Source organism: Gastrolobium bilobum, unplaced genomic scaffold (assembly GCF_033153095.1).
Source record: "Gastrolobium bilobum isolate Gb01-03AN ecotype WA unplaced genomic scaffold, APGP_CSIRO_Gbil_v1 utg5060, whole genome shotgun sequence".
NCBI classification, from domain to species: domain Eukaryota; kingdom Viridiplantae; phylum Streptophyta; class Magnoliopsida; order Fabales; family Fabaceae; genus Gastrolobium; species Gastrolobium bilobum.
In genome coordinates this window covers 18,673-88,182 of record NW_026899124.1, presented here as the reverse complement: position 1 = coordinate 88,182, position 69,510 = coordinate 18,673, and the positions used below count along the sequence as shown (strand labels likewise).

Genomic DNA, 69,510 nt, shown 5'->3' with positions numbered 1-69,510 from the left:
ATCAATGTCCATATTGTGCTGTCTATATGACAAAAGCCTAACTCAATATAATTACAATGGACTTACCATAGTAAATTGAAATATTTATTAACCTGATTAATTTAGAAAACATAAAATATATTAATTAATATTACCCACTTTAAAATTTTCAACAACTTTGTCATTGAGTTTGAATTTTAATTTTTTTTAATCAAATGAAATAAAATAAATGGGGATAAGGAGAGGAAAAAATGCGAAAAGCATAATTACTTTTCTAGTTTAAAAGATTAACAAAGGAATGAAACGGAGTTATTATTAAGAAGTAAATATAAAGAAATAAAACTATTATAATTCTTAACTCTTGAAGTACATGAGGGCAGGCCTTAAATAAGATTATAAGAATAATAAAGGGGCAGAGACTCAAATTACGTAATGTTGAAGAATATTTAGACAATGTCTAAGCTTGGTGCCTCAAGAAGAATATGTAACTCCGCAGGCATGAAATGTACATAATTTGCAAGCTAATCCTTAGTTTCCCATTTTATCATAATTTTGGGACCAAAAATTGGGTTTTAAAAAAAGGAATAAGGTCTTTGAGTTCCTTTTCATTTCTATCTATTTTTTAAACTTTCGAATAAGATAATTTATTCATCTTCGCTTAATTTCCTTTGCGTTTGTTAATACATGTCATCCAAACACAGCGTAATTTTTTTCCTAAAAATAAATGAATATAGTTTTTATCTGAATTGAATTTGAAATAAAGATGATAGTTAAATCCACATCTCAAAATTGAAAGGAGTTTAAATCTCGTGCACATGAATGAGTTTAATAAAGGTTATTGAATCGTAATACATAATATGTATCGTTTGGTTGGTTTTTAGTATCATGTATCATGAATCGTATCAAACCGTAAGATACAAAAATATAATAAAAAATAATTTAAAAATATATAATATAATTAATATCATATAAATTCAAATTTCAAAAAGACACTAAATTGTTTTGGTTGGATTCGCTGGAAGCTTAAAAAATAATAATATTTCTTGCTGAAAACTTTTTGACTTCGTAAGATTAAAGCAAAGTCGGTAAATATACTTTGAAAAGGCACTTTTTTTTTACACAATCTTCGGTTACTTTAATTTAAATCAATTTTGTTATTGATTTTTTCTTCTTCAGAAGAATAGATTTAAAATATTTATTTAATTATTTTCTTTATTAATACAGAATTTTTAAATTGATTTTTGAGTTTAAATCACAAATCAAATCTTTAATTTTTTATATTAAAATCAAAAATTTTGATTTACTTTTTATATCGTATGATACACGTTACGTACGTATTTAATGATACAATATCGTATCATTCGATACAACCCTCTTTCCAATACATCCCTATACGTATTGTTAAACTTGTGAATTGTATCATATCGTATGATGTTGATAACTATAAGTTTAACTACGATTTATGCCTCATTTTACAATAAGTGTTTATTTGGGTGAAGTTTGTGGAACCAATGGACTCAATGTAAAGAATATAAAGGTTGAAGAATTTTGATGATAACAAACAAGCATGAAAAGAAAGCTTCAAAGTGCAACAATCAAAAAGAAGCTTAAAGAATCAACCAACATCTATCAAGTCCATCAAGCCAATGAATAAAGTTTAAAGAAGATCAAGACTCAAGCTTCAAGAGAAGACTCTAAGTCCAAACACCTTCAAAGTAATATATTTTTGGACTTAGAATTAATTGTAAGGGAAATTGATTTCTTGCATGAACAAAGCTCAAAGAATTTTTCAAACACATGCATTAAATCATCATTTGACATTTAAATTTATTCCTAGCATGAAAATCTATTTTTAAATATTTATCAAATGATTAAAAATAATTTAAACTGATTTAGAACACGAGAAAATCATTTTGGGGTGAAATTCAACCTCTTGACATGTTGGTAATCGATTACCTCAGCAATGGTAATTGATTACCCTTAGGGTGTGTTTGGTACAAAAGAAATTTTTTGGTGACCGGGAATCGTGATTAATGGGAATTCAGTAGAAATTGAGTTTACTTGGAATCTTACGAAAGAGGTGTTTGGTTCGCCAATATATTACCGGGAATATTGGGTAAAAATTACTGATTCCATATTTGGTTTAGAACGAAATATGACTTGGAATATGAGGTTATTTTACAAAAATAACCCCAAACTATTTTTACTTTTGTAATTGATAGATTCGGTCTAGATTTTTATGTGTATTGGGGTATTTTTGTCTCAAAATTTATTGTTGTGTTTCCCCTTTACTTGGTATTCTAATTGGTATTCCGAATTACCATATTATTTTTGGTAATCTGAACAGTGACTTTTCTTTATAAATCAAATTACCGGTGATCCTTGGATATCCGGGAATCGTAATTTATTCCTTCTACCAAACGTGGTAATTACATTTACCAAATAAGGATTACCGATAATCCTCTTCAAAAACTTGAAACAAACACCCCCTTAATGATATCGATTATCCACCCCATGGTAATCTATTATCCACTGTGCATAAGACAAAAATAACGGTCATAAAACAGTTAGTATGCAAAAATGGTTGAATAAACACTCATGGGGGCCTCTATAAATAGAAATCATTGTTCCATTGATTGGACAACACTTCTTGATCATTATTCTTGATATAAATCATATTATTTGCTTATTCTCATCATCTTGATCATAAACACTCTTTGAGCTTTATTCTTGTGAAAGTGTCAACACTCATAGTTCTTTAATTTGTATAATCTGTACTTTGATAGTACTTAGCCATTGTCAAATACCATTTGATTTCTTGAATAGTTAGGGGAGTAAACCCTTTATACTTGAGAGGTCACCAAATTCCTAAGAAAATTTGGAGTGAAAATTGTAAGGCGTCAAGAGACCGAAATCTTGAAAGATTGTAGTGGTTTGTCAAGCACCTTTATTTAGTGAGAAAGTTTGATCAAGCGACTTCAGTCTGGACGTAGGTCACGGTGGTGGTGACCGAACCAGGATACATCTAGTTTACAATTTTTATAACCTTAAACTATTTACTTTAGTCTTGAAATTGTATTTTTAGTTTGCGCTCATTTATTCGCTCGGTTATTCTGTTGATCACACACTTGCTCCTACACCTAGATTTTTTCTTTTTAAATCATTTAATTAAGGAAATACTTTTCAAAATATCAAAGGAGGCTCCTTGCGAAAAGATTTTATAAAACTCAATTCACCCTCTCTTGAGTAGTGAAGCCACTTGCCCAACAAAGTTAATTTGTAATATAAGAGTTTAAATCTTACAATTAACACTTGAAATGATATTAGTCTAATAGGAAATTATTAAATACTCAAAAAACAAAAAAAAAGTTATTTCTATGTAGTGGCGTAGCCACATTGTAACACGGTAGTGCCTTGGCACTACCTTTTCTTCAATTTTTTTTTTACTTATTACATATAATTATATACTTAATTATAATTTGGTCATGGCTAAAATTATAATTTGGCACTACCTAAATAAATATAGCAAAGTTATAACATTTTTATCTTTTTTCTCATTTTTTTAACCACTGATTTGTCATTATATATATATATATATATATATATATATATATATATATATATATATATATATATATATATGCTCACATCTCCTTAGAACAATGCTTGATTCATTACTTATTATGATGTTGGAGGAAAGTGAAATTCTTATATTTGGAATGCTTACTGGAAATGTTAGTGCCTTTTTATATGTTTGTTTTGATATATAATCATTGACAATTGTTCATTTGAATTTTCAATGTTATGTAATATTATTTAATAAATAATTTAGATAAATATGCTAGAATTTATAATAAATTTTTTTCCTGATAAATTTGTGTAATTAAGATAAATATTTTGATAATTTGATATGCTAAATTTTTTTCCTGGCTCCGCCACTATTTCTATGTACTTTAATGTTCAACACCGAGCTATGTCATTAAAAATATTAAAGTCAAAGATAGTGATCACACATCTTGTTGCCAAATTTGCTAGATATTTGATATATTCTTGAGATGACTAGATTTTTGTCCATTCTTTCTACTGTTATACCCTGTGTTTGATAGAAGAATTTTTTTGAGGTTTTCGGGAAAGTGATAGTGGTAATCTTATTTGCCCACGTTTGGTATAAGGTTTCTAAATTTTTTTCTAGGAATCTGATTTTTCCAGAATTTTGTTTTGTGTACAAATTTTTTTTATAATGCCATACAAGAATACAAAGGGTGGTATTCTTGGAATCCCAAGAGTTGGAAAAATTTTACACTTTTTTGTGGGCAAAATCATGGTAACATTTTAGCCTACTAAACAACTTTTGATAATATTTTTGAAAAAGTGACTTTCCCACCATATTCCTAGAAATCATGATTATCGGGCAAATTTTTTTTATCCTCTATCAAAACCCCCCTTAATGATTTATGACAACTTGGGAATGCATGATGTTTTCTTGAAGTATCAATATGTATGTTTGATGTAGCCAATTTTAGATTGACCTTGTGCTTGCTGTTGAATAATAATGTTAGCTTTCATTTTTTTTTTGCAATGTATCGAGTTGCAAATTTGGGTTTTCCTGGACTCAAAAGATCTTCTCGTGCCAGTCATAATACACATGTTGAAGCCCCAGATTCATCATCTTATATTTCACTTACACCACCACAACCTTGAATATTTTATTTTGTCATTTATTCTGGATTTTGTTTCATGTTGTTACAGTTATGAATTTGTTTTAAGATTTGAGACAGTGTATTGTTTGTTAAACACATTTTGTATATTGATTTTGGATACTGAATGGAAATAAATATTGAAAAAATAATTATTACATAAAAAAGAAAATGTTTAAATGTAATAAGTAGCTTTATATTAGTAAAATGGAAATAAGTATTTAAAAAATTATTTTTTTAATAAACCAAAATAATTTAAAAGTAATCAACCAATGAAAACGCCTACATAATCGCCTCATAATATTATTTGGAGGCGGTTTAATTCAAAAATATTTAAAAAACTTGCGCCTAAGAACGTCATTTAGAGGTCGTTAATAACCGCTTAAAGAACCTTTTAGGAAAGTCAAACGAAGGCGGTTTTTGGATTTTGCAGGTAGTTTACAGAACCACCTAAGAACACAGCTTGGAGGTTGTTCCAATAACCATATAAGAATACCACTTGGAGGCAGTTCCAATAATTGCATGAGAATACCACTTGGAGGCGGTTTAAATAATCGCCTAAGAATACAATTTAGAGGCCGATTTTAAAACCATGTAAGAATAACATTTTCAGGCAGTTTGAATGGCCGCCAATGAATATAATTTGGAGGCCATTAGGTGTAACCGCATCAGAAAGTATCTTCGAGGCAGTTTATATAAACGCCTTAGAATATCTAAGGGGGGCGATTAGCAGAACCGCCTCAGAATATACTCTGGAGGTGTGTATAATAATCGGCTCAGAATGGATTTTGGAGGTGGTTAAAATAACTGCCTCAGAATGACTTTTGGAGACTATTAGGGTATGCATGACAACCTTCGCGGAATCAATTTTTTTTAATTTCTGTTCCCGAAAATAGAAATGGATAGAAAACTCGTTTGGTAAAATCAGTTTATTTTTTTGTTCCCAGGATGAACCAGTTTAGTTTTTGTGCTGGGGAAGAGAAGAAAGAATAAAAAAATTTATGCTTTTTTGTTTCCGAGCACAAAATGAGAAACACTTATTTCTCTCAATCACTCTCCTCCACTATCATCATCACCACCACCACCATAATCCCGACACGACCATCGCCACCATCGTCGTTGCCGCTATTGTACCATCAATGGTAATCTATTACCCAACAATGGTAATCGATTACCCTTCATGTTAATCGATTACCCTTTATGTTAATCGATTACCCACTCAATGGTAATCGATTACCTACTGTGCAGAAGACAAAATAACGGCTATAAAATGGCTAGTTTGCGAAAATGAGTGTGAAAAAGGCCATGGGGCTTTCTATAAATAGAGACTATTGTTCCCATTGATGGGACACACTTCTTGATCATTATTACTCATTAATTCTCATCCTATTTGCATTATTCTTGTCTTCTTGATCATAAATTCTCTTTGAGCTTTATTCTTGTGAGAATGTCATATACCATTGTTCTTCAACTCGTGTTATTTGTACTTTGAGAGTACTTAGCCATTGTTAAACACCTTTCTTTGATTTCTTGAGTAGTTAGAGGAGTGAACCCTATACACTTGAAAGGTCACCAAATTCCTAAGAAAATTTGGAGTGAAAAATTGTAAGGCATCAAGAGCCCGAAGTCTTGAAAGGTTATAGTGGTTTGTCAAGCACCGTCAAGCTTGATAGTTAGTAAAAAGAATTGATCGAGCGACTTCAGTCTGGACGTAGGTCACGGTGGTGGTGACCGAACCAAGATATATCTAATTGATGAATCAAAGTGATGATGTGGATACAACATATACTTGATGATTCCACGACAACATGGTTTTGATGATAACAAAGAGGAATGATTCAAAGACGAAGCAATATCCAAAAAGCAAATGTGAAAGTATGCACCAAGTCTCAAGCATCAATCCAAGTCCAGAATCTCAAATGGTATATTCATTTAGGACTTAGGATAAATATGTAAAGATGTATAGAAACAAAGCATTGCATGAGCTCAAGGTCATTCATCAATCATATATTTCAAAAGCATGCATCCTTAAAAAGAAAAGTCAAGACAAATGGTTTCATATGTACAATTTTGGTTTGGAAGAAGTACCTATGTGATACAAACTTTTCTAGATAATTTCCATAACCAATAACATGCATTACACGTCATAAAAACCATTTGGAAAGAGTAGAAACTCAGAACTCGTACAAAAAGGCTGCTTCTATGAAATATCCGGATATTCCACTTTGAATATCCGGATATCAGATATCCGGATATGTAACAAAGAATATCCGGATATACAATATCCGGATATGAGCCCGACGAATATCCGGATATGTACGGATTACAACGGCTATAAACGACTAGAAACGACTAGTTTTCATAGGAGGTGTCATTATAAATACCCACATCAGTTGGGATGAACAGTACACGACCCTATAGCATTTATTGAAGCTTTATTACTCTTGCTAGCCTTTTATTACTCATTAATTACTCATTTTGATCATTGTATACAATTGAGCTCATCTTTCCTTTGAAGTTATACATCTCTTAGTTCTTCAATTTGTTCAATCTGTACTTTGAGAGTACTTAGCCACTTCTAATCACCTCAATCCTACTTCTTGATTTGAGAGGGGAGTGAACCCTATATTTGAGAGGTTACCAAATTCCTAAGAAAATTTGGAGTGAAAAAGTGTAAGGCATCAAGAGCCCGAAGTCTTGAAAAGTTGTAGTGGTTTGTCAAGCACCCTAAAGCTTGATAGTTAGTGAAAAGAATTGATCGAGCGGCTTCAGTCTGGACGTAGGTCACGGTGGTAGTGACCGAACCAGGATACATCTAGTTTGCAATTTCTCTAACCTTAATCTCTTTATTTAAGTATTAAAATTGCATCTTAGATTGTCTTTATACATTCGCTTGCTTACTTTGTTGATCATTACACTTGCTTTTACAATTAGACATTTCCTTATTAAATCACTTTATTGAAGAAATAGTCTTTAAAACATCAAAGGAGGTACTTTGCGAAAAGATTTTGTAAAACTCAATTCACCCCCCCTCTTGAGTATTGAAGCCACCTGTCCAACACTAATTTGCAATTTCTCTAACCTTAATCTCTTTATTTAAGTATTAAAATTGTATTTTAGATTATCTTTATATATTCGCTTGCTTACTTTGTTGATCACTACACTTGCTCTTACACTTAGATTATTTCTTATTAAATCACTTTATTGAAGAAATAGTCTTTAAAATATCAAATGAGGTACTTTGCGAAAAGATTTTGTAAAACTCAATTCACCCCCCTCTTGAGTATTGAAGCCACTTGTCCAACAATGAGAACCGCTTCATATTATCTCTTGGCGGTGTTAACAGAGTCTGTTCACAAACGGCCAAATATGGTTATTGGAGGTAGTTATATCCGCCTCTGAAAGAAAATAGGGAAAACTTCAAAAAAAAAACCTCTGAAAGTTTAGTCAGAATCACTTACCCCCCTCTCCAAAAATTTTAATCATTTATACCCCTACTTAAAACTTTTTTATCACTTACCCCCTAACTTGATTTTCCATCCAAAGTTAAAGTTAATAGAGTTAGTCTTTCAAAAAAATACCAAAACTACCCTTAAAAAAAGGAATTAACCCCTCGACACTTTTTTGTTTTCTTGTAATTTTTTTTCAGCCCCACTATATGTTTCACCTTTCGTTTGTCAAAGGTAAACCAATTTTCAATGCTTCCATATATTAATTAAAGGAACAAAGGTGTAAATATTTTCATGAAGTAAAAAAAATGGACAACAAAAAAATCAATTAAAGGACCAATTTCATTAACTATTATCCATAAGATAACATGTCTGGACAACAACAAAAATGAGTTTCCAAAAAATCTGGTAAAACAACAACAAGCTTAAAAAAAATCTCCTTTCAAGTATATTAATCTATAAAAAAAAAAACTGGACAGCAACCTACAAAAAAATACATCATAGTCATCCATTGCAACCTGCAAAAAAGGAGTCAATAGTTCAAAAAAACATACAACCAAATATGTTATTCTACATATTTTTGCTGGCATTTGGAACTCGTTAACTATGTATCATTTGAATTGTTGATTGGGGTCGGTTATTGTCTTTATATATATATATATATGATTCAGGAACTCGCAAATTCGCAAATGGCAGAACTCGCTGATTGAAGAATTCGCAAATGGTATAGAATCATAGAATTCGCAAATGGTATAGAATATCCAGTGTTGTTTTTTTTAAGGGTAGTTTTGGTATTTTTTTAAAAGACTAACTCCGTTAACTTTAATTTTGGATGGAAAATCAAGTTAGGGGGTAAGTGATAAAAAAAAATTAAGTAGGGGTGTAAATGATTAAAATTTTTGGAGAGGCGGATAAGTGATTCTGACTAAACTTTCAGGGTTTTTTTTTAAAGTTTTCCCGTGAAAATATGATCCCCAAAATACTACTTTCTTTGTAATGTGACGCTTATCCAAGTGAGATGGTGGACATTAAATGAAGTAACAACATTTTCTTATTTTAAGAGCACCTATGAATTTATCATGATCATACACTCAAAAGGAGTAAGAAATTCATTTTATTATTAAAATGAATTTAACTATTAAAGTAAAGTGTTTATATTATCATCATATCAAATAGTGTATGGCTGTATTCTCATAAGAAAAAACAACAATACATCTTTTTCAAGAGTGTTTTAATCTTTATGTTGGCTATAACATTTGATACTCTTGAGAAATTACACTTTTTTTTGGGTACACAGAGAAATTAGACTTTGACATCCCTTATCCCCTGCTTTATCTGTGGCTATTCTAGTTTTTCCTCATAAATGACAATCCTTAAAAAAAATAAAAAAAATAAATAAAGGGAATTCACCAAGTACTGTACACGTGACTCTTAATGGTCTAGATGTCTTTGTTGTTGCAACAACTTTATTGCAAATGCCAATATTGTCCCTTTAGTTAATGAAATAGTAATAATACATTTGTCTTTGGAGTTGGGTTCTGCTTTGACACGTGATTTTCTTTTGAATAAATTGTTAAACACCTGGAGAGATATTAGCTATTCGGGAAATTTTATTTTGGAAGAATTTGTATAGTTACAATTTACCCAAATAAAAGAGTATATAATTTATTAGTTATGGGCAAATGATGTTGATAACCCACAATAATTGATAAGCCAATTATGCTCTCAGTTAATAGAATGATTTTGATAATGTTTCGTTTAATTTTTTATTCTCAAATTATTTGCTGTTGTAGTTGTAACCATTCCTTTGTTTGAAGGGCCCCTTGAAGATTCTTTAGACTCAAATATCATAATCGTTTTGCCAGTAACTTAATCTATATATTTTCTACTTTCCTTCAACGATTTTATTGATGTATCAATCCCCCCTTCTTCTTTTTTCCTCGAATAAATCTAGTAATTATTTTCACAACAACGTTGACATGCCGGCCAATTTAACAATATTAAAAAGGGGAGGAAAATGATAAAGATGGTATCTGGTGCCAAAACGCAAAATAACTTCCAAAACGTGTCGATTAGGAAATAGATATGTTGCCTTTCAGAACAAGAGAAAAGCAGCGTAAGAACGTTGTCATGTTTATCACAAATGACAATTAGCACATTGCAGCTGAAATACTGGAAATAGACGACAATTTTCTAACGTAAATTTTGTCGTTTATCGATCTTACCTAATGGCCAGTTTTCACCCCCCTCCAAGAGCCCACGCTGGATAGCAAGCTACTTGGGACCAATGCTGGCTTCTAATTTTGTCCTATTTTTTCCTCTTTCTTTACTTTGCTTTCTTCATTGAATGTCTATCTTGAAGGGTCGAAACCAATGAGCCCATAACTCCATTTCATGTTCGGGTTCACGTTACTTTTACTGGCTTGTGACAAACTTACAAGATGCTCTAATGAATCACTATCGCTGTTCAAGCAAATTTCTTATGAAGCAAGACATCACATGCACGAAAAGTCGAAAACAAAAGGCCCTGCTTTATTTTACTTCTTTTTCTCTTTTTCGAGTTATTACTATTTACTATTATTAAAAACAAAAAAACAAAAGTCCTCGTTGTTAGGCACATTCGTTATTTTCAAGGAAGATAAAGTCTACTATAATAAAACAAAATATATTTATCCCTTACCCAACAAAAGAAGAAGCAAGTTCAGAAATTGATGGGGTTTTTATAATTTTCCAAGTGATATATCCCTGATACTCATAAGAGCATCCGAACACGGAAAAGAAACGAATTGTATAATTCTATTGGATTCTTTCATCGTTTCACAGTTTCTGACTCCGTCCAAGGAATCATTCCTTTCATGCTTCACGCTAAAAACAACATGAACTCAACTAGAAAACAATACAAGCAGAAAAGAAGGCAATAATGAAGGGAGGGAAAAACAAAAAAGGAACTGATTTATTTATTTATTTTAATCAAAAGTGTAACCTGGAAGTAAAGGTTAGAGACAACATAACCAAAGCATGAAAACAGAGTTGCAGCACTTTAGTACTTTTAAAGGCCAAAGTTGTTGGACCACAACCAAATCCCAAATTTGCATTGCAAGTATGTAAACTTCTAGTATGATGAACCAAGTTGAGTACAATGAAGAAAATTTCAATTGCTAAATAGCAATTTACCATGTAGTAACTCTAGACATAGCAGATAGTTGTTAAAAACATTACTTGTACTCAAGATACCATTGTTGAATCAAAAGCATTTGATCTATCAATAAACGTAATGAAATATTCTTACCTACTTCAAAGAAAAAGTAAGAAAAAATAAAATAAAATTCACTTTACCCAATAGCAGCAGAAAACTAAACATAGCCAGATCAAAGAGGAGGTGAATTAGGCATCAGAAACAACACTAAGGTTGTCTTCTTCTTCAGGTGCTGGCAAGTTGAGATCTATGAAACTCTCTTTCAATCTAACACAATCATTAGCAGTTGATGAAGAAGATGGCATGAGGTGAGATCTCTTATGGCCACCAAGTGCTTGACCTGACCCAAAAACCTTATGACAAAAGGGGCATTCAAAAATCTTGTCATTATTCCCTTCACCTCTGCAAATACTTCTGTGACTGCCCAATGCTCGAGAAGATCGAAACACTTTCCCACAATTGTCACACATGTGCTTCCCACGAACTCTCTTAAACTTGATCTCTTTGTTGCATCCATTTAATGATATTTTCCCTTGTTCTTCTTGTTCTTGAACATGTTCCACCACATTGTTCTTCCTCCACTTGTCCCTCGACAGCATCATGAGGCACATGGCAACATCTTCTTCAGGGGAAGTGTTAGAAACCGAGCTCATAGGTTCAGGCTCGGTGGGTTGTGTTGATAGTGACACAATGAAACTCATCTTGGGGTTCTTGGGCGGTTCCAAATTCTGGGTGTGGCTAACCACAAAGCTGGACTTGCGGTTCCGTTTGGATCGTTGGCGAGTTGGGTTCTTTGACTCGGTCTCACTCTCTCTGTCTTGGACCACAGAACCAGTATCAGGTGCAAAAGAGAACTCAGGATCTGCAAGCCTGAAACTTTTCTTGGGATTCTCCCTCAAACCGTAAATCAGAGCCTTTTCTTCTTCTTCTTCTTCTTCAGGAGAAGAAGAAAAATATGACAAGGAAACAAGAGACTCAGTGAATGGTTCAGGTTTTGGAGGAAGGGGTAAGGTGGCAAGATGAGCCTTCATGTGTCCACCGAGGGCTCTGCCATTGGCAAATGTTCTTGAACAAAGCTTGCATTTGTGCTTTTCCATGAACAAACCCGAGAAGGCTTCTTCTACTCACTCTGCTTCTCTTTCTTTCTTTCTCTCTCTCACACACACAAGTTCTAAGGGAATTGGGAACTTTAAAGGAGTAGGTGACAAGCATTCCTCCACCAAAAGACACACACAACCCAAAAAATTATGATTTTTTTGCATATATATATATATATATATAAATATATGAGTTGTGCAAGCTAAGATGTCAAAAACACATTATAACAGTGTCATAAATTATTCAGCTGGCAAAAATTAAGAAAGTGTGATCGTGAACAGGAAAAGAGCTATAAGTAACATGCAAACCTTGCTGACCAAATGGAATAACCTTTTTTCTATTTATTGCTTTCTAGGCTCTCCAAAGCAGCAGCATTAAGAAAATCATTTTATAAATGAATTTTTACTTTTTTAAATTCAATGTATATATTTTTTCTTTGAGGGTCAAATCAGATTTTTTTTTTTTTTTTTTTGGATTCCTGTCACCCAATTGGCTAATTTTGTTTATACGTATTGTTTGACGGAGTATGATAACTTCAGGAACAAAATATGGGTCCTTGAAATATATTCATTGGCATAGAACCGCGATAATAGATGATTATTTGGTTGTGATGTGCAACTCACTAATTGTGAATGATTGGTGGTCCTATTAAATTCTGATTGCAAAATGTGGCGAAGATGGCTAGAATTAGAGATTGGATACAATATCACGGTATGAAGACAAATTGGTGATAATTACGAATTTCTTCGTTTTTTTTATCATGCGATAAAAGTTTTCCATATAAAAAACAAAATTAAGTTCTTTACTTTTATATAATAAAGAATCCCCAACATATAAAATCAAAATCATAATCAAATTGAAGGTTCAGCTGGGTAATTTTCTTTCTTCGTACTATTATCGATTGGTTAGTGATACCTACATGATTAAATATACATAAATAAATGAGAATAAGCGAACACTTATAATGCCAAAAAACAAAGGTGCAGTACAAATTCTTCACAAATCTCAAATCAATTAATAAAATTGATTTACTTATTATCACTTAAATTTTTTTTGAACAATTGTTTTATTAATCCGTGTTTACTTGGTAAGTGCCAAGAGGGCTATCCACTCATTAGCTGTCTTTGATTTCTTGGACTCAACTTTTTTTCTTTTTTTTTTACCACTAAGTAGGTGTCAACTATTTTATCAAAGGGAATCTGTGAATCTGCATTATGCGCAAAATATAGAAAGATTTATGGCACGCACAATCGCGCCAGGCATGATATACGCGATGCCGGTGGTTTTTCCGTCTTTAAATAGCATATTCTGCAAAATATTTTTTTATCTGATGTACATTTATTTCGAGTTATGTTTTTATTTCTTTCCTATGATTCTTACGCTTTTTTAACAGAAGTAATCTTAACTCAAAGTTCTAAGGTTTTACGAGTTATTCATTTTTTCTTCTATGTGAGTTTAAAGAAATAGGAGAAGAAAATTAAAAAAGTTTGCAAACTCTTTTAAAACTCTTCTCACCTTTAAAATTAAAGTTCCTTCAAAATATTTGAAATTATTTATCTTCCCCTAACATTAAAATAAAAAACCTCTCTCTTGTTCGTCGCTCCTCCAGATCTCTAAAAATTATTTTTTAGAGAGAGAATAATTTTTTAAAGGGAGAATTTATTTAAATGTAAAAATTATGTAAATAATTTTTTATAGAAAAATTAAATTTAAATTTGTTTGAAAATTATAATAATTATTCTACTTTTTTAAGAAATGGTCGAGTTGTAAAAATATATCATTAACTCTATATTTTTTTCCTTTATCATATTTTTAACTTTCAAATAAAAGAAAAAGAATCCCTTCATTTCTCTTTCCTTCCTCTCTCTCTCCCTTTTGGATTTACTTTCTTCCTTTCATCTCCAAATTCTCAAACAAATCCTTATGATACAATTCTCGCTGCAATATAATATAGGTAAGATTTGAATCTCTAATTTGCAAGTGAAATTCGCTTACATAAAACTCAAATTGTCAATTAATTTTCTGTCGAATAAAAGTTGTATTCGATGTACTCAGTTTAATTTTTATTTTTATTTTAAAAAAAATTGTTTTTACCATATCACCTGCACCGTCTAGAAGAAATTTTGAGCCTTTTCTAAAAGAAGTGTTTAGATTAAGGGTTTGTTTTTTCTAATGTTAGTTTAGATAACTTTATCTAATGTTTATCGAAACGACGTCGTTTTGGGGCGGAAATCATGGTGTTTTTGTAATTTTAATTTATTTCAGGGTTATAATAGTCTTTATCTTTCTAATTTTTCAATTTTTCAATCCCAAAACAACGTCGTTTCAATGAACATTAGACAAAATTATCTAAAGTAACATTAGATACATTTTCCCCTTAGATTAAATGCATATTGTGCTTTTTCATTTAGGTTATTCATTTAGTTTCTATCAATTTAAGCTTAATTTAATTTAAATATAAAGTATTTCTCTAGTCACCGGAGATAAAGTTATCTTCAGTGAACTCAAAATGACATCGTCTTGGAGTTATAAGATTAAAAAATTATAATGATAAAGACTAATATAACCCTGCAATATATTATAATTACAAAAATACCTTGATTTTCGTTCCAAAATGATATCATTTTGGACTCACCGGAGATAACTTATCTCCATTGACTGAAGAAATCCTTTACCCTCAATTTAATCACTACAATGCAAAACCAATTAAGTAGAAATTTATAATTTTTAAAAGCGCGAATTTTTTTATTTTTTATTTTGTAATGAATTGTTCAATTAAATCTAAACTGAATTTATTTACCAAAAATAAAAATCTAAACTGAATTTAGTGTGAACTACAAGAGAAAGGAACAATTTAGGTGTGTATGACAATATTCCCAGAATCAGGCTTTTTCTTTCTTTCTTAATTTCTGTTTCCGGGAATAGAAAGTGTCAGAAAATTTGTTTGATAAAATTGGTTTATTTTTTTTGTTCCGGAATGAACCGGTTTAATTTTTGTGTTGGAGAACAGAAAAAAGAATAAAAAGATTTCTGTTTTTTTGTTCCTGGGCACAAAATGAGAAACATTTACCTCTCACAAACACTCTACACCATTACCATCATCACCACCACCACCATCCCAACATGACCACCGCCACCATCGTCACCGTCATCGTCGTACCACCACCACCACCACCACCATTATCACCTCCACCCATCGCCACCATCACCAGCACCCCTACCACCACCATCACTACCATCACCACAATTGCCATCATCGCAGCCACTGCCGTCACCATGCCACCGCCACCACTACCATCACCACTGTCGCAGTCACTGCTGTCATCATCACCACCATGCCATAACTATCACCACTACGCCATCATTGCCACCACTACCACCACCACCACCATCGCAACCACTATCATCACTGCCACCATTACCAACCATCACCACCATCGTCACAGCCACCGTTGCCACCACCACCACCACCACCATCATTATCACCACTATCGTCGCAACCACTGTTGTCACCACCACGCCACCGCCACCACTACCACCACTGCTACCATTGTGCTGTCGCACCACCATGACCACACCATATGAAAAGAGAAGTGATGATTTGAAAAAACTTTATGTTTAATAGGAATTATTTTTTATTATATTATTTGTTGTGTTATCAAACACAATTCTCATTCTCGAAATAAAAATAGAACATGTTATCAAACACATTTTTTCCTAAGAAACTGTTCCAAGACACAGAAATAGAAAAGAATTGTTTCTTTTCATAAACAATGTCAAGGAACAGAATGGTTGTCATGCAAACCCTTAACCTAGTTTTTTTCACCAGAATTTCCTTCATTTTAAGTGTTGTCGTTTCGTATTTTACTCAAAAACATTGAAGTTTTTCTTTAAATGAATAATTAAAATTACTAAACCTATATATATATTGATTACTTTTTTACCAACGATAAGTAACTCTAGTCTTGAGGATCATCTCTGACTCACTTATCAGCTTTGTATGCGTCCATCCATTAGTGTCAGCCCTACACCGGACCCTAATCTAGACGACTCATTGCCTTTGCTAGTTATCTCATTCTTTCCGACTTCATAATCATATATTACTTCTATTACTTACTGCAAAGGTATTCGCTCCACCAGCAACTTTCTTTCTCTTTATGACTTCTTGAGTTATTATCGACTTTCTTCATATCATTACATCTTTGTTTTTAGTCTTTCCTCTGTTTTCATTCTTAAAACATGGGGCAAACCTACATGGGGGGCTAAGGTTGGCCACTGCCCCCCTTAAAATTTGAAAGAAAAAATTTATATATGTTAAAAGGCATTTTGGTAATATTATTGCATTATTTGTCTTAAACATTACAAACTGTGTGTGAGTGGAATCCATCCTAAAATTTTACTGACATGCCACATGCGTGAGTGGAATCCAGACCACAAAACCTCGAAGGCTTAAATCACACAAAATTGTGGAAATTGTTCTTTCTTGATTCTCTAATCAATTTTTTTTCTTCTCCAATTGCTGTTAATTGGCATTCTCCTTGTAAACTCATGCAAGTAAGTATGCTTATCTCTTATTTATTTTTTCTTTTCAATTCATTTTAATGTTTTTATTTTTATCCATTAACTATCATGAACATAGAAATTAAGAAAAAAACATATATTGTAAATAATCCGATACAACCATCGAACACTTTGCAATTTGCATTATTGTCTCTTTTTGGATTAAGCAGAAGCGATTGTTGACTTTGTTTTCATTTCTAGAATTCAATTTATGAACTTTCAATATATATATTTAACCATCAAATACTCTGCTTTCATGCTCATCGAATGCTTTTATAATTAACCTAACATATAATTCTAATAACTAAGTGAAGGGAACTCAAAAATATATATATATTTTTTTTGTAATGTATTCATTTTTGTATTTTTGTTATTATTATTATCTTAAACAAAAGGATAATTATTTCTGAACTATATGTCATACGAAATCTATTTAATGCAACCCAAGTAAGATTCTAAAACCCAAATGGACGTTAAATGTAATACCTCGTGTGCACCCAATGTATTAACATGCATATAGTATTAAGCGCAACATGTTTAATTAAATAAACGTGGAAGCTAACTCTCATATTCACAATTAATCTTGTATGAAAATGCGAATAAACTTTTTCTTTTCCTAATGTACTGCAATCCATCTAACTAATCTTATAATTACTCAATGTTATGCCTTCCGTTAATTACTTGTCTTATGTCGTTCAATTATGTAGGAATTAGTTACATCAACTATCCTTATAATCATTAAACATTTCGTAAGGCACCACAATTCATTAGAAATGGATTTTAAACCTTCCATACATGCCTCATTCTCATTCTATAATTATTTCTAGCATTTTTGTGAAAATTGTTCGTTTTAACCCCTGTTCGTCCAGAATATTCTGATATGCGTCGGGGGCATATCCGGATATATGTCGGAGACATATCCGGATATTGAACTTTTGAATTCGAATATTTCATATGAACAGCGAAAATGAAACATTCAGATTCGGATCGGGGGTTCAAAATTCAATCCCTTACCCCACAAACTCTCCATTTTGAACCTAATTGACATTTCATATAGTATATGCATATATCAATCCCTTTTAAGGTCTACATAATCTATTTCATATATTTCTTGATACCCAAGTTATCCTATCTCAAGAGTACATACAAGTTATACATGCATAAATCATATTGCCTAGCAATCCATTGCTTATACTATCACATACATATCATGTTTTCAAAATAAACATAAGTGATAACATCACTACATCAATGCTCTAAGGCCTTCAAATGGTAATGCTAAATAAAACTATACATGCTAATATAAGTCAATGTACATAGGTTTATACAAAACATGCATGGCAACTATCAATGCTCTCTAAATACGTAGTCCTCACATAGGCCTTCTTACATGTCATCTACAACAAAATAATAATCAAAAGTCTCGTGCTATGTGATAAAACTCTATTCTGGCCTCCTACTGAGTGAGGCACCAACATCATCAGTTTCTGCACCTTGAATGTAATTCCCATAAGGCAAGGTGAGATAATTATCTCAGTAAACTAGAGTCCTTGGAGGGCTCCTCCACCAATAAGTTCAGTTTAGGTATAATAACAATATAAATCCAAATAAAGCATCATTATATGTATATCAATGCATGTGTGCAATAATAAATTATACTGGCCAGAGAATACAACATGTATACATTACGCAAGAAAACCCATCTTGTAACATAGCAGTATAAGGAAACACATCTTACACTGAGCATAAGGAAACATGTCTTGTGTGGCATATAAACATACATACGAATGCATTATATCATAATTTAATTTCCAAAAACATACTATGTAAATAAACTATTCTTCCTCAAAGTCTGGTGGAACAAACAGGGGATTGATCCCAAGGACTGAAAGCTTACCTCTAGTAGCTTCCAACCAAAGCTTACTTTAAGCTCATGCCATCATCCAAGTGTTCACAACACAAGGTCCATATTAGTTTCTCACTAGTACCACCTATCACAAGGTGCAAGTATGATCAATAACACAAACCATACCATAATCATCAACTAGTAATTAAAATTCATAATTACTATAAATCTATATTACTCACAAATCTTTATCACCAATTAGTCTAGGATAATGTAAAACATCTTTGGATATCTCTCACTATTTAAACAACCTCTAAGACACGAACTTTCTCCTACAAGTAAAGCTAGTTAAGATGACTTGCCTTTTTTTTTTTTTTGTAAATAGATTAGTACTGGATAATCACCTTAGCACACCAAACCATGGTAGGAAGAACTAACTCAACTCCGTTAAGGTCCCATAACCTTAAATCATCACTTACTAACACAATAGAGTTTATAAGTCATTTCCTTAAAGAACAATCCATAGAAACTAACTCTATTGGCATATTCAGCACTAAATTGTGCTTAGGGATGTGCATGGAGCGATTCAGATTGTTTTTTTTTTTAAATCGAACCGAACCGGTTTTAAATGGTTTGGGTTTCAAACCAAACCGGTTTTATATTTTAAATATCTTTTATGCTACAATTGATTATCAATTGCAAGAATTAAATAGTGGGTTCAATGATAATGTTGTTGAATTAGTTGCTTTGAGCATAACTTTAGATCCAAGAAATAGGTACAAGTCATTTAATAGTGATGATATTTGCAAACTTGTTGATACATTTTATTCTAGAGATTTCACATGACAGGAAAAATGCATTTGAAGATGAAGTTACAACATTTTGAGCTTGACTTTTCTAAACATCCATATTAAATTAATTTATCAACTACATTTGAATCATGTCAAGGGATAGCAAGAACTAGAAAGTTCATCGTTCACCTCTTATTGATTGAGTGATTAGACTTATACTCACTATTTCAGTTTCTACATCAACTATTGAAAATCTTTCTTAGCAATGAAGATAATCAAGAACAGGCTTCAGAATAGAACGTAAGACTAATTTCTTGATGATTCTTTGATTACATACATTGAAAAAGAAATTGTTTTGAGTTTTAGCATGAATTCAATTATAAATGAGTTTAATAATATGAAAACACGTAGAGTAAGAGCTAAATGAAGTGATCTTAATTTCTGTAATAAATTTCTTTCAAATTTTTTTCATATTAGGTCTGTATTGTATTTCAAGTACTTTTATTTATAATATAGTATTTTTTACTTTTGACCCCTATCATAAAAATTCCTGCATTCTCCCTTGCTTAAAACTATGGGTGAAGCACCATCACATTAAAGTTGGCACTAGGCCATGATTGATGAAATGATTGTTCTCCACTCCAATGCACATGAGATCTTGTTCCTGCTCCTATAAGAAAATCTGTGTCAAATGTTGTTGGGTGTTCACGGTCAAAGTTACGTTAGTCCAAGTGGCATTGTTGACCGTCTCAAAGCACGCTTGGTAGCTAAGGAATACACTTATCCTTCTTTGTTGAGAAACCAACTCAGCCTTATCCTTTCCCTCTCATCTCCTTCACAAATCGCAAGTCCAAGGAGATGAACCTAACCCCAAGCATACATTTATCTTCTTCTCCCTCTTGGCGCGACTGAACCCCAAGTTCAAGGAGGTAAAGTATCTTCATTGTCTTCTTGTTTCCATCTACTCCATTCGGTTTTGATGGAGTTCCCTTCCCTTGCATGCAGTTGAAAACTCGACTTCTTGGGTAGTAGGAGTGCGAGGATATTTGCTCATCCCTTGGTGGTTGTCTTCCCTACACGATTTGTGAGAGTTGGGTGCATGTAAGAAGGTACAAAATCACAAACCAAGCTTTCCTTTCACCCTCACTGTTTCGGCCTTTACATGTATTCAAGGAGGATATTTTTTTTGTTATTCCTCTTCCCTCGTTTTTGTTTAGTCGAATAGCACATGGACTTGGTGCATGCAAGCACAAAACCGATTTTTGAGCTTGGAAAATAGCTCTTCTTAATTTTCGGGACTGGTCCTTGGATTAGCGAAAATTTCCAAGTCTTGCATGTGCTTACCATTATTTAGACAGCATGCTAAAAGACCCATTAGCTCACACTTAACTCATATAGGTAATGTTATATTAAATGAAAGAAGAAACTCCAAGTTGATGGCCTAAAAATCGAATATATGTGCATAGGAAGCTGTGGTCATGTCACTTGCTAACTATTGGAGAATTAAACTCAAGTCAGAAAATAGACTTAGTACTAGAAGCATGAATTCCGATTGAATCATGTGATTTATAGGAAAATAAAGTAAAATTCTGTTTGGTACTTTCTTGATTAGGTTCACAAGACTCAAGGAGATTGGACTGGTTCAGTGATTTATCGGTTAGAATTTTAAAGCCTCAAGTAAGTGTTTGGTGGATTAACCTTTTGTGTCTATCAATTTAGGTCATGAATTTTTGAATTGTTACTCATGTGTCTTAAATAAATTCTGTTTGAAAGTATTTGTAATTTGCCTTTGGAGAGGACTTGTTGGAATTCAGTTTTGAGACACATTATATTCGAAAATTTTGGTGTCATGATCATGAGGACTATGATTTTCTGATTCTGATTTTTTTGGTCATGCTCATGAACATCTTGCATTAAAAATATTGTCATGTGTGTGAAGCAAATTATAGCATAACATGCATCATTTTACATGCTGTTTGAAAAATCGAAAATTTATGAAATGAAGCATATGTTTGAGCATTCATCATATAGGCATCCCTCAGGTACCAGGGAGAAGGAACCGGGGCTCAGTTCGCATAGGCCTCAGTTGGAATTCCCCTCTGTCAGGGCCAAATGGAATCTCCATTGAGTTCAGTTAGTATGTGCACATTAGTGTTAGATACATACAATATTCTGGCGTTATATACGCATTCGGTTGCATTTTGGTATTTGTTCGAAACTTATTTGATGATGTGACAAATTTTGGAAATTCTGTATCTAAATTAATACTGTTGCATTATTGGATTTTCTATCACACTACTGGGAATTTCTCACCCCTTTTGGGGCTCAATTTTTATAAAATTGCAGGGGCCGAAGAAGTATTTGATGGTGTGACTTCATGGAAAATTCTATTTGAGTTTATTTGCTGTTGCAACCCTTGTTATGTGTTCTCGGTTTGTGGCTGATTGGAGTGTTGAACCTTTGAACATGATGTAATATTTTAGAGATTGGTAAGTTTAGAATTCGTGTTCTGTTTTGTTGTGAAACATGGTCGTTGCATGGATTTTATGATATGTTTTTTTTTGTATGGAACTTATGTAACCCCGTACTTTATTACCACGTTGTCAAATTTTCAGTTCTTAAACAAATTAAGTCCTCTCAGTGTAAAGTATGATTTAGTTGGCTGAGAATGTGTAGAATTATAATGGTTAATTGTTAGTAATGTTTAGGTCCTGTGTAATGGAAATTTTTGGAAGCAATCTGAGTTCCATTGGCCTACGGAATTTAATTTTTCTTTAACAAATTCTGTATGTATTAAATTCGGATTTTTACTCTGATTTATCATGCATCTTGCGAGTTCTGTTTCTGGAGTTACATATCTCCAAATGCAATAAATTTTATATGTACGTAAAGTCCCAGATGTCTACTTTCAAATTATATAACTTTCATTTCAAAAGACTGTAAGCTCGATTTTATATAATTTTTGTAAGACATACGGCTTTTCTGAAAAATTTACTATTTCTGCTCCAAAAGCTTTATGAAATCTCTAGCTGTTTTACTCATGATATTTTGATTTTAACACAAGTTCTTATCACTTGACTTCAAAATGTATTTAACGAATTGATTACGTTAACATTGCGACTCTAATCGGATTTAGCAGGCATCTCCCTTGGATGCATACAGAGGATGGTGTCACAAGTACCAAGCGGTGAGTTCATCTAGTTAAGACAATTGATTAAAGAACTAAGTCTCTATGCAAAACATGCAATAAAAATAATTTCTGATAAGTAGATCAGACATTACATATATCCTCTAATTTGGTCTTTCATGAGTAGATCAAGCATATTGAAATCATTTATCACTTTATCCAAGAAAAAGATTCAATTTGAAGAGATCGAAACAATATTTGTCAACTCCAGTGATCAATTTGTAAATATTTTAACCAAGGCTCTAATTAAGGGTTCTCGGGTTAACTATATTTTTAGGAAATTTGGTGTTAGATTGTAATAATAGAATGTGTAGTTATTGTCTACTCGTCCCATATTTAAAAAATATGGCTCAAACCCATATACTATGTTATTATAAATATAAAGCTTGTGTGCTTTCATTTGAACACACTTCCATAATCTTGAGTAAATCTAACCACCCCTAAAGGAAAGAAGAAGATATGTCACGGCGCTCATGATACTCTTCAACAAACTAAATTGCTGGAATAACAACCTCTTTCTAATTCATGTTTTCCCCGACCCCCCATAATATGAAAATCAACAAATAAAGTATCTAATTGGTAATAGAGTTTTCCTTGTATACTGATGCTCACCGGCAAATGTACCGATCGCACAAGTAATATAATGATAAGTACTAAAGTATCGTCTCCACAGGGATTGTGATCGTATATCAATTAATTGTTCCTTTCAAGAATGGAAGTGTTCAAATGGTTTTGACAAATATTGTCGATTGGTTTGAAATTGAGAACTGAAATAAAGACTTATTTTTGTAATTTTTATATTGAGAAAAAGAACAATAAAATAAGAATTGATGTTTTGAAAATATGAGAAAAACATTGTAGCTAGAGCGCACTCACCTTATGATCCCCACTTCTTACTTTGGATTGATTTACAATATTCATTTATAAAATTACTCGGATAAATTATTATCTAAAATAATTAGTTAAATCTCAATCCCTTGGCAATTTAACCCTTTAATTTCAATTAGAATCCTAATCCCTTAGCAACCCCTCATGAAAATTAAGCGATGAACTTTATAATTTAAGCATCCGCAATTCAATACACATCTATTCCTAGCATGCATACGAACCGTTATCCTACCCCATTTCAGGATGAAAACCCCAATATCCCTATCTAGGGTTCTAACCCTCAGACTATTATCAACTATTAGAGTGATCAATTCTAATAAAGAAAATATAAAATACGAACATGGTAGAGATAAAGATAATTATATAAACGAGCAATTATAAATCAATCCGCGTAACAAGGGTTCACATAGAGCTCGTGACCCTAACTACAATAAAAAGAAACTAGCCAAGCATAATCATGGCTAAAATAATCCAATATTCAAAAGCATAAAATTAAGGAGAAAGGAGAAGAACTTGATCCCATGAATCCTTTCTGAGCACCGCCGTCGTCTCTCTTCAGAAGAATAGGTCTCAATTCATAATTCTGTAATGAGGATCCTATTTATAAACCTCTTTTCCTTCTTCCAAAAATGCCCCCAGGGCAACACGGTATTATTTTCCCGCAAACCGGCGCCAGTTGGCGCCAGTACGACGCCAGTTTGCGTCGCGCTTCTGTCCAATTGTGAAAAACCGGAACCAATTTCTCGTAACTTGGCGCCAGTTGGCGCCATCCTTCTTGCTTTTGGGCGCCACTTGACGCCAACTTTCTTGTCATTTTGGGCGCTGGTTTGCGCCACTTTTACTTTACTTTGGCGCCACTTAGCATGAGTTTGGCGCTAAGTGGCGCCATTTTCCTGGAATTTGGCCTATGCAACATGGAATTGGCGCCAGTTGGCGCCACTTGCAAAACACCACTGTGAAATCCGAAAACTGGCGCGGGTGTGCGCCAGTGTGCCGCCATTCCGCGCCATATTACTGGAACTTGTAGTGTGCTACACCGTGTGGAATTGCGTTAACAGGCTTTTTATAATTTTCGCTTCTTTTTCCTGTAAAAACACAACCAATAGGTGAGAAATATAATTGAAAATAAAGAATCAATATAATTAGCAAATATGTATTTAAGTTGCTCTTTTATGAATCAATTCTTATCAATTTTAATATGGAAAAACCACACTTGACGCCAGAGGCACATCATATACCTATAAATTTCTTTTAGCCACTCCTAACAAGAATCACCATCAAAAGCACCAACGCTTAAGTCCACAAGAAAAGCTTGGCATATATATATATATATACCTGGACCACCATGGAACAAGAAATAGACCAAATTAAGCACCGTTCATTTAATCAGCTGTTAGGGAGCTAAACATGGAATTTTTTTTATCGATTTGGAGAAGTGATCACTTCTAAAGATTATTCTATTTACTAAGGATTTTCAAAGTTTATTTTTTTAGGGGACTCATCCTATGAATCAGGGGAATTTAGATATCCTACTAATTAATACAATGGAGAGGGGATGGAGGATAGAGTAAGAAAAATTGGGATGAATAACATTTGTAGAATCGTTTTGCTACGTACATTCGCTACATGTCCCTTCTACCAACTAAGCTGTTAGTACGGGGCATGGTTTTTAAAGATTATAATAATTATTAATTAAGTTACACGTATTAAAATTATAACATAGTTGAAAATAAATTAATAGGCTCGTGCGAAAAACCAACAGCTGTCTTATAACCTAAATTTACCATGTATAATATTTGGAAAGTGCCACATGCTGGATAGTCTGATGTTGGTTGCACTCAAATTTTGATAATCACTTCTGCAACTTGGAGGCGAAATTGACTAAGCAATAACTCAACATTCCATATAGTAGGAGCACAATTATTGGGAATCCAATAAAATAGAAATCATACCAGTATAGGTCCTTTGAAACCTAATTAATTATGGGTACCCACTTTCAGAGTACGTCCATCTATCACTAAAAAAAAAAACATAGAGAACTAGTTATCTTTCTTGTAGGATGCACAGATTTATTTTTGTAAAATTAGTCATTTAAAACTTTGTAATGTATCTGAGGAGGAATTTGACCTGATTATTGATAATATTTATTCTAAATGTTCAATTTACCAATCTTAAAATAGTAACTTAAATATTAAACTACTTAAATTATAATTTATAACATATATTGACCTTTGAGTAATTATACCATATGCATAAATAAATTAGATATAATTGGATCAATAGATGGATTACCTTCTCCAACCTACCATGCTAGGTCCCTTCTCAATCAACTTTTTTTTCCTATATGCTATGCCAGGATCCAACGTATGGACTATGGAGTATTTGTTTTTGCATTCACTTCAAAAAAATGAACCAAGTAATTTCACTGCTAACTACCAACTCAGCTTTCCTTAATTCTTACGCGGCAAACCTCAAGTTTTTTGTTTTGTTTTTGTTTTACTTTTTTGGTACTAGACCTCAGCCTGAGGTGGAGAACCTAAGATTTTGTTTGGGAGTTTGGAGGAGAAAATAAGAAAATGAATTCAAGGGAGATGGAAAGAAAGGAAGGGAAGGATATTTCCTTCCATTCGGAGTTATAACTCCCCCAATTGTGAGAACTTTAATTTTAAGAATAAAGAGGGTTTTGGAGAATTTTGTGAAAATTCCTAAATCTTTCCCCTCGTTTTAACTCACAAATGAGGGAAGAGATTAATAAAACTCTTCACTTTTTTTCCTTTCCCTCCTAAAATTAACTTCCAAACAAGCTCTAAAGGGATGGTGAGAATATTAAGGAGGACGGAGTTAACTCCATTCTCTCAACAGATATTATATGTTCAAGTCACTGAGCATGCACAAGTTTTATTGATTTTCACTTCACCATAATTGAGTTAAGATCGATTTAGATCATCAACAAAACCACGAAGTTTAAAACATACCATGTAATACAAAGGGATAGTTGATCAACCGACAGCTTGTAAGGGAACTTTCCTTCCATTGAAAAAAAGTTCTTGCTTTTCCACCCTAGAAATCTCTTTAATACTTTGTCTTTAATGATAGCAAAGACTTAGTTTTTTTTTTTCCTCTTAATCTCTTACCGAAAAGATTTGTTTGTTACATTATTGAAAGGAAGCAAAACAAACCTAAATATTCAACTGTGTACTAAAATATGAAATACTGAACGAACTTAGAATATTTTACGTGGTGAGGGAGAGAAAATAGGAAAATTATCATTCACACATTAATGGATTAAGTGACTACCCATAAAATAAGTGATATAATATCATATCTCAATCTAAAATTTTAAAATATTATATTAAAGATCCTTTTATGATGTGAGACTTCTCCATTTATGTTCAATTCCCAATAAATATTTATGGGTCAAGACAAAAAATTACAATATTAATCCAGATTTAATGTTATGACAACATCTATCATATATATAAATTACTAAACAAACAAATGAAAAATGAAGAAAATGCACCCTCACAAATTAAGAAAATAGAGGTCATAAAAGGGTTAGTAAGGTAGACTTGTGATTTTTTTTAATGATTATAGTGGTATTTTTACAACTTGTGATTTCGTCTTTCACTGGTTGCCAACTTGCCATCAGTTTCTTGTGGCCTCTCTCTCTCTCTCCCAGGGGGCTACCGTCAATTGATCTCTTGCCATCAATTTCTATGTTCGGGCATTTACTCTAATGACCTTAGCTTTTTAGTTTTTGCAGAAATTAACATGTTCGTGTCACTATCTATTCACCTTAGAGCATAAAATTTGGCGCTAATGAGTATTGGATTATTGGTTTAATTGGTGAGTTATTAATTCAACTATTTTAATTAAATTTATATTAAATTATATAATAAATATATTATAAGATGCATTTTGATCAATAATAACTAATATGAACCGATGAGAGCATTGAGTCAACGAAATCTGAATTAATCCGGTCGGTCCGATTCCGGTTTTAAAATATGGATTTGTGAAACTTCAAAAGTTGAGATACCGTAGAACATCATGTAAGTTTCAACATTGAAAAACAAAAGAAAAAGAATATATATATATATATATATATATATATATATATATATATATATATATATTTGGAAACAGAAAAAAGAATATTTATAATCCTTGATTGATAAACTTGTTCTAAATCGTAAAGACCTAAACCCAAGTACAACAAAAGTTTGGTCCAATCACAATGCATTTCTAAGGCTCTAAAAATCGTGTCCTGTTTCACTCTGTCTTATAAAAAAAAGTTATAATTTTAATCAAATATAAAATATTACAAACTCTCGTTTAGATGCGTGAAATATTTTCATAATATCAATTGGTCTTAAGAAATTATCGCAATAATTGCTTGGAATGGTATTTTTTTTCCATCATCAAAATAGTTCAAAAATTACTTTTTCTTTAGAACAAATTGATATAAAAATCGTCATTTGAGAAACAATTCAATGTTTTAATTTTTCTAGAATCAAATTAATATCTTTAAAATATTTTCAAAACCAAATTTATCAGACTATATATCAGAAAAGAACTTTTTGAAATGTCCCATGAATATCAGGTTGCGTACAATTATAGAAACTTTTATTAATTTTTTTAAGTCAATAAAAAATTAATTGAAAAAGAAAAAAATCCATTTTCAAATTTTTACCAAAAAAAAAATCCATTTTCAAATTTCAAGGATTCGTAATCATTTTCCGAAAGAAGCCTCGTATCATTCATCATTTCCCACAATTAATATATGGAAAAAAAGTTTTCGATGTTAATTTAGATAACTTTATCTAATGTTCATCGAAACGACGTCATTTTGGGGTTGAAAAATTAAAAAATTAGAGTGATATAAGACTATTATAACCCTGAAATAAATTAAAATTACAAAAATACCATAATTTCTATCCCAAAACGACGTCATTTTGATGAACATTAAATAAAGTTATCTAAAGTAACATCACAAAAAACAAACCCTTAATATATACTTTCAATTCTAAAAATCGAGCCCTTGAATCAAACTCAAAGTTACCCCTTTAAATTTGTATCACAATGTAACTTGGATTGAGAATTTGCTCCCAATATGATGTACTTGCTTGTCCTTCAAAGTTCTAACTAACAAAAGCTAATTTTCACATAAAGACTTAAGATTTATATAATTGTTAAGCTAAAAGCTAGCATTTTTAAAAAAATTAATCATCAAAGTAAAAGTCTTTAACTTTATTCTACACATCATGCTTACTGCTCAAGCAAAGATGCAAACAAGAAGGACAGAAGGTCACTGTGCCCATACTAAAAACTCAAATATGCTTATGGTTGAGTAAAATTAAATATAAATATATTTTTCAAAGAGCCAGCAATATGAAGGACGAAAAATCATAGTAGAAACCGAATACATCACCATTTCAAGCTGATAAAGTACGAACACTCCAAATTCCTAACAATTAGGAAAGAAAAGAACACATTATTCTTATAAAAGATGACAACCTAACATACTGATGTTAAATTTTTTCAAGAAATGTTTATTTTAATGGACAGACTAAGTGATGAATGTAAAATCATTTGTAAATTTTTTCAGGCAAAAATAATCCTTTAAGTTTATTGGTCTCACATATTGCATAGTAGTTGAACTTGGGTTATGTTGGAGTGCAAGATAATGAATACTTTGCATAGAATTACTCAAACAAACAAAAAAATAGGTAAGGCATAACATCAAAGTCTACCAGCATCCCTGCATGGTTGGTTTTCAGCAGTATCTATTCTGTGAGAGTGATAAATATGAGCCTTATTTTACCATATTCATTAACAACCAGGGGTTCAAATTCCAAATTGGTACTTTAAATCATTCACGCCTTGTGACAGAAAATAAATAATTAGATTAATTGCTCCAGCAACCAAAGGGAATAACAAATAGTAAATGCTGTCCCAACAACAAACATAAAGTAGTAAAACTTTTTTCTTTTTATCTTTTGTTGATTTTGCTTTTGGCAAGCAGAGTGCTACTACTGACTACTGAGCGCAAAGTAGTGACAAAATGAGACAGACACTACCCTTTTCTTGCACTTCAGCTCTTCCTTCTCCACATCCTTGAGGACTTTGACTTCACTTGAGGGACGAAATGAATGCAATGTATTTTATCTATGAAGTCAGGTCAGATCAAGGGTAAAACATGCTTGGAGAAATGAAAAAAATCTGCTACTCAGAGAGACTTTGTTTGCTCCATAAAAAGGCCTAAACTACCCTTAAATCTTATCAATTAGATGCTTGTTTTTGGCTTTCAAGTCAAGTATATTATGACAGGCATGATGACAACTAGAGGCATTGCTTTTGCATCCGAAGGAGAGATGAATCACGAGGGACCACCCCTTTGGTGCAATCGACCAAACTTTAGAGACATGTGTGTCAAGATTATAGAATGGCCTACAATACAAGACGGGTCGGGTCGTTCCCTTTTGTTCCCCTTGTCTTCTGGAACTGCAATCAAACTATATTAGCTAGAAAACATAAAACCAAAAATAGTAATAAAACAACAACAAAATCCTTTGAAAAATAAATTATTAATATTCTCGACCTGTCACGCTTAAGTTATATAAAAATCACTCCTAAAGTGAGACAAATATTATCTCGTTAACACTGAATATCACTTCTCATATATATGCACAAGGTAAGCATACTTGTTTCACGTCTCTGTGAAACATTCACCACGTCACGGTAGAGCTAGTACTCTCAAAGAATTTTTTTTACATTTTTAAGAACTTGAATTCAAAACCTTAAATAGAATCAAACATAACCACTTGAACCAATCCCTTTGATACTCTCATTTTCATTATACAAATGGTTCAACTAGACTCATAACAATTAGGTAATTATGAGTGGTCTTTTATATATATATATATATATATATACCATTTACACTAAAATGCAGAATTTATTTTAATATTATTTCTTCTGACATTTTAGCGTTCCACATTTTCATTTGTCTAAACAGATCGTGCTGAGATAAGAATATCTAGTTATTATATAAACAAATATAAAACGATGAAAAGTTGGTGGGTCAATTAGAAATTGATGTTCATGGAAAGCTTATATATTCGTGTTACCAAATCGCAGTAACTGCTTGATCAGTGCCGGCAAATGCAATAAATAAATAAATTGCAGATTTCTCTGGTGAAGAAAAGAAATAACAAAAGAAGCTGAGGTTGGTTCAATTGCATTAAGCACAGCAGAGAAAATGCAACTTCTACCAAAATTCTTGGTTTTTTTCAAATACTGGTAAACGAATTGTTGGTAAATGGCTAGTTTGTCAATGACACGGAGGTAACGTTAGAAAGTTAGTCAGCACTCACAAGCCCATTCGGGCGTGGCTGAAGTTCTACAATTAATTAACACCACTATTCTAAAACGAATATGGTTGCCATCTTAATTTGCGTTTTTTTTTTTTTTGTGGGGAGGGGGGTTATAAGTCAATTTGAAACTTTCCAGTTAGGGTAAGCAGCATTGACATTTCATCCACTTGAGAATTGAGATTTTAGGCTTTGAAAAAACTTTTGACTCAAACATACTTAACTGATTCATTCTCACACACTCCTTTGAAAAGTTACAATGTAAAATGTATTAGGACTTAAAAGAGAATAGTATTTGTTAGCTCTAAGAGAGACCCCGTAGATTGCAATAGTAAAAATTTGGTGGTACAAAATATATGACCTTAGAAAATAAAAGTTGTACTCAATATAATGAGAACATTTTCAAACAGTAAATTGGCCCTGAACTATATTTAAGATAAAAGTTGCTTTAAAAGAAAGGAGAGAAAATTCTTGCATAGGTGGTTGTAGCATTCTGAAAAGGAACGAAAATGAATTAATGTGGTGCCTAACTGCACATGTAGGGTCCGACTCGAAGACTGAAAATGGATTTTTAAGTAGCCTAACTTTTATGACTTGTCATGAAACTTGGGAAGCCCAACGAATGCAAACAACAGAAAAGAAGCCCATCTATCTTAAAGCTTGATTACAACGGGCTACCTAATATGAAGACTTGCCTCCTAAAATACATATGAATGGACAGAAATCGAAAAAGAGAAAAAAGCCCCGTGTATATATATATATATATTAAAAAATATGTCTTATTTCTCTTATTTCTTAACTACAAAATTATCTTTTAAAAAAATGTCATGAATATCCATTGGAAAGTTTACCTCCTTTTAAAATTTGGACACAACCCACATTTACTGGATTTTGTATCTGTTTTTTTATTAAATAATGGACAACTATTTTTTTAATAAAATTATAATTACACTTAAAATAAAATATATAGACAATTTAAACCTGTCAAAATAAAATCCAAAGTGTAATAATTTGGTACATAAGGAGCATATATCTATGTGTAAATATCATTACTCTTTTCTATGATGCAAAATTGTTTCTAACGATACTGAAAATTTTAGCAATCTGTACTAGTCCCTCTGGTATAGTGTTAATACACCTAAAAGTTGGCACTCCTCGTACGCTCGTCCCAACAAAATTTAATATTCCTCATGGTTTCTAATCAAAAGTCGCCTAAACAAGATCAACAAACACAAAGGTGTTCTTGTCATGCAGGGATATCTCTTAGGACTTAGCTGACGATTTTGCTTCAGTTGCATCTTAAAATGTCATATTTAACTAGCCGAATAGTTTTCTATAGAGGAGAAAAATTTATATTGTAGAAAAATCTAATATACTACGGATGTATGTACAATAGAATAGATCAATAAAAGTGTGTCACCTCATATGCTAGTGTACAGAAGAGAGAAAAGGAAAAATGATTTTTTTACTTCAGACTATGTACAACCGATAATACATAATGTAAAATTAAAAAATCGAACTAAGCTGCATGTGACGGATGTACTAAAGATGCATGATCCATTCCTCTAACCCAAAAAGTTAAATTGTAGGTCCTTTTGCACCCCTCCATTACATTCTAAAACACATTTTTGGCCACATCTAGAGCTTGCTTTGCCATCATGTTGTTTCAATATTTAAATGCTGGTTGCAAATACCAATTGCCATTAAGCTGATTGACCATATATAACACAGTCACTTATACCAAAACCTACTTAATTAAACTTCTCCTATTTTATTTGCTCTATTTCTAGCTATGAAATATGTACATACTACTTGTTCTGACATATGAAAATACATCAACTTAATAGAGGCTTCTCTGCATCAAACTCACTCTCTAAGCCACCTCCATGTGCGAAGCCTTCTTTCCCTTTGGCCCAAAGTACAAAGTAGAGCCCAGTGAACATGAGGAACATACCCGCAAAGCTGCCATGAAGTATTATACAGACGAATAAGATACTATAGTTGGAAATATGATTTGAAAAATCAATAGCTAGGAATATTATCAAGGTACCTTCCAATATTAATGGTGTCTCGTAGAGTAACAACCGAGAAAATGACAGAGCAGACTGTGCCAACGGGGCTGAACATGGAAACCAAGACTGGCCCTCTCTTCTCAAGTGCCCAACCATTGAAGCTTAGGCATATTCCATTCACTGCACCTGCCTGTGCATTTTATTACAATTTTTGCCTTCAATACCCAATTAATCATGTCAAAGAGAATATAAAAACAATTGCATACTTAAGGGTTTAAATTCAAATTGAAGGCTCTTAAAAAACTACATTATACAAATCACATGCTGAACCAAGTGTCAAATTGTCCTTTTTTTTATGACAGTTAAAACAAACAAACATATAATCAATAGGACAAGGAGACAGACTAGTTGAAATTACCAGAAGAGAATAGCCAATCATATCTTGAACGCTCACAAGTGGCCAACTAGTATTGAATTCGTGATCTTCAAGTAATTGAGCTGTTGTAGTCATGAACGCTCCGAAAAGGGATGATATTGCACACAATGATATCGGTGCAGGAAAAGCTCCTAGAGTAAAAGCCTGCAAGAACAACAATTTTTGTTGAGTGATGAAATTTAATGTAATTTGTTTTGTGTCTCCTTTTCCTATTTGATCAAAATTTAAAAGTTACCTGCAGGACAATGTTGCTTGACAATATGAGGATTGCGGCCAAGAGATAGAGGCAACCCATTATCTTTTGTCTGTCAAACATTACATTTGGTGGTGGAGAAGATAATTGAACTGATCCCTCTTCAGTGGGTGCAGGAGTAGAGATGCTTTGCATTATGCTCATTGTGAGTGCCCCTAAGACGCAAAGCAATGTGCCAATGATTTTTACTCTACTATATGTGCAGCTTAAGTTGACTTTTTCTAACCTGCCTAGCATAAAAGCTTTCATCAGCATGGAAATACTATAAATAATACATACAGAAGTCTTATACCTACTTTTATACCATTAAATTTAGGTGTTTAATATCTCTCATGTTGTAAGAGATAATTTTAAAATTATCTCCTGCATACATACAAAAGTGTATAGAACCCATGTTTTTTCTTTTTTCTTTCTTCTTTTTACGTGACCTCACATAAATCTCATATATTTTATGTACGTAGGAGATAAAAATTTGTATCTCCTAAAACATGAAAAACATCACATCCTAAATTTATGTGTTGTGTTATCGCTTAATGATTCTTAATATGTCCTAGTGCCTTTTTCCCCTCCTTCCTTTAAATTGTGTGAATTTTTGGGGTACATAATAAGTGCATCATCCTCTGCAATTAAATAAATCCTTTATCCCCTGGTGTTACCATATTCACCCTTAGGGGATGATTAGAGAAATATTGAAACTATCAACCCATGTAAAAATAGATTATATTACCGAAAAGCCCACGCGATGACGAAGATAAGACCTGGGGCAAGGTTTGGCATGGCAGTTCCCATTGCTGGCGAGGTTAGATTGATTCCTTTAAGGAATAAAGACTGGAATAAAGTTACCCTGCATACCATGATACCAAGAATCAAGATAAAGAGAACGGTAAACCTAAAGAGTATCCCCTTCAAAAGATAGAAACTAATATAATATCTGGGTATCCAACAATAGTATTTATTTTTCATACAAGACAGTAAACTAGTGTTGTGGATTTATAACATGGAGGAACAAACTCTTTATCACTTGAATCAATTTATGTTATAAATTGGAGTTGACAACTAAAATTATGGATTGTTGTGTGATTTTACTAGTTTTATTTCTTCTTTGCAAATAAGGAGTTGACAACTAGACGATTTCATTTGGATGAGAGCATAACCTGCAATTAAGCCAATTAAGCTATAGAAAGGAAAAGCAGAGAATAAAAAACATTATAGCCCACTTGGATGAAGTTCAGGTAATTATTATTTCCCTCAAAAATCAAAATACATCCTTTTTTTTCTTTAACTTTTCTCTATTTCTTTCCGGTTCTTTGTAAGTAGGGGTGAAAGTGGATTGGGCTGGGCCAAGCTTTGCCTCGAAAAGTTCAAGTCTACGTCAAAAAATTTTAATTTAGCCTGGCCCAAGCCTAGTACGAGTCTAATTGTTAGCCTGACTTGATCCGTATATAAAAAAACAAATAGTCTGGCTTAGCCTATTAGCCTATTAATTTTTAACTTCCAAGCAGAACCATAAATCAACTTTACAAAATACTCAAATTCTGTTGCTAAATCAAAAATCATAATTTCAACGTCCAAACAGAATTCACAACAAAACTCATACAATCTGCATTTAAGTCACTTTCAAAAGCAAAATGTTCAAACTAAATAACATATCTCATTAGATCCAACAAACAAATTCATACTATGTAAATTAAAATAACTACATAAATCCAATAAACACATCATGATACTTGTAGTAAGTATAACCTTTTCCAAAAACTTTTTAATATATTCATATACACAATCTAACATGCTGAGATGTTGATTTCTCTCACATAAGAAATAAAGTCATATTTCTATTAAAATATAATAGAATATAATTAAATTATAAATAATTGCAATTGATTAAATTTATATCTTTTGTTTTTTCTTCAAGACATACTTTATTCTATTTTATTTTATTTAAAATAAATAGTACAATATATGTCGGCCTGTAGGTTTATAGGCCAGACCTTGTGAAAATTGGCCTACGACCTTTTTATTAAACAAGTTTTTTCAAGCCCAAGCCCGACCTATTTTACGAAATATACTAGGTCGGGTCTGGTCTGACGTAGGCCGAGCCGTAGGCCCCTGTAGGCCGGCCCGACCTAGTTTCACCCCTGCTTGTAAGGAGTTATACTTATTGGATTTGGATTCTGTAACTTTTATTTATTCATTCTTTTATAAAGTTATTTTAGACTATATTTTGTCTAATGTTCATTAAAACGACATCGTTTTGAGTGAAAATAATGGTATATTTGTAATTTTAATTTATTTCAAATCATTTTAACTTCTCAACTTTTTAACCAAAAATTACATCGTTTCGATGAACATTAGATAAAATTTTCTAAAATAATATTAGATATTTTTTTCTTTTTTTCGTTGTCGAGAAAATTAATGGATCCATGATCCACTACTTCTACACAAAAATAATGTGTCTTTTACTCAAATTCCTTAAAATATTACCCACCTTATTATAAAGGGTTAAGATAAGCCTGACACCTAAATAGGGGGATTAACACGAATTACGGGTGTTTTCACTTTTAATAGTTGGGAATAAGGAATTAAGGATAATTTGGTGCTTGACCCAAGCAAGATTGTCTTCAGAGAGATCCTAGGGATCAGATATTCCTTAAAATCTATGACAACGTATCCGCCTTTAACAATTCTCTAAAATTAGTTTCTTATCTGCCTCCAAAATTTGTAGTGCTCTTAATTTCTTCCCATTAATGGAATTCAAAAACCCACATCTCTATGAAACTTATTTGGTAGATTACCAAAAAGTGATTGCATGGTGTCCTGGGATGAACTCAAGAATCCACAAATTCAAAAACTATTTCCATGCCCCATTTTTTTTTGTTTTTTTTTGAAAAAATTGTAATTAATTAAAAAGAATCAAACTTGATACTTAAAACTTGAAAGCATTAAACAAAAATAAGGGAATTGAAAACAGGAATTCAATTAATCTAATTCCACGATTTATCGTTCATATTTTTTTCAGAACACTTAATGAAAAAATGTTAAAAAGAGAAGAAGAGAATTTAATGGTAAAGAAAATTAAGAACATATCCTTACCCTCCAAATGAAAGCAAGAGAATCTGTATAAGCAACTTGAAACTGAATTTCCTGGGCCATCTACTCCTGCAAAAGATACATACCACCATGAAATTTATCTTCAAACAATTCCCATGGTCCCATAAAAAACAGGACAAAGAAAGTAAAAGAAAAAAATATATATAAGAAACTGAGAGAAATAGAGATAGAGAAAAGACCTTTCATAATAAAGGGCAAAGGGGATGAGAATAAGGAATGTAGCAAATGAAGTGAAAATAACAATGGAAAGAGAGTTGATGCCTAAAGACATAAGATAACTCAACAACACAGCATTCCCCGCGTAAACAAGTTGCACCGCTATCAACCCTCCAATTATTGCTGCATCTTCTATCATTCCAGCATTCATCAACCCCACCATCGTCATCTTTCCTTCCAAACAAATCAAAAATGCCTCCTGAATCTTCGAGAGGATATATTGCAGCCTATCCTCTCTTCATTCTCTTCTGCTTTTTGTGTCCTTCCTTTTATTGCATTTGTTGGTTTCAAGAAAAATAAAATAAAATAAAAACTGAAAGGTGGTGGTATTATATATATATATTTATTTGTGGTTACTGCTCTAAGTCAGAACTGAGCTAACCTTCATGTCGTTCCTACCAGTCTTAACAGGGATCTAATCCTTCCTGTCGCTGTCCAGATTTTCACCGCATACCAACCCCCTCTCTCTTTCTCTGATTTGACTATTTTTCCCAGATATTGAAAGTGGGTATTGGTTAACGTTGAAGTGTCTTTTTTGCTACATCTAAATCTAGATTTTCTCTTAAAAATAGAGAAGGATATCGTCCATCCCACGGAGAATGTAGCTGTTTTAATTTTAATAGGTGCTTCGAAATTTCATTTATTAATAAAATTAGTTTTTTTTTTATCATTATATAGTTAAAAACCATCCTAACTCTTATAATAAGAGTAAATGTTAGTAATTTAATTTTGGAAAAAATATTTTTCAAGTTAATGCAAATAAATTATCTGTATTTATTTTCAAAATGACGTTGTTTTGGTATTGAAATCTTAAAAAATTATAAATATAAAGACTATTATAACCCTGAAATAAATTAAAATTACAAAACACTACGATTTCCGCTCAAAACGACGTCGTATCGGGCTTACTGCAGAAAAAACGAACCCTTTAATTATTTACTTCTCTATAAAAAAAATATGTACTTCACCTCAAATTAAATTGTCTTTGAAAGCATATACATTTTTTTATACCACCCTAATTATCTTTTCTTCGATACGAGTAGCCGTATTCTTATAAATTTAACTCTGTAAACTGACAATGAGTTTTTCATTAGGAGAAATGTATTCTTGTGACATTAATTTCTGAGATGTATCACCACATATTAATTATCATTTATTAACTTTGTCATATTCTTTCGATATTTTTATTGAATTAAATGAAAGAACATCAAGAATTAATAATATTTTAACAGAAACTAATTTATTTAAATATAATTTTTAATTATAAATTGTATTTGATAATTTTCTTTATCCTTTTAGAATTACTTTAAAAATTTTTTATTTCAAAACAGATATGAGTATACATAATATTAATAAAAAATACTAAATTAATTTTTAATGTCACATATTTTTATTAAATTTATCTTTAATGACACTGCTAAATTAATCTTTAGGAATTGTGTTACCAAAACATTTTCATCAAGTTTGGTGAATAACTAGAGAGCGGGTTTCATATTATACTTGAATTGAATGCCCAATGCTCGGTGGAGCGGAATTTCATAATGGATGTTGTGACTTTTCCGAAGAAAAGCGGTTCTCGATTGAATGCACATTCAAGAACGTGGCGAGTGAATTTGACAAATGTAGATCATGCAGGCATTCATTATTTTCTTTGCTGCCACCACAACAATTCCACTATCTTACACTCTAGGCTGTGGCCGAGCTTCATCGTAACGAGAAATACTTAGGTATTTTTAGATAAAAGAACTCTCTTGTTTTAAATTATTCAATGTGTATTATTTTAGTTTTGTAAATTATTATTATTTTTTTAGCTTTTTTATATTTTAAAAAATCAGCATGTGAATTTTGGTTGATTGATTAAATTATCCTTCTTTTTTAAAAAATTATTAATTTATTATACTTTTCAAATTATAGATCAATTTATACATATTTGATTAAAGTTGACCAACTATGCCCCAAATTAAATTTTACATGTGGTGCGATTACATTCACTCACCATATTTACTTGAGTAAACGACTTATTCAATAAATATCCTATTTATTTGAGTTAATGTAAGAGAAAATGAATCAATTAACCAAATTGGCATTAAATTATAAATTGATATTAAATTGAAAATTATTAATAGATGATATGATGTGATGATAACAAAGAGGGAAAAACAAAAATATAAGAGTTTTGATTAGAAGCAAAAAATATCATGTTTGTGTGAAGAATGAAGATATAGGATACAGCCACGAAAGGATATTAATGGCAAATCAAAGTAACATTAACATGGATGAGTTTTGGAGAAAGTTAGCATATATCAAAAATCTTTGGATCAAAAGGAGCAAAAAAGAATGAGAAGAGAAAAACCAAAATTAAATGCATATGTGCTAGTATAAGTAGTACAATTGTTATAAATTATATACAATAGATTGTTTGAATGTAATTGATAAACAATTTTATATCAAAGTTTGATTGAAATGATAATTTAGAAAATGGAAATGGACATTTGAGAAAATTTTATAATATTCAATCCACTTTATCTTAATATGGTGGGAGACAAATGAGGCCAGGAAAGTGCATCTTAAAGCCTGGGAGAATTTGTGTAAGTCCAAAAATGTGGGAGGCCCAGGAATCCACAACCTTAAGGTCCACAATGAAGCTTTCCTTCACAAACTGGTGTGGAGATTGATTAGCAACAAAGATGAGTTATGAGGTCAGGTCCTCGCTGGGAAATATGCTAGGAATCTTGATTTAAGAAGACAAGCCAAAGTTCAGCCTTATGATTCTACTCTCTGGAAAGGTTTGGGCCGCATTTGGAATCGATTCTTAGATAACTTGAAGTGGGATGTTGGAAATGGGAGGATATATACTTCTGGCAGGATAAGTGGACTAACCTAGACAAGCCCCTTTGTGAATTAATTTTTCCCAATCATATGGTTAATGATTTTGAGACCAGGGTGGCTGACATGGTGGATCATAACATTGGTTACTGGTATTTGGAGAATCTAGCCACTATTCTGCCTTTGGAGGCTGTCAACTCGGTTAGGGCCATTCTTCCCCCTTCTCCGGATTGTGGGACATATGGTCTGGTTTGCGATAGCATTTTTGGGCAGAAAAATGTTGTCAGATTGGCATACAATAATCTTATGGATTTTAATTCCCTTGTTCCTGACTTAACTTGGAACTCAGTTTGGAACTGGAGAGGCCCCCATAGAATTCGCTCTTTTGTCTGGTTAGTGTACCATGGACGTATCCTCACTAAGGATATGACAGCTAAATGGGGTGGAAGCTCTAACTGTCATAATTGTGCTACTCAGATGGAGAGTATTATTCATGTTCTAAGGGACTGCTCCAAGGCTGCCCCTATTTGGCTTAACTGGTTCAACGAAAAAACCCGTAAGGACTTTTTCTCTCTATCTGTTGGGAACTGGATGCAGAGGAATATTCAAAAAGGTTGGCCTAACAACCAACTCCTAGCCTGGAAGGATATTTTTATGACCACAATCTGGTTCCTATTGAGGTGGCGTAATTGTGATATCCATGACCCTTCCTTTTCCAGGCTTGCTGATCCTATCCAAGTTATATCTGCTTATATTAGAGACATCAGAGTTAGCTTTTCAACGCAGGCTCGTCTGCAAAGTTCTTCTATAGCCAATGAGATTGTGAGATGGAAAGCTCCTCCTAAAGGCTGATGGAAATTAAATGTGGATGCAGCTATTAAGGCTAATGTGGCAACAGCTGCGTGTGGGGGCCTTATAAGAAACTACCAAGGTAGTTGGATTACCGGTTTCATGTACAAGATTGGCTTATGTTCCCCTCTTTCAGCAGAGCTATGGGCTATTCTCAAAGGAATTCAGGTGGCTTGGGAGAGTAAAGCCACTCATCTCTTGATTGAGAGTGGTTGCCTACACGCTATCCAAGCCTTGACCAATGAAATTGAAAGTTGCTGCCATCATCAGCTTATTAGCAGTATAAAGAACTGGAGCAACAGAAGATGGCAAGTCAAGTTTGTTCATGTGAAGAGGGATGGCAATTTTAGTTCAGATCTCCTTGCTAATTGGGCAGTCTCTAGCGTAGAGAATTTTGTGCTACTTCCTTCAGCTCATGATGGGATGAGTCCTATCTTGGAAGTTGATTGCTCTTTCCTGTAGTTTTTCTTTGGGCTTTTTTCCTTTTGTTGTACTAAAAAAAAATATATATGGGCTGTTGAAATTTTTTAACTATTGTCGGAGACTGTTTTTGAAAAGATGTGAATCATATCTTTGACTTTAACCTCAATTTGTTACGAGAATAAAGGTGCACTTGTGATTCTCCTGTGTTATCCTCAATTTGAAATTATTAGCTTTTTGACCTATTGAGCTTCTAAATAAATTTATCATTCTCATAGTGCTTTGGATGAGGAGATTGTATGTCTCTTTAATTTCTTAAAAGACGATGATTTTTTTACCTATTCACTACTACCAAGGGGTTTTGAAGAACTAGTTTTGCGGGGAAGGTTGGGCCCATAGAGTGGTTCACTGGTGGTAACTGATACACTGGCAGTAGGTTCTAACTAGTTATTTTTGGATTAGTGTTTAAATTGATATTAATTCTTGACCCGAAGCACTCACACGATATAAAAATTCATGTTTAGGTTGACTCATTTTGAAATTCACATTATATTGTGAGAATATATCACATGAAAATTAGTGTCGTGTCGCATGTCAATATATAAATACGCATTTGACCCTTTTTTTAACTATTTATTATTTTGATCAATTTATGTTGTGTCGTGTCGTGTTATGTCACTTCATATAAAAAGTGATTTGATGTCAAGAACTCATATATTTCAATTTGTGTGTTGTTATTTGTGTCGTGTCGAGCCGCATAATTTGCTGGTCATGTTTATATTAATGTATTCATGTCGTATCAAATTTGTATTGTGTTAATCCGAATTGACACCCTTATTATGCATATAAAAATATGTGAGGCTCATATAGGATTATGTGAAAAGAAGAAGAAAAAAAAATAATTTTCACATATTTTTATGTGCGGAAATAAAATTATGTTCTATACATGCCAAATAGTAATGTTGTTATTGGGTTAATTTTACAAGTTTGTAGAAACTAGGAAGAAATCTTGGCAGGTAGTTGGGTTACTGTTTTTGGTTGGGGAAATGAAACGTGTTCGTAATTTGTGTGGGGCAGACTCTGTGTAGCTAAGGGGATGAGACTCTCGTGCGCAGAAACTATTCATTGCTAAAGAAGGCTGTGAATATGTGCAGGATAAAAATAACAACATTGGACAAAGGCAAGAGAAGAACGATAATGAAATGGAAACGGGCTATCTTTGATTTCTGCCTAAGACAGTTCCCTTGCAGTGTTTTTTAGATGAGAATAATGGTGCACAGGCCCCTCCAAAAAGTGTTTTTGTGAGGGTTTTTTTAGAGCTTCTGATTTTGCAGCAAAAACAGCTTTGGAGAATGGTCTGTCCTTTTTCATTATTCACCTTTTGGTGTTTTTTGTTTGTTAAAGTTATTTTAAGTTAAAATATTAAAAATTTAAAAAATAAAGTTAAAATTTATTTGATGATTATATATAATTTATTTTACAGTTTTAAAGGTAAAATTAAAAAAAGTTATGGTTATAATTAATTATAAGAATAAAGAATAAAATTCATAAATATAATTTTAAAATAAATATAAGGACCCTAATAAACTAACATACATCTTAATAAAAGTTTTCGTCGAAATTTTACCTTTTTTTTCTCATAATAAAAACAGCTTTTTTTATAATTATTTTTTTTATAAAACTATATTTAATTAAACTTCTATGCTTAAGAAAAAAAAAATTAAAAATAAAATGTTAAACAGTCGCTTGTAAAATGAGCTTCCTCGGCTTGGTGCCTTGACCCCAGTTTGTATTGGCAAGCAGCGAATTTCCAAGTCTCGTGAATGTAGGGGGAGAAAAAAAAAGGCTAAGGAAGAAGGGTGCTACGCAGATGTATCATTTGAGATTTCCATGCTACGAGTGAGTCCTGTAGTTATGAAGTGGATTGCAGAGAGAGTTGTTCAAAATGTGTCTGTTGTGCACCGTAAGTAAGAGAAGAGACTCGGCATCCTATGTTTTTTTCTTCTGGGCCGGGTGATCTCACATTCCAAAAAGAGAGAAGCCACAATTTTCAAACCCATTGTGAAAGAAGCTGAGGCCAGTGGTACAACATAGAATGTCCTGCTTTTCAACCATTTCAAAGAAAAAGACGTAGGTGAATGCTCATGTTTCAGCGGCCACCTTTTTCAACTCAACATTAATATTTACCATCACTTGACTTGTAATCAGGGTGGGTGGGTGTGCGTCAGGTTGAGTTAAAGCAAAATCAACCCCAACAAAACCAAATTGACACAATCGACTCTAGATTGGTTCCAAATATAAAATGAGGCTACTTCTAGCTAGATGCTAAGAAACTGGATAAGTGTAAAGTAATGTACGAGTACTGAATTGGGTATAAATTTTTTTTTTTCCAATAGGAGAACTTTTTTTACATTTTAATTCATATATTTTTAAGTATTTCTCATCAAATCTTGAAATCCTTCCTTTTGTAGTACAGACGTACCAAAAAAATGCTCGTATGTTTGGCTTGCTTTCCTTCCTTTACAAAAAAATAAGAAGTATGCGTGTTTGGCATTATTCTAAAGTGTTTAATGATTTAACTAAAAAAAATGAAAATTTTCAAATAAATGAATAACAAAAACAGTCGAATTTTCCATGACATATGCTCAAATTGGAATGGATTGAACAAACAAGCATGTTATTTAAATTTAGTGTATAGAATTCACCAAAAACCCTTATACAGCCCTACAAAATATAGTGATTAGAATGCTGAGGCTGCTTTTGATAAAAGGGAACTGTCGGATAAATATTTATATATTTTTAAATTTAATTTTTAAATATATCATAATTTCAATTTATTAAAATTTAAAAGCTTATATATTTTTATTTGTTTCATTTAAAAAAAAAATCTTTTCCAATTATAATAAGAGCTTTTCTCTGGTCACTTTGTTTTATATGCAAGCAATTTAATAGCGAATATATATAGTGTAAGAACAAGAAGTTTTATATAATAAATGAGACATTAGATCTAAATAAAATCAACTAAATCAGTTTAATTATTTTCTCTAAACTGATTCAAGAACTGAATGAGTTTTCAAAACCATTCCGTTTGTCCAAACTGAATCAGTTTGCTAGTTCGATTGGTTCTGGTCTGGCAGGTTATATATATTAATATCTTTTGAAATAAAATTCAAAAATTAGAAATTAAAAAGGCCATACGCATCAGTCAATCTTACAGATGATGTACATGGGAAAATAATTCTGACAGTGAACAACATAAGTCACACGGTGACTCGAAACAGAGGCAGCAATTTTAGATCTATTGCTATGGTCACTCCCGGAAGCCATGGATCTGATCTATTGCGGATGGAGTTGAGTTCATGTTGCTCGATCACGGCAGTGCACTAGTTGTACAAGTAATATAATGCAGTGTTTAAAAACTTGGCCCGACCATCGACCCGGCCTAGGTCAGGGGTCACGGGGTCATGGGTTCAACCGGGGAGTCACGGGGTCACTTCGCTGACTCGGTTTTATACATTAAAAAAATACAAATATATATTTTATATAAATATTCAAAAAAATCAAACTACCAATCATCAAAGATTCAAAACATATGTAACATAATTCAACCAATTACATCTACAAATCAATATTCACAAGCTAATCAAATTATCAAAGTATAAAACACATATCCCAATGGAGTTAATAAAAAGTTATATCATCAAACTCAGACCCTTCTTGTTCTTCTCATGCACCTACAATAGTATGTGAAAGGAGATCTCTTACCTAATAAATAATAGCGAAGGAAATGTGGTGACACGACAAATTAACGGTGGGGAAAGAAAAACCAACATGGTGGAAGAGATAACCGAAACAGGAAGACTAAGTCTGAGTCAAGGAGAGAAGATCGGAAGAGAAGAAGAAGAACGATTCAGATTTCATATCTAGTTCTAAATCTAGGCAGCAACGAGTTTTTTTTTCTTTTTTTTACACATCAAATGACGTCATTTTGTGTATATTTTTTTTAAAAAATAAAATGAAATGACTCCTTTGAACCCTCTGACCCGGGAGTCAAGGGTTCAACCGGAGGGTTTCGGAGGTTAGGGGGGTCAATGTACAAGGAGGGTCTAACTATTAACCCGAACCCTCATAGGGAGGGTCAGTGACCCGGTGGAGTCGACTCCAGGGTGGGGCGGGGTTTTAAAACACTGATATAATGTATAAGTAAGAGATCGTTTCCACGAGAATTATAATTCAATCACTGATTCACTACTTCGACTTAAGTTAGACAATTGAAATTTGATTTGTAACATGATTTGAAAATTAAAATATTAAAACTAATTAATAGCAAGAATAAAGACAAGAATTTAAAGATTTGATTACTTGATAGAAAAGAACGTAGCTAGGGTTCGATTTCCCTCAACCTCTCTAATATGTTTGAGTTCCTTCTTTAAGTTAATTGTCCTTAATATTAATTCAGTTGATTCTTTTAATTTAATTAGGATCCAATTCCTTGTTATCCTAATTCTTTATAATCTTGTAAGAACCTAGTTCTCCGGTTATTCTCCAAAAATATAAGCATTAAGTTCAACAATCATAAGACTGTGCAAAACCTTATGTATATCCCTAAAATCATAAGGATTACGATGCAATTGTCAGATAAGGATCATGCACCAACATTCTTATTGTCATACAATTACCTAAGATCAATCTACAAGATTCAAGCTTATAGAAAGCATTAAGAAAAGACAATTTCATTCATGATAAAAAGGAAAATTAACATAAAAAATTATTCAAGACATAAAAGATCAATTAAGTTCCATCTAACCCTAACTACTATGAAAGCTTAGCCGGACATGGTGAAATCAAGAAAGAAAGAAAATAGAAAAGCTTCCCCAAACTCTATAGTTGAATGGTGAATCTTCAATATTTCCAGTGCAGACTCGGTTTCGATCCGTCTCCGACCTTCAAGAACATGAACTGGGTGTTTCCTCCGCTACCTCCAAGTACCAAGAATTCTCCAAGAATGTGAAAAAGTGTGTAATTCTGTCCCAAATTGTGTTTTTTAAGGGCAAAGAATTTGTGCCCTAGGTGGATACTTCAAGTGGGCCTAAGTTGAGTCATTCGGGGCGCTTAAAGCCCCTATTTGGGCGCTTAAGCCTCCAAGATTATGTAGTTTTCACGTTAAGCGCGCTGATGGGCGCTTAAGCGCCCACTTCGAATCAGAAGTTCTTCTTTGTAGCGCGCTTAAGCCTGAATTTGGGGGCTTAAGCGCCATCCGGCAGTGGCTTTTTGTAATTTTTGGAGTATTTGGAGGCTTAAGCCCTAGATTGGAGGCTTAAGCCTTCTCTTCAAGAATTTCATTTTCTTTCTTTTTCTTTAAATAAGATCTTCATATCTTCAATTCTTGATCTCCATATCTCCAATCTTCATATTTGCTTCCAATTATCATCAAATACCTTCAAAATAAACAAATATACATTATTTAATTCATAATTCATAAAGTTCATGTTTTTGTGTCAATAAATCCTAGATTTTATTTATTTAACTTGATAATTCATGTAATTTTAGTCTATAAAACAAGATAAATTAAAGGTTTATCAGTTCACGGCGGCATTGGTAGTTATGATATAATCTTAATGTTATTATGCCTTATTTGTTATATTTTATATGCATATAGATATTCTATACAATAAAAGATCTTGTTATATTGTCGACCCTTCCAATTTGCTTATGTTCCCAGTACAAGCACAATTACAATCCAACTCATGTAAAATGTAGGATTACCGATTTCATGGCTTAGAAGAGGGGTCATCGCAAGTGTTTATGCTTATAAAAATGGAACTATGCAAGCTGCCTCTAACGGGCTTTTTTTATCAGTGTGACCTTCATTAATTAAAAAATAATTTTGTCCTTTACTCAAAACATTCAATCAATTTGACTTTGTTTGATCGTTGACTGGAGATTTAATCAATTAAAACACGAGCGTAAGCGATTAAACCTTCAAAAAATGTTTTGATCATTGATCCCGTTATTTAATAGATTATACTACAGTAGTGTAATCGATTAAATAATGCCAGATGAATGTTGGCTGCCTTGTAGTATATAGTATCCTTACCAACTATAGTCTCTACCCTGGCTATCAATTGATGAATGTATTAGCTGCCTTGTAGCTCCAATTTTTTGGTGTATTATCCTCTTTAGCTTATTGTATGTAGTGCTCAGTTGGATTTTCATTATTTTAATTTTTCTTTCATTTGGACATCATTGGAACCTTCAAAATGCCTTCCATTGTGGTAGATAAGTGTAACATGAGCGTTTGAACTTGAGCTCATCTTTCACACGAAATTGGGACTAGAGTTTGGTTTGAGTTCGGATATATGTAAGTGTAATGACAATAATTTCACAAAATTAAGGCTTTAAAGATGATGTGATGAAATAAAATCTTGATGGGTTGGAATGGACATGAGAAACGAGAGATTTTAGTGTAAAAAAAGGTATAAGTGAAATGAGATCGAGATTCATTGATATAGGGTTTCTGGCGTTATTTGACCAATTACACTAATAATTGATTAAATAAGGGGTCAACGGTCAAAGCATTTTTTAAGATTTAATCGATTATGCCGGTGTGTTAATCGTTTAAACATTCAGTTAACGGTTAAATAGAGACAGATTGGTGCAATATTTTGGGTCAAGAGCAAATTAGTTATTTCTTAATTAATAAAGATATATAAAAGATGTCATAGTTTCTCATTAAAATAAAAAAGAATTCTTCTTTTTTGGTACAAATTTTACAACGGGTGCATGATACATTAAAATTATGCTCCTATCGGTCTCTCAAACCAGAGTATGTCAGCCAAACTAAATTATGATAAGCATTTTCGGAGGAGTTAATGTGATAAGGGGGTCCCAAAAGAAAATAGTAGAGATTAAAGATAAATTAGAAAGAATTCATGCATTCATCAATGAAATAGAAGGAAGGGCTGAAGCTCAAGAAACAAATGACTTACTCAAGTAATTAATCCTCAAATTCGAAAAGGAAAATAAATTGATAAAATTATTTATTAAAATAGGGATAAAATGACAATTTAATAATTTTATCCTAAAATAAATAATAAAAAATTCAATTAAAATTGAATGACAGTACCAGTCCGCATGTAAGGCAGTTAGAAGCTGTGAAGTGTGAATACACCAAAGTCAAGTTTATTTCATAAAATTCAAAAAGTGAACAATATCATATCCACCAAAGTCAAGTCTTTAATTGTTTTTCAAATAAATTACAGTGATAAGAAGACTAAGGTAATCACCAGATGCTTTGTTTAATTTCTTTATGGAAAAAGCAATTGAAAAAGTAAGAAAGCGAAAGGCACATATGTTTAAGAAAATTGATCAGTGGTCACGTAATTTCACTTGCATCAGGCACAAAAAAGATAATAGGAAATTGATATAATGAAAAAAAAAAACAGTTGTGGCCACTGAGCTGTGTCCATGGATGGATGAATGAAGATGAAAAGGATCAAAGAATGAAGTTGAAGGCTATGCAAGCAAGTTGTCCTCAAATGAAATTGAAAGGGGAAGTGGGAGATAAGTCTGATATGGTAGAGATCACTATAAAATTGACAGGAAAAATACGAGAAAGGAAGAGAATTCCAGAGAACGAAACTGGTCATTTTTTTTTTTGATAACAAAACTGGTCATTTTTTAGTATTTAGAACTAGTTTGTATTGATTTGTCAAAAAAGTTTTTTTTATAACTTCTTTATTTTAAAAGCATTTTCTATAAAAGTTACAGCTACTTAGATTTTTAAAAAATATTTTATTTTTGAAAAAAAATATTTGGCTTGACTTCTGCTTTTTTGAGAAGCTAAAACTGAAAAAAATTAATTTTTAACTTTTTTATGATTTTTGCTTTTTTTAAAAGAAGGCATTTAAATAGACTTTTTTCGAAAAGTGTTTTTTTCCTTTAAAAAAAGCAATTTTTGAAAAAAAAAAAGCTCATTTAAACGGGCCATTAGAACTATGGAGGAAGCCACTATTAATAGGAAACACAAATTTCACTATTTGCACAGTCATGTATGAACAATAAGCATATGCATACGTAGGACTAGGAGAATATAAAACAGAGAAATAAAGTTGTGATTTGTTATTTAAATTAAAAAAAAAACATCAATCAAATGACTATCCTAATGAAGACCGAAGAGGATGGTGGAGTAGTCATGTCAGATATAGATATGGATAGTGATAGTAGTGATAATACTAGTCTTAATGATTGATAAATAGGAGAATAACTAGTTTATACTTTAATTACTTATGTATTTTGCTTATTGGATCCTTTTTAGTATTTAGATTTATGTGATATTAATTATATTATATATTTTTAAATTATTTTTTGTATCTTACGATTCGATAGTATTCACGATACATGATACAAAAAATTTGATCCTCCACAATACCATTTTGGGTGGGGTTTAAAGTCTTAATCCTGAACCCGCATTAAATTGAACTAGTCCCGAAGCAACGAACCGATTGAAATATTTTTAAAAATAAAAATAAAAATGGGCCAAACAATACATGACGTATTGCGGTTAAACAACTTTACTCTTGTGAAAGAATAAGTATAAAATCCATAATTTAAATGATGATATGTACGGAACTTTAATTGAATAAAGGAAGGGATTAGTGTTTTCTATGTTAGAGATAATTGTATCGTGTATATATACATAAAACAGAAAAATATTTCTGCAGTTAATACAAATAAGTTACCTGCATTTACTTCTAAAACGACTTCGTTTTGAAATTTAAAGATTAGAAAATTATAATTATAAAGACTATAACAACCCTGAAATAAATTAAAATTACAAAAAAATCATGATTTTCTCGTCCCAAAACGACGTCGTATTGTGCTTACTGCAGATAACTTATCTGCAGTAACTGTAGAAAAAGCGAGCTCTACATAAAAATGTACGAGACTTATATTTTTTTTTTCTCTTCTCTTCACACAATCTCATGTAAACATGACATGTTTTTATTTTTTTTTTCTCTTCTCTTCACACAATCTCATATAAACTTGACATGTTTTTATATTGATAACTTATTTTCGTTTACAACTTCTTACAACCATATACACACACAGATATATATATATATATATATATATATATAAAAGATAATTTTATCTCAAAACAATAATCCCATAAATGAAACAAATATTGTTCCAAAAGCGAAGTGAAGTAATAACTCTGCCGACAGCTGGGCATGGTGTTTCACGCAATCACAAAGAACACGACTTACCATGAGACCGAACATATTTTCTTCCATCACGATTTGTAATTTCTAATTATGAAAAGTAAAGGAAGTCTTGTTTAGAAAGCTGAACTACCTACCTCTATCTCGCTCGAGCATCAAAAAAATGGAGGAAGAAATTTCGAAATGGATAAGGGAGATAGACAGTAGACTTGGGAAAGATCCGGAACCATTAGTTGATGAAGTTTCGAAGCCCAGTATACAAAGGGTTCCAGATTATATGGGAGCCAGGGTAGAATTGAAAGAATTCTACGTGCGTCATTTCATTTGGTCCAATCCATATGCTTAAACCTTACGTGGACCAAGGACGGCTATACAAGCTTAGATGGACAGAAATGTATCTTCAGCAAACTAATCAAACCTTAGATAATTTAATTCATAGACTTTCTGAAAACTACCAAGACATCAAGAAATTTACAGGAGAGCACTGGAATTCCCTTTACAGAAACGCTTGCAGTTGAAAATTCCCTTTCGAAAAAGCGTTGGTAGTGGATGGGTGTTCGTTCCTCCATTTGTTGGCCAAATCCGTCGGTTCTCATTATCCAGATAGAGAACTCGAGCTTAACATTGACCAGCTTGTGCGTGTGCATCAGGATATGCTCCTCTTGGAGAACCAAATTCCCTACATAGTGCTCAAGCTGTTATGCAGAGACGATAAAGCCAGGCTAAAAAGATGCATGCGCCATTTCCTACTAATTCATGGTATTGTTGAATTCTACAGTACCAGAAGGAATACTACAAGGATGGAGGCAGATAGGGAAGGGTCGCGAGAGCACAGTACTGTAATAGTTGAAGAAGAAGAGGAGGAGGAGGACCCGATTCATCTTTTAGACTATTTGAGGAGGGCCCTCTTGGCGAGGGACCGAGATCAAATCCCTAAAGAAATCATAAAGATTGAAGAAATGTTGATAATGGCCGCCCAGCGATTCAGTGAAAACATGACAGGCGTCTACCCGCGGAGATCCCTGCACCTCAGAAAATACAGGGTTGGGACAATACGGGAGCTGAAGGCGGCGGGGATTCGAATTCTGAAAAGGAAAGATACCACCTCTTTCAGTCCCTACTTCATTAATGGACAGCTAGAACTTCCTGCATTCACAGTGGATGGCTCAACAGCTCTTATTTTCTACAACCTTATTGCATTAGAAATGTGTCCAGGCTTTCGTAACCACTACGAGATTGTTGGATCAATTTCTATACTAGGAGCAAAACAAGTAAATAACTCACTCATAAAGGAGCTGAAACTCTATTTTTTATTATTTCTTTTACATTACAGATACATGACACTATATATAACAATAACTAAATGACACAACACATAATGACTACTTCTTAGAAACTCTAAACTCGTTAATGTCCACTAACACAAACCTAAGGACATGACTCTTCACTAGAAAACTCTTCACATTTCTATTTTCTATTTTTTATCTCATTAAAATTTAACCCAACAAAACTCCCCCTTAAATTTTAATTCTTCTTTTTTTTTTTTTTTAAATTTTCCACCGATTGATTTTTTCGCTGCTTCCATGTTGCACCCCTTTCTTCAAATTTATTTTTTTTGTCCGACGCTTCTTTCATTGGTGGAAGATAGACAGTCTTGAATTTTTCTCCATCGACCTCATCCTCCGATATACTTCCACATCCATTCTTACACGTATGATCATCACACAAGTCATCATACTGATCAGTATCTGTATCACTATAACGTCCCATTAGTTTTACAACACCTATGCCAATTTTAATACTTTCAGATTCAACATGTGCTACATTAATAGCACGTTGGGCCTCATCAACCATAGTAACCCCATCACTGATTGAGGACCGTTGATTCCCATCATCAAGCAAATAACTCAACGCATCATTTTCTGATTCTGCCCCACGATCTTCTTCTGGTTTACGCTTGAGCCAAAATGCTCCGCCATAAAAGTAACTCTAGGCTCCTCATCGCCGGGTTCCCTATCCACAATCACACCTTCCATTTTTCCGCTCTCAGTTTCTTCATCGCCGGGTTCTTCTTCAACAAGTCCAGCTTCCACGCGCCTCATCGATAGAATCTCAGACAACCGTCCTCCAGGGAAATGGTCTCTTTTCGGTGGTGTCGACATCTTCCACTTCCACCATGAATTCAATGCAGTCTCCGACTTCTGACTTCTGACTTCCAACCCGAACCGCGACTATGCCGGTCTCCGACATCAACCTCATCACGCCGGGGTCGAGCTCTTCTCCAAAACATGAACTCGGTGATTTAGCCGGGATCTCCCCTATCAACTCGCCAGGAATGATGCTTGGGAGCAACTCGCTAGTTGGATCCCAACCACTCAAGCTCATCCCAAACTCAGTATAGGAATACGTGAAATGTTTTCCATGGTTTATGATCAACCTGCCGAGATAAGGGGCAATGAGGACCCCGGTTTAAAAGCTTGAGATGTAAGGAACATATATGCAAAAATTTTATAAAAACTCAAACGCTCTCAGCTCAGCAGAAAACCCGAAGCAAAAGGCAAGACAATTCACCCCGGCAGCCTGGACAACCAAACTACCAGGCTGGGGGGGCAACTGTTATGAACCTGACAAAGGCCTATATTCTAGAAGGTCCAATAAAGGACAACACAAACAGGAAGGGAATCTTCTATTAATGAAGATCCTATCCAGACAGCTAAGTAGCTCACATTCTAGAAGGCCCAAATAGGGCTAACAGCTAAGAGGGAATTAAGGAAATATTTCTTAATTATACTAATCCTACTACGGCAGCAATTGATCAACAATTGGACCCCCAATACTCCTAAGAGGTCCAAAAGTCTACTCCTGCCAGGTAACCCATCTAAAAATAAGGGGTTAAACCAATAAGGTACAGACACTCTAAACCCTCTCTCTTAGCTTGTCACTGTGCACACACCCCACACTTTGACTATATCGTTATATTATAGTGCATAGTGATATATTTATCTTTAGGGTACCTCTCCCATAGGTACCCGAGGGAGGGTAAACAGATCTAATATTAAATTACCAATCTATGATTGGACATTCACGATCTATCATATCGTAACACACAACCTCAAATTTGTGGGTCTGACAAAGAGAGGATCATGCACCTCCTTATTCCTCCAAGATCAGAGGTACCAGATGGTCACTATGAAAATATCTAGCCAATCACATTACTGGGAGTGAGACCAACCCTTGGTTATGCAACCATTAATCCACTCCTCCTGAGTTGAACTTAGAAACTGATGTGGTATCCCTCTAGGAAACCAACTACTCCAGGTCTGAATTGCCTTCTTGCATTCCCTTAAAACATGGATTACATTCTCAGTCTTGTCCTCAAACACGTGGTAGGTGGGAGATCCTCCCCAAGAAGCTGTAGTGTCTTTAGTAAGGATTCGTCCGTGAAGGATAAGCCAAGTGAATTGTCTCAGTCGGTGGGGGCCATGCCAATTCCAGATTGTATTCCAAATTGGGTTGCGGGGCAGCGACTCAAAGTGCATAATCGAATGATAAGCATGCTTGACATAGCCCCTTGAGTGCACTTTCTTCCTCCAAGCCAGCGAGTCCGATCCACCGTCTTCAGTAAGGGGAATGAATGATCTGATATGTTGAATTACCCTATCAGGCAGGACTCTAATAAGATACTCCCAACACCAATCACCCGTATTTACAACCACCAAGTCTGCATAAATATATATAATTTCAGAAAGTTAGCATAACGCAGTTTTGTCAGTTGCATGTCTGAGACGCGGCAGGAACAACACGTAGTGGAGCAGTTACTCGAATGCATTTTTAATTTTCGAATATTATTGTAAACTGAATGTAAAAATTATATTTTTAAAAATCGAAATTTTCAGATAATTTTTTTTTTTTCCTCTGCCAAAAGTCTCCTTAGTGGACCAATTGTACGTTATTTCTACCCAAAAAATAATATATGAATAAAAAAAAAATCTCCTCGATCCCCATATAACTATTATATTTTCTCTTTGACTTTAATCCTCCCGTAACACCGGGTCAATGGTGCAAGTGCGTCGGGAATATCTTGGAAATTTCGCAGCTACTCAGAATGCCCTATCTGTTTCTTGGAAAAAATGATTATGAGACGTAAAGCAGGGTTGGGCTACCAGCCTACCACCAAGTTTCTCAACCCAATCGGATATTTTATTATTAATTATGGAGGTTACCAGCCTGACTGCGTTCATACAATCCAATCGATTCCAAAATAAGAATAAAATGATTATTATTATTTATTTTTTTAAGAAAGAGCTAACGATGGTTTTTTAATGAATAACTATCCCTCTTTATTTGTATCTTATAAAATATTATAAATATTTAATAACAGGAATATTGATGTGCTTGTTTATGATCTTATCTTTTCTTGTATCATTGCAAGAAAATTGTCAACCGTTGGATGGTCAAAATAATATATTTATAACTATCCCTCTTTATTTGTATCTTATTAAATATTATAAAGAGTTGAATTTTACTTTGATAATATTAAAAAAAGACATAAATTATATTTTGATTGGAGATGAATGAATATAAATAAAAAAACTAAATGCCCATAACTACCGCGCACGTTCTTCACAATACTAAATGTGTGCAGATTCTTTTGGATAAGTTTTTTTTCCAATATTACTTTTTTTTAAGGAAAAAAAAGCACTTTTACGTTAAAGTCTATTTGGCTGTCTGTTGTTTTTAAAAAATATAAGTCATATAAAAAATTAAATATCTATTCTTTATAAGCTAAAAATTATAGTTTCTAAAAAAAAAAAAAAGTTAAAAGTCAAATATTTTTAACTTCTATAAAAAACAATTATTTTAAGACATAAAAGTAGCTATTTTTAATTAGCCCATCAATATTTTTGCTGACAAGATATTCTTCCATCTCCATTTCGTTCACAAGATATTTTTGCTCTATCCCGACATACAGTCTCGCGAATCAGAAAAATGAACCCGCCGACGTGGAATGAGATGTTTGAGATGCTACATCAACCGGAAGAAGTACTTAGGAGAGGCATTGGTGAAGTTTCCGTGCCCATGATAGCAGAGTTTCCAACTTATATGGAGCAATTGGTAGACTGCTGAAAATTCTACGAGCCTCAGTTCATTTCATTTCGTCCATTAAAGCGAAAACAGACGACTACCCCGCCGCACGGACAGGAATACATGGTTAGATGGACAGCAATGTTTCTTCAGCAAACCAGTCAAACCTACGCTTGTTTACTTGAAAGAATTGCAGCTCACCTCGAAGAACTATTGCAACTATTCACAAATAATTACATACATGAAAAAAAATTGGTATACACAAAATTGTTGGTGGTGGCCGGGTGTTCCTTGCTCCAAGTGTTGGACAAATCTGTCGATTCTGATAATCCAGAAGAACTCGAGGTTAGCATTGACGGTCTTGTGCAGGTGCATCAGGATATGCTCATCTTGGGGAACCAAATTCCCTACAAAGTGCTCAAGCTGGTGTGCGGAGACGATAAAGCCAGGCTAAAAAGATGCATGCTCAATTTCCTTGAAATTCATGGTATTGTTGAGGCACCATCCAGAACCAGAACGAATACTACAAGTATGGTTATGGTTAGGGCAGAGCACAATCACAGTGTAAGTGTAACAGTTGAAGAAGTTGACCAAGACGAGGAAGAGCCATTTCATCTTTTAGACTATTTGAGGAGGGCACTCTTGGCTAGGGACCGAGACCAAATCATAATACCCAAACGGCGGAGATCCCTGCGCCTCAGAAAATACAGGATTGGAACCATAAGGGAGCTCAAAGCAGCGGGGATTAGAACTTCCTCAGATTATTGTGGATGGCTCAACAGCTCTCATTTTCTTCAACCAGCTGATTGCCTACGAGATGTGCCCAGACTTTCGCAACAACTACGAGATCAGCTCACACTTAGTTTTCCTTAGCTCTCTCATTGATGACCCAGAGGACGTGAAGGAGCTCAGGCATGCTGGCATCCTTCGCAACGAACTTGCTAGTGACAAACAGGTTGCGGATCTCTTTAATCAAATGGACTTTTTATTGGTACCCGAAACGCCCAGATTTGCTCATATAAGAGACCAGATTGAAGACCATTTAGAGTCCAGGCGTGGCAAGATCAGAGTATTGGGCTGGATAGAAGAGGCTTACAAAAGCTATTTGAGATCACCCTGGACCGTTATTGCCTTGTTGGCTGCCACGCTCGCTCTTGTTCTCACCTTCATCCAGACTTGGTATACCATCCACCCTAAAGGAGGTTAACATCACCTATTTATTTATTTATACTATTATTCTATATGCTTGATCTGGTTTAAAACATATATATGCATCAATATGTGAGTGCTTATGTGAACTTTAAGTTGTATCCGAATAATTTCTGGCTTGAATGTAATTCTCCTGTGTTCTCGTCAAGTTGAAATTGTTAGCTTTTTGACCTATTCAGTTTCTAAATAAATTTTCGTTCCTGACATGGGTTTTGTTTCATCGTGTTTTCGATGAGGAGATTGTATGTCTCTTTAATTTCTCAAAAGCCTCCATGATTTTATACCTATTCATTACTACCGAGTGGTTTTGAAGAACTAGTTTTGCGGGGAAGGCTGGGCACATACAGTGGTTCACTGGTGGTAAATGATACACTGGTAGTAGTTTCTCCTAAGAAGGGTTTTTTTTTTTTTATTTTTTTATTTTTTTAATTTGACAAGTTTGTAGAAGAAACTAGGAAGATCGATCTTAACAGGTAGTTGGGTTACTGTTTTTGTTTGGGGAAACGAATTGTGTTGGATGGAAGTTTAATTTGCGTGGGACAGACTCTGTGTAGCTAAGGGAATCAAGGGAATCATGTAATTCACAGGTCCTCTAATAGTGTTTCTCTCAAACACTCAAAAAACAAACAAGTCTATGAATATACCTCTTTGAATTACTCTCTCTTTTTAAGCCTTTTTTTGAACAATGATTTACATACAACTATTTATAAGTAATAGCAAATAACTAAGAATACTAATGACCAACTTAGGAAATCTAAACATAATAATGACTACTTCTTATAAACTTTAAACTCATTAATGTCCACTAACAAATTCCTAAGGGACACGCCCCTTTATCACAAAACTCTTCATTTTCTATTTTCTTCAATTAAATAAAGTTTAAACCCAACAAAACTCCCCCTTAAACTTTAATATCTCTACCGTCCTTCATTCTCATCTTCTTCTTGCAATTCTCAAACAACAACGTCGGCAGGAGCTTTGTGAAAATATCTCCAACTTGATCTCGGCTTGCAACATGAGTGAGCTCCACCTTTCCTTCTCTGACTTGATCTCAGATGAAATGAAACCTGACATCAATATGCTTACTTCTCTCATGGTTGACCGGGTTCTTTGCTAACTCGATCGCTGATTTGTTGCCAACCCGGATCTCAGTTGAACCGACTTGCTCTTGCTCCAACTTGCTCAATAAATTTCTCAACCAAATTGCGTGGCACGCGCACCAGGAAGCAGCAACGTACTCGGCTTCGCATGTAGATAAAGTCACAATGGGTTCCTTCTTCGATACCCACGTGAAGGCCGTGTTTCCCATGAAAAACACATAACCAGTCGTGCTCTTCCTGTCATCAACATCTCCACACCAGTGGCTGTCTGAATATCCCACCAGCTTGTACTTGTCCGACTTCGAATAAAGAAGTCCATGAGAGATTGTTCGTTGAACATATCTTAGAATTCTCTTTGTCGCCTTCCAATGAGTATACTTCGGCTCTTCCATAAATCAGCTTATTATTCCAACACTCAGACACAGATCCGGCCTCGTACACGTCAAGTACCTCAGACTTCCAACTAGACTCCGATAAACACTCGAATCTACCTTTTCTCCTTCATCATATCTTGAAAGTTTAACGCCGGGTTCCATGGGGGTTGAAACCGGGTTGCAATCACTCATTTTAAATTTCTCTAAAATTCCATTTGCATAGGCTTCCTGAGAGACGAAGATCCCGAATTTTTCTTGTCTGACCTCCAGACTAAGAAAGTATCTTATCAGACCGAGATCCGTCATCTCAAACTCCTTCGTCATTTTCTTCTTAAAATCTTGAATCATCCCTTCATCATTACCCAAGAAAATCAGATCATCAACATATAGAGCAACAAGTAGAATTTTACCTCCAACACTTGGGGCATGCTTCAATCCATACAAAGCTTTCTTCACAAGTCCATCATTCTTGAAGTAATTGTCAATTCTTGTGTTCCAGGCTCTTGGGGCATGCTTCAATCCATACAAAGCTTTCTTCAGTCTCAACACTTTTCTTTCTTGTCCGGCTTTCATGAATCCCAGAGGTTGTTCCAGATGCACCTCCTCCTCGAGTACTTCATTTAAGAATGCTGACTTCACGTCCATCTGATAGATCGGCCATCCGAATTGGGCTGCTTGAGATATCAACAGTCTGATTGTCTCCATTCTTGCTACGGGAGCGAACACCTCGTCATAGTCAATGCCGGCCTTCTGCCTATACCCTTTCGCCACTAGCCAGGCTTTGTATCTTTCGATCTCCCCCTTAGCGTTCATTTTCTTCTTGTACACCCATTTCACACCAATGGGACGACTTCCTTTGGGCAGCTCGGCTAACTCCCACGTCTTGTTCTTTTCTATTGCTTTAATCTCCTCCTCCATGGCTGATTTCCATTTCTCATATCGGATTTCTTCTTCAAAACTCACTTCTTCAGAATCTACCAACAAATATACCAAGTGTGCTTCGTTAGTTGAGTCATACAAGTCTTGCAAGCTCCTCATTCTCGGTTGTCTCTGCTCTTCATCATTAGAGATTTCATGATTAGCTAGCATATGGGACGAAGGTTGTCCGACCTCAATTGTCATTTTCCCAAGTTCAACATTCACCCCGGATGGACAACCCCAGTCCCAAGCATCTTCTTCATTCACCTTCACATCTCGGCTTATCAACACCTTTTGATTGACGGGATCCAACAACTTGTACCCCTTTGTCTTCTCATCATAACCAATGAATACAAACTTCTTACTCTTATCTTCAAGTTTCGTTCTCAACTGATCTGGTATGTGTGCATATGCAACACTACCAAAAATCTTGAAATGAGCCACTGATGGCTTTAGACCGCTTCATGCTTCTTGTGGAGTTTTATCATTCACACTTGAGTGCAGACATCGGTTATGCACGTACACCGCACATTGTACGGCCTCTCCCCAAAACTCTTTTGGCATGTTCTTCGTCTTCAACATAGATCGGACCATATCTAGGATAGTCCGGTTCTTCCTCTCAGCTACTCCATTTTGCTGGGGCGAGTACGGTGCGGTCAGGAACTGCCTTATCCCATGTTCTTCACAATACTTCTTGAAAGCTGTTGACACGTACTCCCCACCTCGGTCTGAACGGACCGATTTGATGTACCTCTCAGTACCATTCTCTATCATTAATTTAAAACTCCTAAATGCCTCTAGCACCTCGGATTTTTCCTTCAAAAAATACACCCAAGTCTTTCGACTGAAATCATCCATAAAAGTTACAAAATACTTCTTACCACTGAAGGACCCCAAGGTCCACACAGGTCGGTATGTATCAAATCCAGAGGCTGCTTAGCTCAGTATCTCTCCATCCTTTGGAACGGGATCCTCGCATGTTTTCCCAATACGCAGTCCTCACAAAATTTTCCTTCAGAGTTAATCTTTGGTAGTCCCACTACCATGTTTTTCTTCATCATCTTGGTCAGACCACCGTAATGAAGGTGTCCAAACCGTCGATGCCACAGCGACATCTTGTCCTCCACCTCGGCTTGCAGACAGTCGACCTCCATGCTCCTCAGACTCATCTTGTACATTCTATTCTTTTCCATCTGAACTCGGGCTATCAGACGCCCTTGTATATCTTTCAATAGTAGAACTCGGTCTGTCATTAGAACCGAGTAGCCCTTTTTCCATCAACTGTCCAACGCTCAGAATATTGCTTTTGAGCTCAGGCACGTAATAAACGTCCCGAATCATACCAACTTGTCCATCCTTTTGCAAGAAACAGATTGCAACTCGGTCCTTTACATCAATTTTGGACGCGTCTCCAAAAGAGACATGTCCGGCTTCCACTGTTTTCAACTCCTTGAACAGATGTTTGTAACCACACATGTGATTACTGGCACCAGTGTCCAAATACCACTCCGGCTCATTCTTTGAACTTGTTTCACCATGGGCTAGCATAAGAATTCCTCCATCTCCTTCTACAGCGAGGTTTGAAGCCTCGTCAACTCTTCTTTCATCTCGGCAATCCTTAGCGAAATGCCCAACTCGGCCATAGTTGTAACACCTGTCCGAGTTGCAATCTCTTGCGTAGTGACCATACTTCCCACACTTATGACATTCTACATTATTTTGATTCGACCACCAGCCTCTTCAACCTTGGCCTCGTCCTCTACCTCTTCAGTTTTGCTGACTCGACTCAGCTCTTTCTTCATGTTTCACCTCCTGACCTCGGCCTCGACCACCTCGGCCATTTCCTCGTCCACCTTGTCCACGAACTCTACCTCAGACATTCTGAGAGTAGAGCGCCTTTTCTTCCTTGATATTTGCTTTTGACTGGAGTGCTTGCTCCAGTGTCTCTTCCTTCTTCTTTTTCTTGCGCTGTTCATGCGCCTCAAGAGAACCCGCTAGCTCTTTAACAGAGAGCGTAGCCAAGTCCTTAGACTCCTCAATTGCACATACCACGTTTTCGAAGTCATCTGTCAGCGACCTCAAAATCTTTTCAACAACTCTAGTCTCAGATAATTCCTCCCTATTCTGTTTTAACTGATTCACCACGGCTTGAACACCGGTGATGAAACTGGATACACCCTCTGAATCTTTCATCTTCATTTCTTCCAACTCGCCTCGCAGAGTTTGAAGTCGGACCTGCTTAACTCGGTCAGCTCCTTTATAGACATTCTCCAAGATGTCCCACGATTCCTTTGACGTCGTCGCACTTGCTATCTTCTCAAATCCGGACTCATCTACAGCTCGGAATAACATGTATAAGGCCGCCTTGTCCTTCGCACGCGTCTCTTTCAACGCCTTGGTTTGAGCTGCTGAGTATCTTGCGGTAGTTGCAGGTTCAGCAAAACCGTCCTGAATAACATCCCAAGTATCTTGGGATCCGAGCAACGCCTTCATCTGAATGCTCAAATTCACATAATTCGCCTTTGTCAGGCGGGGCAACGACATACTGGAAGTGGTCACACTCTCCATAGCTCTGATACCAATTTGTAATTCACAGGTCCTCTAATAGTGTTTCTCTCAAACATTCAAAAAACAAACAAGTCTCTGAACATACCTCTTTGAATTACTCTCTCTTTTTAAGCTTTTTTTTAAACAATGGTTTACATAGAGCTATTTATATGTAATAGCAAATAACTAAGAATACTAATGACCAACTTAGGAAATCTAAACATAATAATGACTACTTCTTAGAAACTTTAAACTCATTAATGTCCACTAATAAATTCTTAAGGGACACACCCATTTACCACAAAACTCTTCATTTTCTATTTTCTTTAATTAAATAAAGTTTAAACCCAACAAATGAGACTCTCGTGCCCAGTAACTATTCACTGCTAGAGAAGGCAGTGAATGTGTGCAGGAAAGGACAACAACAACATTGGACAAGGCAAGAGATAAAAAGTCCTCCAACGGAAAGGAATTGGTTAAACATTGAAAGAAATCATAAACTTAATGTCATAATGATTTGGGTTTATAACGAAGCTTCTATGATATTTTCTACCATAGACGACTTCCCTTACAGTGTTTTTTTAGATGTGAATGATGGTTCACAAAAGCCCCATCCAAAGACAGATTTTGTTAGGCTTTTTTAGAGCTTCTGGTCTTGCAGCAAAAACAACTTAGGAGAAAGGTCTGTGCTTTTGTTTATTCACCTTTTAAACTGACCTTCCTCGGCCTGGTGCTTTGACGCTAGTTTGTTTTGGCAGGCATCGAATTTCCATGTCCTGTGAATCCGAAAAAAAAAGAAAAAGCAAAGGAAGAAGAGTCCTACATAGATAGGAAAATTTCTTAGGAGCAGAAACATGGAGAATTGATCAGGTGATCATGTTTGATAACAATCATTCATTAATAATAACATAAGAGAGAGATAAAAATTTATAATTTTTAAATTGACAATTGTAACCAAATAAAATGATCACTTTTTCAGGTGAGATAATTCATTCCCAACATTTTCTCCGATTTAAATTCAACTTTCAAACCCAATCCTACTTTTTAACCATGTTACCAATCAGCTCTGAAGCTTTCAAAGAAAAAGACGCTAGCGGCCTCCTTTTTCAACTGAACATTAATGTTTACCATCACTTTACTTGCAATAAGGACGAGCGTGCGTCAGGTTGAGTTTACTAAAATTACCCGAACTAAATCAAATTAACCCAATCGACTCTAGATTGGTTCCAGTCGGGTTGGTTGTATATATTAATATCTTTTGAGCTCAAAAATTGAAAATGAAATATAAAAGTCCATATGCACCAGTCAACCTTACAGATGATGCATATGAGAAAATAATTCTGACAGTGGACAACGTAAAAGTCACAAGGTGGATCGCAACAGAGGCAGCAATTTCAGATCTATTGCTATAGTCATTCCCAGAAACCATTAATCTGATCCATTGCGCATAGAGATGAGTTCACGGCATCTTTGTAGTTATGATAATCTTATTGTTTCTTTTTTGGTAATCGTGATAATCTTATTGTTATTATGCCTTATTTGTTATTATTTTATAATGTATACAGATATTCTATATAATCGATTGTGTCTTGATTTTTGTGTTGCAATACCACATTTTACATTTATACCCACTTGTCCAATTATACTTTTGTTGTTGAAAAAAATATTTTTCTATTTTTTATCCCCTGAATGCATTGAAGCTAAAACAATTATTTCTACTTTTTTTACTAATTCATCATCTGAAACAAAATTATACCAATCTTATCAAACACAATTTCTAACAATTTTTGTCCTCCAGATTAAAAGTAGAGAAAAAAAATCATTTTTGGAAAGATTATCTAGCACAGTTTTTTTTTTTTTTTTGAAAATGTTATTAGCACAACAGAATTGCCTCTCTTACCCGTTTTACTCCCTATATGCCTAACCCACATTCCCACAGTCCCACCTCAGCAGCCCTCCTTCCCTCGATTATAGTTGACCATGAGTTATAAGTAACTTGTTATAATACGAGAGCTGGAGGAATCAGTTTAACAGTCACCCAACATAATTGGAGGGAAGCAAGTACAACGGAGGTAGGTGCGCTTTTTGATCCTTTTGTGCCACATTAATTAATAACCAATTTTCACCTCTTTCGAAACTATCACCAACCTGTCTCTCTTTAATCGGTTAAAGGGTCAAAATTCAGGAAAAACGTTGACCTGAAATTTAATCGATTAAATATCCCTCTTAATCGATTAAATTTCGGGACATTTAATCGATTAAGAAACAATATTTAATCGATTAAATGTCGGCAGAAACCCTATATTTTCCCCGTTCTCGATCTCATTTCAAATATTATCGTTTTGTAAACCAATATCTCTCTTGTTTGTCATATGTAATCCTTGCAACCATGATTCTATTTCATCCCACCGTCTCTAAAGCGCTAATCTTGTGAAATCATTGTCATTGCACTTATATATTCATTTGTTGCCCCCAAAATCCGAACCCAAACTCCGAACCCTACTCCCAAATTCGTGTGAAAGATGAGCTCAAGTCCAAACATGTATGTTACAATTATCTACTATAATGGAAAGCATTACGAAGGCCCCAATGGTGTTCAATTTGAAGGAAAAACGAAAATGTTAAAAATCAAACGGGGCACTACATACAATGAGCTGAAGGGGAGAATTCATCAAAAATTGGGGCTACAAGGCAGCCAATGCGTTCAACGGATGATTGTCAAGGTAGAGTCTACAGTTGGTAATGATGCTATATACTACATTGATAGCGAAATATGTGACGATGAAGATGTGGAATGTGTGATAAATGCAATTGTTGACTAAAAATTTAGAAATTTTATTGAGATATATGTTGAAATACATTGTGGTCAATCTTCATCTGCACCCATGCATACAAGTAGTGAACAATATTTTGGTCAAGAAGACAGAGTCGTCGGTTTATCTGCACCTACACCTGTCATAAGTCAGATAACATTGAGGGAAATAGATGAGGATGAGGAGGAGGAGGACATAGACAGTGATGAGGATGGTGAACCTGAGAGTGTTATTCCACTAGGTGACACCTCAGATACTGACGTAAAGGTGATTTTGACGCTGACACGAACTCAGGAAACCTAAGTTCCCCGGTAATGCCACCACTTCGTGTTGACCCTGTTAGCAGTGGTAAGATAGTAAATTAAAGTTTTAATTTAACATGTCATCTTTGTGTTATTGTCGGTACTGACAGAAAAGTAATAATTTTGACGTAGGTTCTGAGATCGAGCCATTTTGGAACGAAAGCCCACAATATTCCTTTCATTAATTGGGCCCAACCTAATGATGACATGGAGATATTGTATGGTGACGTTGACTTGCACGGTGGTTGGTAATTAGGCGATCCATTATATTTGTATCAGGAGTTTCGTAGCAAATCTGAAATGCAACATGCAGTCAAATTATATTGTATGAAAGCTCATCGTACAGCCGTAGTGGCAAAAAGTGATGAGCATAGATTTGTGATGAAGTGTCGACACCATAATGATGGTTGTCCCTGGTATGTGAGGGCATTGTTGCCGAAGAATGGAAATACTTGGGTAGTCAGTAAGTGGGGTAAAGAACACACCTGCCTAAACCAAGGCCTTACCCGGGATCATAGGCAGCTGGATTCTGATGTTATCTGTGCAGCCATTATGAGTATGTATTATGCGATGTTTGGTTACATACAATGATGCACGAACACGGACATGGGACACGACACGACACCCCGACACGTTAATTCTAAAAAATACTAAATTTCGACACGTTGGGACACGTTTTGAAATTAAATAATTTTTTTTATATAATATAATTTACATTTAATACATATAGCAACTCATAATAACTCATATACTAATCAAATATTCAAATTTCATAACATAATTATTGAAAAAATAAAACATCCCAAGAGTGTAGAGTGTAGAAAAATAAAAAAATAAAAAAATTTCAACTAACCGACTTTTTCTAATAATATAATATAATATTCTAATTCTACAACTTTCTACTAACTTTCATCTTAGCAACCAACGTATGCTTTTCTTCCAACTTGTCTTTCTTTTTCATTAAATTATTTGTTTAATCTTTTTCTTCTTTTGACCAATTCAACTTTCATTTCTTTCAAGAACTCTCTGATATGGCGGTCTGGTTGCTTCTTTCATTTTCCATTGGTGTGTAACCCATACATCTCATAGCTTCTGGATTTTCTGGTTCTTGATTCTTCTAGGATGATGGTGGATGATTTCTAACATCTCTGTCTCCCTCTTCAACTTCCCAAAACCCAGAGCTTAGTTTACACTCCAAACTAACACCAACATCACCACCACATTTTCTTCTTCCATTTGCCTTTCATTTTCGCTCCATCTTCAACACGAAGAAGCAGAAGTGCATTGAAACGCAGCGTTCAAACTCGAACCCGACGACGAAGAGAAGGACAGTAGTTACTGAACGAGAGAGAGGATAAGGTTACAGAGTTTTTAATATTTATTAAATATTTTTTTAAAATTGTAATTTTATTTTATTTTTTACAAAAAAAATATCAAAACGTGTCCACATCGTTGACCACGTGTCAGATTCGGTCAAATTTGTGTGTCCCACTAGTCAACTTGTCCCAAAAAGTTGACTGCGTGTCGGACGCGTGTCGGAGCGTGTCTGTGTCGAACACCTGTCTGACACGCAAATTTTTCAAAGAAAAGCGTGTCCGTGTTTTGATAAACCCTTGGTTTATAAGGTTTTAAAGCATGAATTAGCTTAATTTATGTGATTAAATGGATGGAAAAGAGGGTTAATGTCCTAGAAAGTCGTAAATACAAGTTCTGAAGCTTATGTTGAAAATTTACATTGTTCTTGTAGGAAAATGAAGCTCAAGAAGCAACAGAGAGAAAGAAGAAGATTCTGAAGAAAGGGAGAATGCTCAAGTGTTGAGCGCTAAAACGTCCACACAGAACGTTTTAGCGCACTGCTGCAAACTGAAGGCAAAAGTTGCTGGTGCCAAGCGCTACAACGTCCAACACTAACGTTTTAGCGCACTGCTGTTGGAAAAGTTTCTGGTCTTGGGCGCTAAAACCTCCTGATCAAACATTTTAGCGCTCTGATGTGGGAAAAGACTCTGGTCTTGAACGCTAAAACGCCCAAGTCAAACATTTTAGCATTGGAATCAGTTAAAAGCAGTTGGGCATCCGTCAAACATGGACGCTAAAACGCCCATCAATGAACGTTTTAGCGCCCATGTCAGTTTTCAGTTGTATTTTGTAACTCTGTAAAAAGGCAAGGGCCTTCACATTCTGACATATTCCCATCTATCATATCTTAGATCTCATATCCTATTATCTCTGACACTAGGAGAGGGAAGATCAGATTAGATCTTTCATAGATCTGATCTGACTCCTTATTCTCTCTGAACTTCCAAATTCTTTAGGACTTAGTTCTTGTATTAGTTAGTTCATTCTATGTAATTGTACTTGAAGATTGAAAACTCAACTATCATGACAATGGAGTTTGATCTTTCTTCTTCTCTTGTTTATTCGTTAATTATGTCTGAGTAGAGTCCTTTGTAGTGTGATTCAGTGGAACTCAAGTGTGAATTTATGAATGGTTAATTAGATATTTTGTTTTTCTCTTATGTGATTGTATGAAGTTGTTTTGATTAATTCTTTCTATTAAGAGAATAGTGTAGAACAGACTTGTTTACATTGTTTATGTATCTGACAACTTTATCATCAGTGTTCTAGTAGTCAAGACATTGATGCTAGGATTCTGATGTTATCTTAAGACCTTAGTAATTAATGCATCTATTAAGAAGGGAATCACCAAGACATTGGGGTTTCTGATTAATCTATCAATCAGGGTAGTAAGACATTACATCTTGATGATAAGAAAAAGGTTGATCAACATCATATAGTAGATAATTCATTATGGAAATTGGTTCATCCATAAATTCATGCTTGGGAGAAATTGACATCTGACTACTTGTTTAAATTATAATCACATTTTATTTGTTTATCAAGTTTTTATGCAATTCAACTAAATTTCTGGTGACAAGAAATCAATGCGATTAATAATCTTTTGGTTGATTCAACTTAAGTATATATGGTTAGTCAGTGCTTGAACACAAATCCTCGTGGGAACGATCTTTACTCATCATTTTATTACTTGTGTGACTAGTACACTTGCTAAATCCACAACAAGTTTTTGGCGTCGTTGTCGGGGATTTGTTCTTCAACATTGACAGACACCATTAATATTTGAGATTGAATCTTTTTATTTTCAGCAATCTATATTTATGTGTGAATTTTTATTTTTCTCAAAATTGTGGTCCAGAGAGCTAAAACGTTCAGACGTGACCGTTTTAACGTGATGCGACGCACATCAATGTGCATATGTCTCTGGAGACCAACGCTAAAACGCTTGATTTCAACGTTTTAGCGTTGGTTCATTTATATGATTTACATGGTTATCTCATATGTTTCACACACTCTCATATTCTACTCCCTCACTCTCAGTTCAAACACTCTCATATTCTACTCCCTCACTCTCATTTCACACACTCTCAAATTCTTTTTATTTTGTTGTTAGTTTCTTTTAGTTTTATTTTGGTATTAGTTTACTTCTGTAATTCAGTTAAGTACGTTGGGATATTCACTATTTTTGCATGATGCATATTACGACAGTACTGATGCTATTGGTTTATATATGAATGTGTTTCAGTGATCAATTGCTGTTTTAGATTTAAATTAGTTGCTGGGGACAACAACGTTTAAATCTGGGAATTGGGTGTGATTGAATGACATGCAAACTTCATGGAGATGTCACACAAATTGATGAGCCAAAACAAGAAAATATCTCAATCTTTTTCTTTTCTGAGTTTTCTGTGTGATTTAGATTTTAGTGTAATTTAGATTTTAGTTTTGATACAAAATTTGGATTTCAGTTGTGATATGGAATTCCAAGAGGATTAGACTGATCAAAGTTTTATATGATTGATCAAATTAAGGTTACAATCTTATACCTTGCATGTTGAGCTTAAATGAAACGATTGCATGACTCATTCAATGTGTAAGAGTAGAGAGATTAGTTTTGATGCATATAGAGAAAGACAAGCATGCACTCTGAACTGTGAGAATTTGAGCCTATACAACAAATTTTGTTCAGAGAGCACTTCACTGCATGAATAACTCTAGAACTTGCCCTGTTTCTTACTTGAAATGGTTTATGATGTGTAGGGTAATGATTGAGGCACTTCCTTCTTGAACCAGAAAGTTTAAATGGCCAACCTTAATGTTTCCATTGCATGAAACCCTTGAGCTTAAGCCTGTTTGTCTATAAAACCAAGAACCTACATTCATTCTAATCCTTCAGATTAAAAGTTTCAGATAAGTGATAATGGATGGAGTGTTCTGTGGGAAGGAGAGTATTTTGCAATAAATGAATGCACAAGTGTTGGAAATATAAGAAAGAGGGAAGGAAAATAAAGAAAAAGGTATGAGACACAAATTGTCTGGAAGAGACAGAGGGAAGTATTAAAGACACAAAGTGTCTGAAAGGAAAATAAAAGAAAAAGAAATTTTTTTGTTAAAGACACAAAGTGTCAGGAAGAAAAGGAGGAAGAAAGGTTCAAAGAAAAGCACAAAGAATGAAAAGAAAGAGAGATTGGGGAATTAGGAAGAATTAGATAAATACTGTGATTTCCCTATTATCTGAATCTGATTCATTTGATCTGAACCTCCCCTTTAACATAAATCCTTACCTCTAGTCAAGCCACATACCAAGCCTCATTGCTAATCACACCAAGACCTTTTTGATCTGCCTTATAGATCATTGTTACTATGAATAGTGAGAAGATGGGCAAGCCTATGGCAGT

General features: G+C 34.0%; 2 protein-coding genes across 2 annotated transcripts; both read right to left on the bottom strand.

Moving 5' to 3' along the window:
- Window positions 1-11,509: 11,509 nt before the first annotated feature.
- Window positions 11,510-12,418, bottom strand: LOC133287502 (zinc finger protein ZAT1-like). The gene has a single exon (XM_061485133.1). It carries the CDS (start codon window positions 12,416-12,418, stop codon window positions 11,510-11,512), a length of 909 nt encoding a protein of 302 aa, XP_061341117.1.
- Window positions 12,419-32,494: 20,076 nt separating this feature from the next.
- Window positions 32,495-37,368, bottom strand: LOC133287472 (WAT1-related protein At5g47470-like). Its single transcript, XM_061485102.1, has 7 exons — window positions 37,053-37,368; window positions 36,856-36,921; window positions 34,493-34,609; window positions 33,748-33,991; window positions 33,495-33,656; window positions 33,115-33,266; window positions 32,495-33,026 (listed from the first exon to the last, which is right to left on the bottom strand). Exons 1-7 carry the CDS (start codon window positions 37,256-37,258, stop codon window positions 32,900-32,902), a joined length of 1,074 nt encoding a protein of 357 aa, XP_061341086.1. The 5' UTR covers window positions 37,259-37,368; the 3' UTR covers window positions 32,495-32,899.
- Between the last annotated feature and the right edge of the window lie 32,142 nt (window positions 37,369-69,510).

Bases quoted from the DNA above. Each gene is read 5' to 3' on its own strand.
- LOC133287502 (XM_061485133.1), bottom strand. From the start codon at position 12,418: ATGGAAAAGCACAAATGCAAGCTTTGTTCAAGAACATTTGCCAATGGC.
- LOC133287472 (XM_061485102.1), bottom strand. From the start codon at position 37,258: ATGACGATGGTGGGGTTGATGAATGCTGGAATGATAGAAGATGCAGCA. The intron at 33,657-33,747 runs GTAACTTTTAAA...TTGTTCTTGCAG, and splicing joins CAAGCAACATTGTCCTGCAG to GCTTTTACTCTAGGAGCTTT. The intron at 33,027-33,114 runs GTACCTTGATAA...ACTTCATGGCAG, and splicing joins GACACCATTAATATTGGAAG to CTTTGCGGGTATGTTCCTCA.